General features: G+C 33.4%; 5 protein-coding genes across 6 annotated transcripts in view; 1 reads left to right on the top strand and 4 right to left on the bottom strand.

Annotated features, from left to right (window-relative positions):
• The window catches only part of LOC139855286 (putative homeobox-leucine zipper protein ATHB-51), a 1952-nt gene extending 415 nt beyond the window's left edge, over positions 1 to 1537 (bottom strand). Inside the window, exons 1-2 of the mRNA XM_071844521.1 lie at positions 1399 to 1537; positions 580 to 914 (exon numbers count right to left, since the gene is read on the bottom strand). Coding sequence (XP_071700622.1) covers positions 580 to 914; positions 1399 to 1507 — 444 coding nt within the window. The 5' untranslated portion in view covers positions 1508 to 1537. The remainder of the gene's footprint in view (positions 1 to 579; positions 915 to 1398) is intronic.
• Positions 1538 to 6677: 5140 nt separating this feature from the next.
• On the top strand, positions 6678 to 7244 carry LOC139855285 (uncharacterized). Its single transcript, XM_071844520.1, has one exon. It carries the CDS (start codon positions 6678 to 6680, stop codon positions 7242 to 7244), a length of 567 nt encoding a protein of 188 aa, XP_071700621.1.
• Positions 7245 to 46052: 38808 nt separating this feature from the next.
• On the bottom strand, positions 46053 to 50825 carry LOC139852458 (F-box protein PP2-A15). Of its 2 annotated transcripts, none has more exons than XM_071841757.1 (4): positions 50494 to 50825; positions 49298 to 49416; positions 46922 to 47386; positions 46053 to 46071 (listed from the first exon to the last, which is right to left on the bottom strand). In XM_071841757.1, the coding sequence occupies exons 1-3, from the start codon at positions 50809 to 50811 to the stop codon at positions 46933 to 46935; spliced, it is 891 nt and encodes a 296-aa protein (XP_071697858.1). In that variant the 5' UTR covers positions 50812 to 50825; the 3' UTR covers positions 46053 to 46071; positions 46922 to 46932. The 2 variants fall into 2 exon arrangements, with proteins under 2 accessions (XP_071697858.1, XP_071697857.1); XM_071841756.1 differs by lacking the exon at positions 46053 to 46071 and adding an exon at positions 46583 to 46745.
• A 5709-nt stretch (positions 50826 to 56534) lies between these two features.
• LOC139855284 (uncharacterized) lies at positions 56535 to 57224 on the bottom strand. Its single transcript, XM_071844519.1, has 2 exons — positions 57133 to 57224; positions 56535 to 57018 (listed from the first exon to the last, which is right to left on the bottom strand). Exons 1-2 carry the CDS (start codon positions 57222 to 57224, stop codon positions 56535 to 56537), a joined length of 576 nt encoding a protein of 191 aa, XP_071700620.1.
• A 7271-nt stretch (positions 57225 to 64495) lies between these two features.
• LOC139855372 (uncharacterized) lies at positions 64496 to 65102 on the bottom strand. The gene has a single exon (XM_071844591.1). The coding sequence runs from the start codon at positions 65038 to 65040 to the stop codon at positions 64603 to 64605; it is 438 nt and encodes a 145-aa protein (XP_071700692.1). The 5' UTR covers positions 65041 to 65102; the 3' UTR covers positions 64496 to 64602.
• Positions 65103 to 72089: the final 6987 nt, after the last annotated feature.

Here is a 72089-nt window from a genome sequence, read left to right as displayed (position 1 = left end):
AAAAAAAAAAAGAAAAGAAAAGAAAAAAAACCGATATCATTAGCATAAACAAAATCCTCATATTTAGATTTGTAAATGTTTGAAAGTTTATGATCATACTAAAAAGCAGGGGTGAATCTATGAAGGGGTAATCGGGGTCGGCCACCCCCGACGACTCAATTTTTTTTAAGTATATTTATATGTTAAAGTTCGACGTTAATGTATTTATATATTAAGTTTGAGCAATACTAGACATACAAAATTTCTAAAAAAAAGTCTATACATAATGAAGTGCACCAATCATGTAAAAGAAGAGAATTAAGAAAGAGAAAATAATATGTTATTTAATTGATCAAAATCACATGCTTTGTAAATTTTTGTTTGTAAAATTTTTGTAAATATATACTATATCTCTTCAAGTATTAAGTTTCTCTTTTTTAAAAGTGAATGAACTTGCGAAAAAATTGCTTTTAGAAATCCTTTCAAATTTGCAGCTTTGCCTATAGTTAAGTGCCAAGATATGAGTTATTTTGATGTAGTATGCAATACAATGTTATTTAGGGAGGGAAAATTGTGTTATGCACATATGTAAATACATACCTCATCTTGAAGTTTTTGTTTCTCTCTAAAAACAGCATCAAAGTCTTGTTTAAGTGTATCATACAAGCACTCGAGCTGCTTAGCCTTCCATCGAGCCCGTCTGTTCTGGAACCAAACCGCAACTTGTCTGGGCTGCAATCCTAGTTCATGCGCAAGCTTCGTCTTTCGATCAGGGTTCAGTTTAACCTCCTCCTGAAAACTATTTTCCAACGCTTCGAGTTGTTTGCTTGTTAATCTTTTCTTCTTATCATGATTGTTATCATAATTAAGTTGGCTCAACTCCATCATTGCTGATGATCCCTGCGGAATCATCTGTTGCTCCATCTCTGCTCCCCCTGTTTTCAAAATTAATATAATATTTATTTAATGGTAATTTGTTTTTAGTATATTAGGCCACCCGCAACTGATGTCTGAGTTAGATTTTGCACTTTTTGAAGGAAAAATGGTTTTACGATTGTGACTTGGCAATGTCATGTTTTGACGGTAAACAGTGTTGAGTGTCAAATTTTTGTAGGATGAGTTTGGGTGATGTGTAAAAATATGAATGGAAAATGTTAAATTCGGACGCCTTTGTTAGGCTCGTCAGAAGGCGTTACCCAAGCCATGTCACCTTTTTGGGCGTTAGTTTGGGTCTTTCACACCCCGTTACGTATAGTCTTGTCAGCAAAATGTCGGGCCTCCGTGTTACATCTAATTTTTGTTAGTGATAACTGACAAGACATTTTCATATATGTTCGTTTCAGTATGAAAGGATCCCAGTTAAAAATGAAAAATACACAAAATAAAACAATCGAAAAGCATCTACGTCGAGTGAATTACCAGATGGGTATAGGTAAGAGTCATTGTTATAGTTGTAAATGAAGGCAAAAGAACTTTGTGTAGGCCGAGGAGGAATAAACGGTAAGGAACTGCTGCTACTCCACTCCATTGTACGTAACTACTGATCTAGCTCTTCTTCTTTCTAAATTGGTCTTCCCTTTAAATCCTAAGTTTAGCTTTCTGTTAGCACATTTTACTAATGAATATATGATGGTGTAGGAGTGTTGTAGTGAATCTCAGTTATTCAGGTTGTGTACTTATATAAGAAGTAAATGTAAAAAATAAAGGGTGCGACCAATACACTAGTACTTGTTGTGGTGTGACATTAAGTTATAAAATAATTGAATAAACGGATGATGTTTTTCCTATTCGAGCTACACAGAAAAGAAAACTATTCTTAGTCAGACGTACTCGGCCTAATTGAACTATCCCGTTACCGTTTCTGACAGGGCTGTCCTATCAATTTTATGGGTCAGGTTCAATAAATAAAAGTGAGCCCTTTATATACGAAATTTTTTCATATATAGTAAGAAAGTCATAAAGTTCATAATACTAAGAAAGTCATAAAGCTGTACATTTGATTTTTAAAAAAAAATTTAACCTTTAATTAACAAATGAATATTAGGCAAAACAAAATTTGGGCCCTATATACATTGGGCCTTGTGCGACCGTACAGCTGACCCTTTTTCCTGATCACCAAAATATGGTGGTAGTGAGGTTTGAATCTGAAACCTATCGTAAAGATATCGGTATGTAACCACTAAAGTAATATGTAGAAAGGTATACGGGATGTGGTAGGTCAAAGTCTGGTCCCATAAGGAATTAGATGTTGAGGCAGCTGCATGCACATATACTGGACTGACTGACTGACTGACAATGTATATGCCTTCACTTTTTATGCCTCCTCTGACTTATACATAACAGACCTGCACTTTTTATATCATTGTCTCTCTTCTTATGGGTGAAGAACTGATCACTTGCATACAAATGTAGGAAGACTAACAAGATCCAAGTATCTTTGTAACATGTAATTAGTACTCTTATATACCATGATAAATGATCCTGTAATATGCTTAAAATATTTTCCTTAATTTGCGTCTGATTGTTACATATGTAAAAGTGACTGGTGAATATAACAAGAGATAATAATATTAAGTGGAATTATATGTCTCCCTTACAGATGGACAACGACTGATTCTACTCATATATATTTTATTTTGACCAAAACAAAACAAAAAAACAAAAAAAAAAACTAAAACTTTATAACTATAAAGGAATACTTCGTTTTCAAAGTCCAACAACATGTACAACATATAAACTCATTAGTTTCACATTACTCTAAAACCAATTGGTGATAGAAGGAGGTTCCCATAAACTTATATATGCATCACTTTCCAATGTGTGACGCAATGAACCGACTAGCTCCAACACAGATAAACATACAACAATGATCTCAACTAAAAACTAAACCTAAACCAGAGCTCACAACGCAAAAACGAGAATATAAACTGTAAAGGTGCAAACCAAAGTTCCCATCGAATATGAGAAAAACAAATGTATGCATAGTCTATGGGGAATTCCCTCTCCTACCAATTGGGTCCCCATACACTTAATAGTTTTCGATTGCTTTAATTTAGTCTATATTTCACACTCAAAAACCATCTTGATTGCTTTGTTTCTCTTTCCTTTGATCATATTATACATACATGGCTAATTTTTCAACCGGTTTCAAAAGATTCACTCGATTACAGTTGATGCCATCATGTCAATCTTTTTTGAACAACAATTTGAGATCACTCGAGAGACTAAACCACTCACACGTTCATCTCCCGCAATTGCATAACCTGCCCTCAACTGCTGTCTGTGAGGAAATCTGGCCCAATCCGAGGGCAATGGCGGTAAACCCCCCTCCCCCACTGTCCTCGCAACACGATGTGTCGAAGGCACCTTTAGGTGAAATTTAAGGGTTAAGGGTAACCTTGCGTGCAATGCTACACCACACAGGAGTCGAACTCCTGATCTAAGGAACCCGTGTATATATTAGACTTCTTCATAGGTATTTTTACTGCAAGTTCTTTTTTACTGATCTATTAGAATCATACACAAACTGACATCATCTGAGATCTTGGTTTTAAAAAACTTGAGATTAAAGAATTACTAATTTCGTTTCCTGTATGTTAATTTTACAATGTAATCAAGAATTATATGTCCTTAGATCAATACAAATATCCAATCTTTGATAAAAACTATAGGCCTGATACAGGTAAAAAAGAATCTTAAATATGGTTAATCATGTTTCGTATATAACCTGTTAAACAAGGCCTTGATGAATTAATTTTGACCAGATATGCGTACATATCAATTGTATGTGTCCATTAATTTATAGGTAGCAGAGGTCATCCCCGAAAAGAAAACAGTGGTTGTGGTGGGCCCACCCTCCATAAATAAATTAAAAAGTGTGGGGACAACATATTTGTGTAGCAGGCCAGCAGATGAGCATAAAAATGACATATTCTTACTGTTCTGATCTCCATATAGTACGGAGTAGTTGCTTATTTATCATTCCATCCACAATTTCACGTTGCTGATTTTAGTGTCATCAAACGTGTATTTTAGTTAGTTGCGATTTACTTGAATTCATGTGTTAGCTAGCTATACTTAACAACGTGTTCGGAGAGTGTGGAGTACACACACCCGTAAGAGTTGACTACTAACTGTCACACACACATAAAACACACACAATTCTCTCAGATAATTTGATTAGTGATTTCACTGCCAAAAACACTGAATGCGTTCTTGTCTTATCCCTGTAAAGATTTCGTGCAACCGAGGCAATCGTTGGGTCGAAATACTCTATAGAGAAAGTGAACATATGATTCAAGAACGAATCCAGACAGTCAATTCATACCCATTTTCTAACATTTCATACTCCGTATATGATATATGTGTAGTTTTGTCTTTTCTACATATATATATTAGTATCTAGCAAAATATAAGATATTATGAAAAAGTTGCAATTTTTTCAAAGCATTCGGACAAAATACATTTTTTATTGAAAATTTGCGGATATAGACAATAGGTTCGAACAAACCCACACTAAAATAAATTTGCTAATTAACCACACATAAATTTACACACTTTTAAAAAGTGTGTACTTTTTTGTTAAATTACTCACATTTGTAAATGTGTGTGAATGTATTATATTTATAAGTGTAGAATATCATTATAGTTTCAAACATAAAAATGTAGGAAAAAAATTTTACACTAATTTGTGTGTATAATCATAAATATAACCACACTTAAGAGTGTTAAGTTAATTTTGTCGCACTAGATTTGTTCACGCTCCCTTGTGTGAAGAAACGAGGTGTAAAAAATTTACTCACATTTTTAAATATGATTAAATTTGTGTTTGTACACACTAATAAGTGTGAACAAACTTTTTCTACAATTTTATGTGTGAAAAATAAATAACATTCAACATTTATAAATGTAGCAAACTTATACATATTTAGAAGTGTGAGAAATTTGACAAAAATCTCACACTTTCCTATAAGTGTGTAAAAATATGTGTGAACAATTGTTAAATTTGTTGTAGTGCTATGTTCTAACTTAGTGAACGGGTCTTAAAAACATCGTTGTCCGAACAAAATTCAATTGTGTTCCCGTGCACTAGGTTCGAACAGACGAACATGACATTGTTCGAACCTTTGTCATAAATACAATGAGAGGTTCGAGCATGTACGTCGTTCGAACATGTTCGTCGTTCGAAGTTTTATCATTATGTTGTTATTGATGTTAATTGTTAGACATGGGATTGAGTGTCACTTAGTAAAGGTGGCATACTCCAAAAATATCAACTCGTTTGAGATTAAATTGGATTGATTTGTCGCAAGTTTCTTTGGTCTACATCTTTATCTTCGTCGTCATCATCATTTGAAACCAACCTATTAGTAAATGGGTGATTCGGCTACCAACATGTTCGAACGTCGAACATGTTCGTACTCGTTTGTGTTCAAACTCCTTGTATTTATATAAAGGTTCGAGAAAAAAAAAAGTTAGGTTCGAATAAGGCCGCGTTCGAACCTAGTGTACGTGAGCGTATTGTCCGGGCAACGAAGTTTTCAAGAGCCGTTCACTAGATTCGAACATATGGGTTTGTTCGAACCATGTTAAACATATGGTGTATATTCACAATTTTTCAGTACAAAGTGTTTTGTCCAAAGCTTTGAAAAAAATGTAAATTCGTCATAGTCCCAAAATATAATATCATGATGATACTATTGTCACAACATTTAAAAAAAAAACAAAATAAATACTCTATACGATTAATCAGCTCTGCCTTGTCCCATTTAGTAAGTCAAAAACCGGATACCATGATTACCAAAAAAACAAATAATACATGTATCCATATACATATATACTCGGAGAGAGTAGGAATGTGGGATAAAATTAAAGTACGACCGTACAGGTGAGGTCAGGTTGACGACAGCAAGATGATGATCTTATGACGATGCAAAGTTGGGTCGAACTATTTCAAGCATCACATAGCAGAATTTATAAATCTTCATCAAGAGCCACTAGTACAAGTGTACATGTTACTGTATAACCTATACATTTAAAACATACCCTCCCCACACACTGAATTCAACTTTGTGCATCTATACTACTCTACCATTCATTTATAACCCTAATCCACCATTTATTCAATACATCTGCCCACCCACCACCCACCTGGCCCCAACCGCAGGACCTCGGTCTGATGATGCTGCAGATAAGCTTGCAACAAACATGGTGCTAAGGACATTAATGTTACATACATGTACCCAGAGAACTAGCTAGATAGCGAAAATTGTTAAAATATTAGTGCAATCTAATTAAATGGATTCTATTGTCACAAGATATATCTTGCATTTAATATAGAGATTTTGCATATCTCTAAGATATCTTGCATTTAATATAGAGATTATAGGATATCTCTTTTATATCTAGCATTTAATATTTCATAGGTATAGTTGGTTTGCATTTATTATGCATTTAATATTTCTCTTGTATTTAAAGAGGTAGTATGTAACATTTGAAAATAAGAAAAACCATTTACAATACACTTCAAGTTTGTACATTCTTTGTTCATATTTTGTTTATTAAACTTCTATTCTAGCAAGTTGTTAATTATTTTATGGTATCAAGAGCTTGGTTATAAACTTGATTATAAGTTTAGTCCTAAGTTAAACTTTGTATGCAATTACTCAAAGTGTAAACTAGTTTCTTGCTAATCATAAATGGAAGTCTCAAATGTAAACAATGGAGGTATGTTCAATGGTATGGAAAGACTTGTAGGCAACAACTACAAGTATTGGAAGATGTGTATGGAAGCTTATCTCCAAGGTCAAGACCTATGGGAACTTGTGGCCGGAAGCGATGCCATAATTCCCGTAGAAACTCTTGAGCAAGGCGAGTCACGAAGAAAATGGAAGATTAAGTGTGGGAAGGCTCTCTTTGCGTTGAGGACATCAATTAGCAAAGAGTTCATAGAACACGTTCGTGATCTTAACTCGCCAAAGGAGGTTTGGGATACTCTTGAGAAACTCTTTACCAAGAAGAATACCGCACGGTTGCAATTCCTGGAAAATGAGTTAGCAATCTCAAGACAAGAAGGTATGTCAGTTTCTGAATATTTCTTACGGGTGAAAACTCTTTGTTCTGAAATTTCAGAGATTGATACAAACGAGAAAATTAGTGAATCTCGGTTGCGAAGATATTTAATTCGTGGTTTGAAGAAAGAGTATGTTCCATTCATAACCTCTATACATGGGTGGTTGATGTGCGCAGAGGCGTATATGAAATAGCTTATATTTTACTAGGAAATACTATTAAATACGATACAATTTTACACAAGATATTTATTATTTATTTACAGATGGGATATACCTAAACCTTGCTACAACACTATAGGCAGTGTACCTAATCGTAGAGTAGTATAGTTTTTAGTAAGTCCGGTTCGTTCCACATGGAGCTGGCTTATTTTACACTATATTTTTAAACAATTATATTTGTACAAAATATATTATATTAATAATATATAAAAGGGGGTTTACCGTTTAATGACTGGTTTGTCGATTTTATATTTTAAGTTACAATTAAAACCTAATGCAAAATATAAATGACAATAATTAAAGTAGCGAAAAATAAATGACAATAAATAAATGACGTTAAATAAAATAGCGAGTAAATAAAAGTACGATGAAAAATACAATAAAACAATTATGCTTATTTAAACTTCCGTAATCATGATGTTTGACGTGTTGATTTTAGTTTATTACCGTGGGTTAATTGTCCTTTGTCCTGGATTATTCAATATGTCCGTCTGGTTTTTGTCCATAACAGTCCATCAGTCATAAATATAAAGTGCGAGTGTCCTCGTCAAATTATCCTTATACCCGAAGTCAAATATTCCAACTAATTGGGGACTTAAACTGTAACAAGGTCTTAATACTTTGTTTAATAATTACACCAGGATATCGACTGCGTGTAACCCAAGGTTTTAATACTTTGTTAACAATTACGCCAAGTGTCCTTGTACATAATTTCACCCCCGTTTTAATAATTCCATAGACTATTAATCCATTCCCGTATCCGGTTAAATGAACGATTATTCGTACATATAAATATCCCGCCCATCGTGTTCGATCGAGTGTATATGGTTATTTATAGGGACGTCCAATTGTAAATCTTTATATTAAAATTAACAAACTATCATTTAGTTAAACAAATATAAAGCCCATTAATAGCCCATAGTCTAATTTTCACAAGTGTCGTTCTTTTGTCCAAACCTCAATTATGGTACAAAGCCCAATTACCCAATTTTAAATATTTTAGCCCAACATCATGATTACTTCGATTTAAATAAGCATAATAATAACTTAGTTGCAAGACATTAATTTAAAAAGGAGAACATAACTTACATTGAGTATTTATCGCATAGCTTTACACGGACAGAATTTCGACTTTAGAACCCGTAAAATAACTTTTACATAACCCAAACTAATCTAATCTAATAAAAAACTAAACTAATATATATATTATATATATAATATATATATTATATATATAATATATATATATAATATATATATATATATATATATATATATATATATATATATATATATATATATATATATATATATATATATATATATATATATATATATATATATATATATATATATATATTACATAGGGAGTATTATTATTATTATGTTTAAAACTCTTCGAATAAGCTGGCTATTTATAGGACCTGACCAACTTTTTCGGGCCATGCGATCGCATAGGATATGTGCCTTCTGGCCATGCGATCGTATGGTGTCTGGCACCAGCTCACATTCATTTGTTTTTTAGTCTGCCGACACTATTTAATATAATATAACATATATAAATAATTTATATAATTATTTAAATATTATATTATATTCTTGTGCATAGTAGACTTGTAATTTTTGGTCCGTTAAGTCGGGCGTTGATAGTTGGCTCGGGTACCGGTTCTGGATTTTCGAACCTCCTTTCGTATAATTTAATATCTTGTACTTTGCGTTTCGCAACTTGTACTCTTGTCATTTTTAGACGTTTCTCATCAATAATTTGAACCACTTGGATGGTATCTTGTACATTTGAGTTTTTTGGTCATTTGCGTCTTCAAATCGTCGTTTTCGCCTTTTGTCTTTGCACTTATTTAATATAAACGATTACAACTTAAAATAGGACAATTACAACTAAATAATTTACATATTGGGAGGATATTGCTACTAAATATATGTTCATTTGGAGCACTATCAAATATCCCCACACTTGAACGTTGCTTGTCCTCAAGCAATACAAAACTTGAAATTAAATCACACGAATCACTTCTTTATTCTTCACACTTTATACATTAGTGATTTTGATACGGCGGTATAAACAATGATAGTAACGATGTGGTTTACAGTCCCACATGACTATAAAAATTTAGATCCTTAAGGAAATTGGATCTTTATGAAAACATTTGATCTTTTGAAAATTCATTCTAGCTTTTACCCTAGATAAGTTTTCCGGAATACCCCTTCACCGGTGTTTGTAAAATATTTTTGTGGGTTTCAGATTTGAAAATTTTAGCTCAAAATTTATGGTTTTGTGTCACCCACTTGCTAACCTTGTATTGGGAAAGCAACACGTCCAGTATACTTGTCCCGTATATTACCTTTCGGCAAACTACCGTCCGGTTGTAAAGGAAAGCGTTGAACAAGCAACTGTTAAGGCAATGTCTAATGACATGCAGATGTTCATGGTCTACAACGTGTCGGATGCAATTACTATCCTTTGTAGGAGCAATAGTAAAGATCACCCTATAATTTTTTTTCAGTCTGGCACAAGGTCCTGTCTTTGACCATGCTATGCAACCATTGTTCATACGGTTGACACCCGAAATGGTTCAGGTGACCTAATGAATTCCAGGTGAATTCCTAGGATTTTACGTTCAATGGTAATGAACGCATTGAAAATAGGTTTTTAGAAAACAAATCGGTTTGTAATTTTGATCAAAATATTTTCTCGTTCAAGCTCGAGTTTAGATATCATCGAATTCCATGAGTTTGTAATTCTCAATCTTTAAGGTCAATCTCAAGGATTGAGTAATATCAGGCTTAAAAGCTGATTTTTAATCTTTAAGGAGATTATCCTTTCTGGGGGTCTGATTCATTAGTCTTATCAAGCTAATTTGCACGGCGTCCTCCCTATTTTACGAGACAGATCCTCTCATGGTTAGGATAAGTCTGACCACATGGCGACCCTGTTTGATGCTGAGGTCCGTGGATTTCCTGCTGATTTTAGAGATGACTTTTCTAGATTTTTCGTCAACCTACAGCTGGTCTGGACGACAACTTCTTGACCTAAATCAAGAAGCGCGTGTCTTTTTTCGGAAGACTTTACTTCCTCTTAATGATGGAATTGATTCATCGTGTAGATCCATCTTTTCTTTCAAATGTATTACAATAAACCGGGTAAAACGGTTAATTTAGTCCAAAACAAAAGCACCTGCAATAACTTTACAAACACATGTGATAGATAGTTTTTAATTGAATAACTTGGTACATTCTCCCCACACTTAGTTTCTTTCTTTGCCTTTTTATTCTCCTTTATTCCATTTTAATGAATTCAAGCGTTTTAGGGTGTTTCTCAATTTATGTCCTTTCCGAGGTAACGATAATTTCGGTATTAACACCTAGTTTTCATCGTTCATAAATATGTATAAACATGATTTTGAATTCATTTAGTTGAAAATTTTTCAAATTTTCACAAAATTTGGCAATTAAACCAAGTGTAAACCTGAGAGAATTTATAACCCTTCCCCACACTTGAGATCATGCAATGCCCTCATTTGCATGAAATCAGACTCTAATTATAAATTCATGAGGGTGATTAGTGTAGAAAAGTAGTTAAAGATACCCAGTTTTGTAATTACAAAGCTCATCGAATGATAGATGGCGCACCTCATCGTTCATTCCTTCTTGTTTTATCATACATGTTTTTCTTCAAAAACGGTTGCTTTTCTGAACTGTTTGCTCATCTTTGAAAATGCGTCTTTTACCCTAACTTATTATGCATGTTTATTAATGAGTTATGCACTAACCCGAACCCCAAATTTAACGTTAAGTGGGGTTAGACTTCCCCATACTTAGCTGACGACATGTGAAGTCGGTAGAATAAGTTTCACGAATTAAAATAGTGAGCCAATTATTTACATCTCGGGTGGTATAAAATATATCAATGGGTTTAAAGTTTAGACCCACCCGATCGTCACTACTTAATTCTTTTTTAAGTGTAGCTTTTAGTAAATGGATATTGATAATGCTAAAAACGAACATATATTTCATAGCATTATTCCTCAAGAAAGACAAGCTTTTAGTTGCAATTGTTCTATTTACAAGTGATATTCGTTTAAATAATAAAAGGTGAAGACAGAAGACAGATTCGACGATTTGAAGACGCAAACGACCAAAAAGCTCAAAAGAACAAAAGACAATCAAAAAGGTTCCAATTATTGATAAGAAACGTCTCGAAATCACAAGAGTACAAGATTCAAAACGCAAAGTACAAGATATTAAATTGTACGCGAGGACGTTCGAAAATCCGGAACCGGGACCAGAGTCAACTCTTAACGCTCGACGCAACGGACTAAAAATTACAAGTTAACTATGTATATAAATATAATATAATATATAATTAATTATATTAATTATATATATATATTATATATATATATTAAAAACCGTCGGCAGCAAGAAACTCCAAGGGTGTGAGCTGTAAATACATCTCCGCGACTCGCGGAGTTTTAAGGGCATTTTGCCGCGAGTCGCGGAGCCCCAATTTTCAACTCTGGCTATAAAGCCAACCGAATTCTGATCAAATTTCATATCTTTTTTCTTCTCATTCATACGAGTAATATATATATATAATTTATATTTTAATTTTAATTTTAATTTTAATTCTAATAATAAGGGTATGTTAGCGAATGTTGTAAGGGTGTAAGTCGAAATTCTGTCCGTGTAACGCTACGCTATTTTTAATCATTGTAAGTTATGTTCAACCTTTTTACATTAATGTCTCGTAGCTAAGTTATTATTATGCTTATTTAAAACGAAGTAATCATGATGTTGGGCTAATTACTAAAATTGGGTAATTGGGCTTTGTACCATAATTGGGGTTTGGATAAAAGAACGACACTTGTGGAAACTAGACTATGGGCTATTAATGGGCTTTATATTTGTTTAACTAAATGAAAGTTTGTTAATGTTAATATAAAGATTTACAATTGGGCGTCCCTATAAATTACCATATACACTCGATCGGACACGATGGGCGGGGTATTTATATGTACGAATAATCGTTCATTTAACCGGACACGGGAATGGATTAATAGCCACTAGAATAATTAAAACAGGGGTGAAATTACATTCAAGGGTAATTGGTGTAATTGTTAACAAAGTAGTAAAACCTTAGTTTACACGCAGTCGATAACCTGGTGTATTCATTAAACAAAGTATTAAAACCTTGTTACAATTCGAATCCCCAATTAGTTGGAATATTTAACTTCGGGTATAATAATAATTTGACAAGGACACTTGCAATTTATATTTATGACTGATGGACTGTTATGGACAAAAACCAGACGGACATATTGAATAATCCAGGACAAAGGACAATTAACCCATGGGCATAAAACTAAAATCAACACGTCAAACATCATGATTACGGAAGTTTAAATAAGCATAATTCTTTTATATCATATTTAATTTCCTTTATTTTATATTTAATTGCACTTCTAATTATCGCACTTTTATTTATTTTATTTTATCGCACTTTTAATTATCGTACTTTTTAATTATCGCAAGTTTATTTTATCGCACTTTTATTATTCGCAATTTCATTATCGTTATTTACTTTACGCTTTAATTTAAGTCTTGTATTTATTTTATATTTTACATTAGGTTTTAACTGCGACTAAAGTCTTAAAATCGACAAACCGGTCATTAAACGGTAAAAACCCCCCTTTATAATAATAATATTACTTATATATATTTGTATTTTTATAAAAGTAAACTAATATAGCGTTGAGCTTTGTTTAAAGATTTCCCTGTGGAACGAACCGGACTTACTAAAAACTACACTACTGTACGATTAGGTACACTGCCTATAAGTGTTGTAGCAAGGTTTAAGTATATCCATTCTATAAATAAATAAATATCTTGTGTAAAATTGTATCGTATTTAATAGTATTTTCCTAGTAAAATAATAACTATTTTATATACACCTCGCATAACATCAAGTTATTTTTGGCGCCGCTGCCGGGGAACACTCTTAAAAACCGGAAGCGCAACGCTAATATAGAAAAAAAAAAAAACAAAAATATATGTATTTTTAAGATTTTGTAAATATTTAAGTTTTATAAGTTTCTTTATTTCTATTTTAGTTTATAAAAATATAAGTTTTATTTTAAAATCTTTTATTTATTTAAAAAACAGAAAACAGAAAATAAAAAAAAAAAAGAAAAACGCGTAAAAAAGATAAATCTGTCAGCTCAAATTCTGAACCCCGCGACTCGCGGGGTTTTCTTCTTTATTTGCCGCGACTCGCGGAGCTACTCTGACAGGCGACAAGGAAGCCCTAATCGAGCATTAATTACGGATATTATTAATTAATTATTATTATTTAACCTAATTATAATTATTATTATTATTATTATTAGTTTTAATTTTAATTTTACTTTTTATTTAATTTAATGTATTTAGTATAAATAAGTTTAATAAAATTATAAAATTAATAGTTTTATTAAATAAATAATATAAAAATAATATTTTTATAAAAATTGTACTTTTTACAACTTTTTGTATATTTTTATATTTTGTACCTTTTTAATCGTTGTAGCGTAATATTTGTATTTTTAGCTCATATTTTAAACTTAGTTTTTGCTATAGTTATTTTTACTCCTAGATTTTTAGGCTTTGCCGTAGAATTCCTTAAGTGCTTTTTCTTTAGACTAAGATTTAGGTGCTTTAGAATTTTGCGACGCCTTTTTAAGTTTTAGTTTCTTTTTAAGTTATTTCCATTTGGGATTTAGTTTTTCCTGTAAGCTTTAATATTTTTAGACCTTTTACTATGTATCAATTATCATTCCAATTAGTAATTTCAATTTGCGATTATAATTTTAAGTTAGTTGTAGTAATAAGGTTAAATTAGTTAAGTATTTTTAAGTTTTTATAAGTTTCTTTTATTTTTCCGTCACCTTTTATTTTTCAATCATTTTTTCTTTTTCGACCTTTTTCGACGAACTCTTTTTCTCTCTTATTTCTCGCCATTCTAGTTTTTAGGACTTAGAATTTTTTTCTACTTCTTATCTAAATTTCTTAAAATTACGAAAATTTATTTTGAGTGGTTAAATTGATAGACATCAAAATTTTCTGGTTCGTAGTAATAGTTGGATTTGTACGTGGACCGGGTTATTGGAGCCAAACAGTCCTCAATTATATTGAGACCAAACGAATCCTGCCCCTCTGCTGCACCTTTTGGCTATTCAAAACGTGGGCAAAATCAGAAAAGTCTATTGATTGGATAACTTATTATAATTTTTCTTTCCTTTTTAAAAACTAATAGGATATTCAGTGAATGCACCGAGCAAGACGTTCATCACCTTTTGTACGTTCACCACCTGTAACTCGATCAAGACATCGTTTAACAAATATAACCGCCGTTGATTTTTCTTTAGAATCGTCATCCAGTCGACCAAGTACTTCAGTTCAAATTTCCGATAATCCATTTTTTGAACCCAACCTCACAATTGAGAATCCGGAAAATATTCAGGAACGGTTCGTAGATCCTGAACCACTAAACTTTCCTCCGGAGCCACCAATCATTCAAACAGAGATTGTTGAGGAACGAACCATTAAATCTGAAGCATCTAGTGATACCGATTCAACAAATTCAATTATGGAGAATCTGGAACCTTTAAGTATGGAAGACCGAATGAGAGCTAAACGCACTGGCCAAGGTCACGCAATTACTCATCCAGACATTAATGCGCCAGATTATGAAATCAAAGGACAAATTCTACACATGGTGACTAATCAATGCCAATTTAGTGGTGCGCCGAAGGAAGATCCGAATGAACATCTACGTACCTTTAATAGGATCTGCACACTATTTAAAATCCGAGAAGTGGAGGATGAACAGATATATCTCATGTTATTTCCCTGGACTTTAAAGGGAGAAGCCAAAGATTGGTTGGAATCGTTACCTGAAGGGGCGATTGATACATGGGACGTTTTAATTGACAAATTTCTTAAACAATTCTTTCCTGCATCTAAAGCCGTAAGACTTCAAGCAGAAATTGTTACGTTCACACAGAAACCAAATGAAACTCTATATGAGGCGTGGACAAGATATGGAAAGTTGTTAAGAGGATGTCCGCAACATGGTTTAGACACCTGTCAAATAGTACAAATATTCTACCAAGGATGCGACATCACTACAAGGAAAGACATAGATATAGCAGCTGGTGGTTCTATTATGAAGAAAACCGAAACTGATGCTTACAAAATTATTGATAACACTGCTTCCCACTCACATGAGTGGCATCAAGAAAAAGATATCATTAGATCATCTAAAGTAGCTAGAGCCGATTCTAGCCATGACTTAGATTCCATTTCCGCAAAGATAGATGCTTTCGAGAGACGAATGGAAAAGATGACTAAAGATATTCATGCTATACGAATTAGTTGTGAGCAGTGTGGAGGACCACATTTGACAAAAGATTGTCTCAGTATTGAATTAACAATGGAACAAAGAGAGAATATTTCATACATAAACCAAAGGCCTGGAAATAATTATCAGAATAATTATCAACCGCCAAGACCGATTTACAATCAAAACCAGAATTATAACCGAAATATTCCATACAATAACCAACAAGGTCCTAGCAATCAACAAGTATCCAATAATACTTACAATCAGCAAAGACCGAATTTTCAAAACAAACCACCACAACAAACCGATGATAAAAAGCCGAATTTAGAAGATATGATGACAAAGCTAGTTGAAACTCAAACACAGTTTTTCACATCTCAGAAACAAACCAATGAACAAAATGCTCAAGCATTTAGAAATCAACAAGCTTCTATTCAAAATCTGGAACAAGAAGTAAGTAACCTAGCAAGGTTAATAGGTGAAAGAAAACCGGGAAGTTTACCTAGTGATACAAATGCTAACCCCCGGAATGAAACAGCTAAAGCTATTACCACAAGAAGTGGTACAACACTTAAACCACCTAAAATACCTGTAACTTCTGATGAAACTATTCCTACTCCACAAGAACCACAACCTGATCAAGATAAGGAAAAAGAACCGGTAGTTGAAAAGGTTAATGAAGATAACACAGTTAAGGATAAACCTTATGTTAAACCATACCAACCACCACTTCCTTACCCGAGTAAAATGAAGAAAGAAAAACTTGAAGCCGAGCAATCCAAATTCTTGGATATGTTTAAACAGATAAATGTAAATCTTCCTTTCATTGATGTGATTTCAGGAATGCCAAGATATGCTAAATTCTTGAAAGATCTAATCACGAATAGAAAGAAAATGGAAGAACTCTCGGCTGTTACTATGAATGCTAATTGTTCAGCAGTGCTGTTGAATAAGATACCAGAAAAATTATCTGATCCAGGAAGTTTCACAATTCCATGTTTTCTGGGTAGTCTTAGTTCAATAGAAGCATTGGCAGACTTAGGTGCTAGTATAAATCTAATGCCGTATTCACTATACGCTAAACTAGACCTTGGAGAATTAAAACCAACCAGAATAAGCATACAACTAGCCGATAGATCAATAAAATATCCTAGAGGGATAATGGAAAACATGCTAGTTAAAGTTGGTACTTTAGTATTTCCAGTAGATTTTGTTGTTTTGGACATGGAAGAAGATTCTCAAGTTCCTCTCATATTAGGAAGACCATTCTTAAACACGGCTAAAGCAATGATAGACGTGTTCGGTAAGAAACTGACCCTAAGTATAGAGGATGAGAGTGTTACCTTTTCAGTTGATAGAGCAATGCAACAACCACAATCTGCAGATGATACATGTTATTATATTCAAACTATAGATGCACATGCGGAATTATTAGAAGAATTTCCAGAATTACAAGGAACAGGAGAATGTTCTTTAGGAGAAGGTAATGAACCAATTGATGAAGCTGAAATGTTAGCTACACTTATAGCTAATGGATATGAACCAACAACAGAAGAAATTCAAATGCTAAAAGAAGAAGACAGATATCGATATAAATCATCGATAGAAGAACCTCCGAAATTAGAATTAAAGCCACTTCCAAACCATTTGGAATACGCTTATTTACATGGTGAATCTGAATTACCTGTAATAATATCGTCTTCTCTTACTGAAAATGAGAAATCACAACTCATTTCTGTGTTGAAAGCTCATAAACCAGCCATTGCATGGAAGATTCATGATATTAAAGGAATAAGTCCTTCGTATTGCACACATAAAATCCTTATGGAAGAAGGTCATAAAACGTATGTGCAACGTCAACGAAGACTAAATCCTAATATGCAAGATGTAGTTAAGAAAGAGATTATTAAACTACTAGATGCAGGTTTAATTTATCCAATTTCTGATAGTCCATGGGTAAGCCCAGTTCAATGCGTGCCTAAGAAGGGTGGCATGACTGTCATTACAAATGAGAAAAATGAGCTTATTCCTACTAGGACTGTAACAGGATGGCGTGTATGTATTGATTATAGAAAATTAAATGACGCCACCAGAAAAGATCACTTTCCCTTACCTTTCATAGATCAAATGTTGGAAAGATTAGCCGGAAATAGTTACTATTGTTTTCTAGATGGATTTTCCGGATATTTTCAAATTCCAATAGCACCCGAAGATCAAGAGAAAACCACATTCACGTGCCCTTATGGTACTTTTGCTTACAAACGCATGCCATTTGGACTTTGTAACGCCCCTGCAACCTTTCAAAGGTGTATGATGGCGATTTTTCATGACATGATAGAAGAATGCATGGAAGTATTCATGGATGACTTTTCAGTCTTCGGTGATACATTTAAATCATGTCTAGTTAATCTGGAACGAATGCTAATTAGATGCGAAAAATCAAATCTAGTACTTAATTGGGAGAAATGCCATTTCATGGTTAAAGAAGGCATCGTTCTTGGACATAAAATTTCAAAAGAAGGGATTGAAGTGGATAGAGCTAAAGTAGATGTAATTGCTAAACTTCCACATCCCACCAATGTTAGAGGAGTTAGGAGTTTTCTAGGGCATGCCGGTTTTTACCGACGTTTCATAAAAGATTTTTCTAAAATTGCCACTCCTATGAATAAACTCCTAGAAAAGGATGCGCCATTCATCTTTTCAGATGAGTGTATCAAATCTTTTAATATTCTTAAAGAAAAACTCACTAATGCACCGATCATGATAACACCAAATTGGAATCTACCATTTGAACTAATGTGCGATGCAAGTGATTTTGCAATGGGAGCCGTTTTAGGACAAAGGATTGAAAAACGATTTCAACCTATATATTATGCTAGTAAGACATTACAAGGAGCACAAACAAACTATACAACTACTGAAAAAGAACTCCTTGCTATTGTCTTTGCTTTTGACAAATTTCGATCATATCTCGTTCTAGCAAAAACGGTGGTCTATACCGACCATTCTGCTCTTAGATACCTATTTTCAAAACAAGATGCTAAACCAAGATTAATCCGTTGGATCTTACTCTTACAAGAGTTTGATATTGAAATCCGAGATAAAAAGGGAGCAGAAAATCTCGCCGCTGATCATCTTTCTCGTCTTGAAAATCCCGAATTAGAAGTTCTGAATGAATCGGCCATACAAGACAACTTTCCTGATGAATATCTATTGAAGATAGATTATAAAGAAATCCCATGGTTTGCAGACTATGCAAACTACTTAGTTTGTGGATTCCTGGAAAAAGGATTATCGTACCAAAGACGAAAGAAATTCTTCAGTGATATAAAACACTATTTCTGGGAAGATCCACATCTGTTTAAAAGTTGTCCCGATGGAATAATACGCCGATGTGTATTTGGAGATGAAGCTAGTAAAATTTTAAACCATTGTCACACAGGACCAACAGGAGGGCATTATGGGCCTCAACTAACAGCAAGAAAAGTTTATGAAGCTGGATTCTATTGGCCTACAATTTACAAAGACGCACACCTTCTTTGCAAATCCTGTGATGCATGTCAAAGGGCCGGAAAAATAAGTCAACGTGATGAAATGCCACAAAATGTCATCCAAGTATGTGAAGTATTTGACATTTGGGGTTGTGACGATCGCTCCAAATCCATATGGACGAACATGTCATTCATTGATTTCATTGCGAGGTATTTGACCTCTATGTGATACGTTTTGTAACATTGCATTCGTTTGAAAAGGTATTTCATAAATGAATATATAAATTCCAGGTTTTTTTACATCTGATGATTCCTACGTATAGACAATCACCATTTAAATGGTTTACAATAATACATCTGTTGACAATACAGTCAAAATAAGATACATGGTAATGGTTTGATGAATGCAAGTTTCTTGTATATAGCATGTATGACTCCAAGCACATAACTTGTATCACGTATGAGCATACAGCGGAAGACTTCTAGAAACCTGAGAATAAACATGCTTCAAGTGTCAACACAAAGGTTGGTGAGTTCATAGTTTTAATATTACACATAATCCGTATATCAATGTGGATTACAAAAGTTCAGTTGTTTTATTTAAAACGTTATCAATAGGTTTTACATAAAAGGTGGATCACAAGATTTCAGTTGTTTCATCCGAAACGTTTATCAATCGGTTCTACAAAATTGAGCACCCTGGTAACTAAACTTTAACGTTTATATAATTTGTACCCTTTGTATAATCATCTTAATAATACACGCAAACCAACGTGTACGCTTCTCAAATAGCATACGTCCGTTAAAAGGCTAGTGCTCTAGCTCGGACGGGGATATCAAGCCCTATGGATCCATATACTACTACTCGCGCCCACCAGTTCTTATAACTGGCAGTTACTAGTTACCAAAGCTAAGGGATTTTCGGTTCAAACTCAGTGTAGAATTTAGTATGTACTTGTATCCATTGCGTTTAAAATAAAGTGCATATATTCTCAGCCCAAAAATATATTGAGTAAAAGGGATCATATGAAACTCACACTTTATAATTATTGTAAAACAGTTATTAAAGCATTTGCATGTATTCTCAGCCCAAAAATGTAAAGGGTAAAAGGGATCATATGAAACTCACGCATATAAATCTAGTATTTTCAGTATTTATAAACAGTCGCATGTATTCTCAGCCCAAAAATATATTGAGTAAAAGGGATCTTATGAAACTCACTTTTAATATTGATATACAATATTGCAGGAAAGCACGTAGACGCATCGGAGATGATACACACGAGGTTTGATTCCCAAAAATACCCCCGAACATTACCCATAATTTCCTTGGCAATAACCCATATTTTCCTTAGCTCTAGCTCGCTCGGAAACTCGTTTTGAAAATTACTTGGACAGCACTCCGTCGTAATATTTTTTGTACATTATTATTTTTGTATCGCAAAAATAATAACACTAATAATAAAATAAAAATAATAAGATTAATAATAATCTTATTAATAATAATAATAATAATAATAATAATAATAATAATAATAATAATAAATAAATAATAAATAATAAATAATATTACGGAGTATATATATATTTGTGTATGTGTGTGATTTAAATCGAGCGAAAACACTGAAATTTATAGATGTGGCCTGAAATCTGGAGTCATGCGACTCGCATGGAAATGGCCTTCTGGCCATGCGACTCGCATGAGGACCAGGGACAGCTCACAATGTTTTGGCTCCTAGCTTGTCGACATAATATAAAATAAATATAAATATAATATATATAATTTAAATTAATTAATTATATATTATATTAAATTCACGTGCATAGTTGACTTGTAATTTTTGTTCCGATAAGTCGTACGTTGTCACTCGACTTATGTCCCGGTTCCGGTTTTTCGAACGCCCTTTCGTACGCTGAGAAAACTTGTACTTTACGTTTCGTGAATCGTACCTTTGTCAAAATATAGTCTTAAATCATCCATAAAATATACCACTGTAGCAAAGTTACTGTAGCAAAGTCAATTTTTACTGTAGCAATTCACTGTAGCAAAGTCAATTTCACTGTAGCAAATAGTGATTTTCAAAAACACTGTAGCATTTTGAGTAATGTGGCAATTTGAAAACACTGTAACAAATTAGTGTTTAACTGGTTCATCTTAAACGCTTTAGTTAACTTATCTAAATATCAATTGAATCAATAAACGAATGTTACTATCGTTTATTATATATATGTATATATCTTTTTAATATACATAAATCAGTTTTTAAATACACATTGGAAGTTATTTATAAATAAATTTTAATAATAAATATTTCAACTTATCATATACATTCAAATAGATATTTAAACCAATAAGTTTAATGTACGGTATCAAACAATTAATACATTGTTACCTTTTCATGTTATAGTATATATGTATCTATTTACATATAATTGTTCGCGAATCGTCGAAAACAACCGAAGGGTATTTAAATATATAAAAGTAATTCAAAAATTTTGAGATTCAGTTTTACAGACTTTGCTTATCGTGTCGAAAATGTTAATCATACAAAGATTAAGTTTAAATTTGGTCAGAAATTTCCGGGTCATCACAGTACCTGCCCGTTAAAGAAATTTCGTCCCGAAATTTGAGTGAGGTCGTCATGGCTAACAATAAAAATGTTTTAATGACGAATATAAGTTGATAATAGAGTTTTATCTATGTTTGAATAATATGGATAAAATAATCCAATTACTCGAAGCGTATGAGAGAAGTTATCGTAATCAAGTGAAATGGAGAATAGAGATGCGTCTTATCTCTTGATGTAGTAACGATTGATTTCCGGATTTTAAGGAATAGAAAATCTTCATAATTTTAATAAGATTTGATTTTTCGGAATTTGCGGAAATTAGGATTTTCTTTGATTAAATGCGTAACCTGCCTCTATTGCTGCGTCCGATATTTTGCTATAAATTGACCTCTTCCGTTTCATTTATTTTCAACACTCCTATAATCTTCTTTATTATTTCATACATCCCAACAGATTGTGAAAATGCTTAATCCAGTTCTGATTCTTGATATTTTCCTGGCTATCGTATCCTTCATTCTTCTTTTTCATCTACCACCAGAGGAAGTTATTTTCTTCTACTATTACCTTGGGGTTATAGTGTTTTTCATTCTCCCGTGTCTTTATGTTGCTATACGCATTGATATACACGGTTTGTAATTTCGGGGTTGTTATCGGGCTTTATATTCTCCATTATATTTCGGAGCTTCAAGCTTTCGTTTTCTCTTCCCGACCTTAAGTCAAGCGAATAATGGTCCAGAATTCGTAGGTATGAATTTCAGAATAAACATAATTAATGTTCTACGAAAGAAACGGTAATGGCACAATCTGACTTGTCAAATTACCAGAATATCCGGAAAAGACCGAATCATCAAGAAATATATTTTCTTGATATATTTAGAGATTATATAGAATGAAAGAGTTATGTAACATGGTTTATGATGAGGGTGTGATCTGTGAACCTTTGTCACGTTCCATTAGAAACTCAACATGACTTATTGTAATATAATCACGTTGATCAAGTGTCATTATATTATACTAACTCATGCTTCAGTTCCCAACATTACTTCAAAACATCCATTTTTTTCGAATTTTTTTTAGATTTTAGAAATTAAAATAGTTTCTTTTATGATGTAACACAGATAGCGCGAAGAGGTAATGATTTCAGATAAGAATGGTTTCAAAAAATATCTTCAGAAATATGGAGGATATTTATAATGGGAGATACGATGATATCTTAGAATATTTAAGATAAGATGATGATGAAGAATATTGTCCGCAAAGGTTTTAGTGTAAGGAGCAAGGTATTCTTTAATGATTTCAGCAGACTCTGAATCATTTGGATTCTTTGAAGGTAGATTTAGTCTTTGTGATTTGTCCACAGCCTCCTTCATGGTCTGCTCAATCCGTTTTTCAATTCCAAACCTTCTCTTTTTCTCTGCTTTACCACCATACTATTCTTTATCATCAAACTTTTGACTGTTAAGGTCGTTTACAGTTTTTGCTGCTTCATCAGCATTGTTCCAATTTCAGAGAACTAGTTTCATAGTTTGGGGTGTTTTTCAAAAACTTCACATTCGAAGTATGTAATTCGAGGAGGTAGACGTTATATGTACACATATAACTGTTGGCGTAGACGTGCTGCAAGATTTCAAAATACTGATTGCAAATTCCCGATAGTTGGAATGGCAACTATTGTTACAAGATGTGGATGAGTACATGATAGGGTTTCAATGTATATATAATGATTTCCGGAGAGTTTCAAATAGCAGAGTGACGGAGTCGCTGGTACATTTACTGCTAATATGGTGGAACATAAAAGGTTCCCCAGTAACAAAAACGTATATGCCAAAGTTATAAGTCTGAAAGGTCGTCGTTGACTAGTTGAATGGGTGATAATACTGGATACTTTTAAAAAGGAATTGCAAGGTTACTTTCAGTAATAATAATGCCGAAGGATTTATCACAGATACGTGTTAAAGTTTTACTTAGGTTTCGAGAGCTTTCCAGATATATGATTATAAGTACAAATCTTTCTTCTCGTAGATATCGTGTAGTTGGTTTGTCTTCTCGTTTGTTCATTAGTTGAAGTGTTTCCAAGAATTTCGATGGGTTTGAACGCAAAATATAATCATATGATGTTCTAGTACTGTTCTGAATTCAAAGCATGGGTTTCGAAGCATGGTTTTGAAAGATGTAGGAATCTAAGAGTGATGTTTTTCGTTTAATCTTGACTTAGATTCTGATCTATCGAAATCAGAATATGAAATTGAATGAAAATGATTATTCTGCGATGAACAGATACGTATATCTATAGGTTTGAGCAGTATAGTTAATGATTGCTGAATCAGAATTGAAGAATGTATAGTGTAACATATTAATGTGGAATTTATATATTTCTAGGGTACTACCTACCCGTTAAAATATTCTCATCATTAACAGTTTGTACAAAAGGATTTTCAATTACAATCTTTATGAAAATATATGTATGTATATTTCCTTCAGATGTAATATAGATTTAATGAGTTATTAAACTCATTTGATTTTCGGTTGGAACTAGAAACGAATAATCTCTTCTATATTAAAGATTACATAATCGTCGCAGGATATTTCTCCAATGAAGTTATGAATTAATACTTCATCGTTTATGGTTATTAGTATTCTTCGGTGCCTACGGTGCGTATGAGGTTGATACTCGTGGGACAGATTATGAGGTTAAGGTTTACGGTGCGGATGTTGTTGTTGGTGGTACTGGTACTGTTGTTGGTTGTGCTGCTGGTTCTGGTGGAGCTACCGGTGCTGCCTGTGATGCCTGCAAATTGTGCATCATATTCTCCAAAGCCACAACTCGAGCGCGAAGCTCGTTAACTTCTTCTATTATTCCGGGATGATTGGCGGTTGGTACGAGAGGATGAATAAAGTTTAAAATTCTAGTTATCATATAATCGTTGCGAAATATCCTGGAAATTAGGGTAAAAATAGTGTTTCGAACGGGTTCGCCGGTAAGTGCCTCAGGTTCCTCACCAAGAGGTGAATTCGGTTGGTGGAAAGGATCGCCTTCCTCTTGTCTCCATCGATTAAGTTGATTACGAACCCATCCCCAATTCATCCAGAATTGGTGGTGACTGATTGGTTGATTCATTCCGGTTACACTGCTTTCGGAACTCAGGTGGAAACTCATATCGGAATCCGAAGAACTCGAATTACTTGCAGAATTCATCTTACACGGTTAGATAAATAATTTTCGATGTGAAATGATTTTCGGATATCGGTTGATATTTTAATTACATAGAATACCTTTATATAGTACAAAGGATCCGTAAATTATGGAGAAACTTTCGGAAACTGTCAAGTAAAGGTAACAGTAACAGATACGCTAAGATATTCATTTTGTCTATACACTAGTCATGCAATCCATGCAATAAGGTGTGTCTAGACTACAAATGATAAGCAGGTAATTTTCCACACAAGGAATGATAAGCAGGTAATTTCTAACAAAAAAATTATAAGCAACAACTTTTATCATGCAGACATGGTCGAAGTCCAGACTCACTAATGTATCCTAACAATAACCGGTTAGACACACTAATGCAAATTCTGGTTCGCTAAGACCAACGCTCTGATACCAACTGTGACGATCGCTCCAAATCCATATGGACGAACATGTCATTCATTGATTTCATTGCGAGGTATTTGACCTCTATGTGATACGTTTTGTAACATTGCATTCGTTTGAAAAGGTATTTCATAAATGAATATATAAATTCCAGGTTTTTTTACATCTGATGATTCCTACGTATAGACAATCACCATTTAAATGGTTTACAATAATACATCTGTTGACAATACAGTCAAAATAAGATACATGGTAATGGTTTGATGAATGCAAGTTTCTTGTATATAGCATGTATGACTCCAAGCACATAACTTGTATCACGTATGAGCATACAGCGGAAGACTTCTAGAAACCTGAGAATAAACATGCTTCAAGTGTCAACACAAAGGTTGGTGAGTTCATAGTTTTAATATTACACATAATCCGTATATCAATGTGGATTACAAAAGTTCAGTTGTTTTATTTAAAACGTTATCAATAGGTTTTACATAAAAGGTGGATCACAAGATTTCAGTTGTTTCATCCGAAACGTTTATCAATCGGTTCTACAAAATTGAGCACCCTGGTAACTAAACTTTAACGTTTATATAATTTGTACCCTTTGTATAATCATCTTAATAATACACGCAAACCAACGTGTACGCTTCTCAAATAGCATACGTCCGTTAAAAGGCTAGTGCTCTAGCTCGGACGGGGATATCAAGCCCTATGGATCCATATACTACTACTCGCGCCCACCAGTTCTTATAACTGGCAGTTACTAGTTACCAAAGCTAAGGGATTTTCGGTTCAAACTCAGTGTAGAATTTAGTATGTACTTGTATCCATTGCGTTTAAAATAAAGTGCATATATTCTCAGCCCAAAAATATATTGAGTAAAAGGGATCATATGAAACTCACACTTTATAATTATTGTAAAACAGTTATTAAAGCATTTGCATGTATTCTCAGCCCAAAAATGTAAAGGGTAAAAGGGATCATATGAAACTCACGCATATAAATCTAGTATTTTCAGTATTTATAAACAGTCGCATGTATTCTCAGCCCAAAAATATATTGAGTAAAAGGGATCTTATGAAACTCACTTTTAATATTGATATACAATATTGCAGGAAAGCACGTAGACGCATCGGAGATGATACACACGAGGTTTGATTCCCAAAAATACCCCCGAACATTACCCATAATTTCCTTGGCAATAACCCATATTTTCCTTAGCTCTAGCTCGCTCGGAAACTCGTTTTGAAAATTACTTGGACAGCACTCCGTCGTAATATTTTTTGTACATTATTATTTTTGTATCGCAAAAATAATAACACTAATAATAAAATAAAAATAATAAGATTAATAATAATCTTATTAATAATAATAATAATAATAATAATAATAATAATAATAATAATAATAATAATAATAATAAATAAATAATAAATAATATTACGGAGTATATATATATTTGTGTATGTGTGTGATTTAAATCGAGCGAAAACACTGAAATTTATAGATGTGGCCTGAAATCTGGAGTCATGCGACTCGCATGGAAATGGCCTTCTGGCCATGCGACTCGCATGAGGACCAGGGACAGCTCACAATGTTTTGGCTCCTAGCTTGTCGACATAATATAAAATAAATATAAATATAATATATATAATTTAAATTAATTAATTATATATTATATTAAATTCACGTGCATAGTTGACTTGTAATTTTTGTTCCGATAAGTCGTACGTTGTCACTCGACTTATGTCCCGGTTCCGGTTTTTCGAACGCCCTTTCGTACGCTGAGAAAACTTGTACTTTACGTTTCGTGAATCGTACCTTTGTCAAAATATAGTCTTAAATCATCCATAAAATATACCACTGTAGCAAAGTTACTGTAGCAAAGTCAATTTTTACTGTAGCAATTCACTGTAGCAAAGTCAATTTCACTGTAGCAAATAGTGATTTTCAAAAACACTGTAGCATTTTGAGTAATGTGGCAATTTGAAAACACTGTAACAAATTAGTGTTTAACTGGTTCATCTTAAACGCTTTAGTTAACTTATCTAAATATCAATTGAATCAATAAACGAATGTTACTATCGTTTATTATATATATGTATATATCTTTTTAATATACATAAATCAGTTTTTAAATACACATTGGAAGTTATTTATAAATAAATTTTAATAATAAATATTTCAACTTATCATATACATTCAAATAGATATTTAAACCAATAAGTTTAATGTACGGTATCAAACAATTAATACATTGTTACCTTTTCATGTTATAGTATATATGTATCTATTTACATATAATTGTTCGCGAATCGTCGAAAACAACCGAAGGGTATTTAAATATATAAAAGTAATTCAAAAATTTTGAGATTCAGTTTTACAGACTTTGCTTATCGTGTCGAAAATGTTAATCATACAAAGATTAAGTTTAAATTTGGTCAGAAATTTCCGGGTCATCACAGGGGTATTGACTTTATGGGTCCATTTCCAAAATCTCATAATAATCTATATATACTCGTAGCCATTGATTATGTATCTAAATGGGCGGAAGCACAAGCTCTCCCAACTAACGATGCACGAGTTGTAGTCAACTTTTTAAAACGTCTTTTTGCAAGGTTTGGAACACCGAAAGCTTTAATAAGTGATCGGGGTACTCATTTCTGTAATAATCAACTTGAGAAAGTTCTTAAAAGATATGGAGTAACTCATAAAATCTCCACCGCATATCATCCACAAACAAGTGGACAAGTTGAAAATACAAACCGAGCTTTAAAACGTATTCTAGAGAAAACCGTAGGATCAAATCCGAAGGAATGGTCCATTAAATTGGAGGATGCACTCTGGGCTTTTAGAACAGCCTACAAAACTCCAATTGGAACCACACCTTTTAGACTTGTGTATGGAAAAGCATGTCATCTTCCAGTAGAAATTGAACACAAAGCATTTTGGGCTTTGAAAACATGTAATCTTGATTTACATGAAGCCGGACGTCTACGATTAAGTCAACTAAACGAATTAGAAGAATTAAGACATGAAGCATACGAAAATTCGTTAATCTATAAAGAAAGAACGAAGAAATGGCATGATAAAAGAATCAGAAGTTCAAAAGAATTCAAAGAAGGAGACAGAGTTCTTCTTTTCAATTCACGATTCAAGCTATTTCCTGGAAAATTAAAATCAAGATGGTCTGGACCATTCATAGTCAAAAGAGTTTTCCCATACGGAACGATAGAATTAATAAATTCAAATGGGATTGAATTTAAAGTTAATGGTCACAGAGTTAAACATTACATACATGGTCCGATGGAAGTCGACAACGAAGTTAATCACAATTTCGACACCACAGCTAACTAAGTGTGGGGAGAATAAAGTCTTTAAAGGATAATATGTATTTCTGTTAGAGTTAGATTGTCTGTTTTCGTGTAGTTTTCGAAAATGGAACCCGAATGGTCTTTCCCTAGCAGACCCTAAAGAACTAGTCTTCTCCCCCCATTCTAAATTTTTATTTTTTTAGGTTTTTACAAAATGAAGACTGCCTGTGAATTAAACCATGGTCTAATGCTACACGCTTTGATCACTAAAAGAAATAATGACATACTACCGAGTGAATTAGTATCAGTAATCAGAGAAAGAATGGACGGAGTTAGAAAAGGATCCAGATGCGAAGATAATAAGTTACAATTTGGTAAAGGAAAATCAAAATCCGCAGCGAAAAGAAGAGCACGACACCTAGAACGATGTCACAAATGCGGAAAATGGTCACATGGAGGTAAATGTTCAAATAATCAAACCTATTCAAATACCGAATTTGTTACTTTATGCAGAGACGGACCGTTCATATGTTTAGAAGAAAAGACAATGAATGCTCGAGGTTACGCCTATGCAGCCATGGAAAATCAATTAAACCGACTATCTTATGAATATAATAGATCATATAACTAAGAAATCTATTTCACAGGTATGTCTGTACAGTTTTTATTTTTATTTTTATTTTTAACCTTTTGATAATAAACGCTAATTTGTTCGCTAAAAAGTATTAAATTGGTATTAAATAAAATTAGGTTTGGCGACCGAAATTATTGATATCATTCAAAAATTTATTACATCACTGCGAAATTTAACGTTTATTCTTAAGGTATAAATATCTTTAATCAATCAACCCAAAATATTTCAAAAATTCGTCATGAGTTAAATTAGGTCTTGGAACCGAAATTACTTTACCGAAAAGAGGGGCGCATATTTTTGATAATATTTGATTGATTAAAGTGGGATAAAAAGACAAAAAGATTTTTAATTTTTTTTTTACCATGTTTTTAAAATTAATATTTAAATCTTAAATTAATATTGTAAACTTTGTAAAAACAATATATTTAAAATTGTAAATATTTGAAAAATTAATATAAGTGTGGTATGAATTTATGAATTTTTAAATTAAGTTTGGTGTGAATTTTTAATTTTTAAAATAGGAAATTTAAATTTTATGCATTTCAAATTTTAAGTTTGGTGTGAATTTTTAATTTTTAATTTTTAATTTTGAATTTTATATTTAAGTTGTGTGAATTTAAAAACAAAAATTTACTTTATCTCATTAAGTTAAGAATATGATTTTTAAAATTCGTCGTAAGTTGAAGACTAGGTCTTTGAACCGAAATTGCTTTACCCGAGGGAGGGACGAGAACTTTTATTATCATTATTTTTAATCTTATTGATTTAAAGTATGCCAAAAACATTAAAAAAAAAAAAAAACCCCAAAAATCTTAGCTTTTAAAACAATCGCTACAAAAAGACAAATTTTAAAATTTTGTCGAGGGACGGACTAGGACATCGATCCGAAACGACCTCGTCCTAAATAACAAGGGAAACAAAATTTTAAAATTAATTTCTTAATTGTTTTATAAGTTAAAGATTATAAAAAAAAAAAAAAAAAAAAAAAAGGGTAAACTCCGCGACTCGCGAAGTTTGCAGTGCAAAACCTCCGCGACTCGCGGAGGGACCAAATTACAGAAAAAAAATAAAAGAGCTGCACGATCAGTTCACTCAACCCACACAAAAACACACAAAAAACACAGCGAAATAGCTGCGAAAAAACCCCGAAAAACCACCCAAAAACACCCCAAAAATCCCAATTTTTAACCGTTAATCACCAAATTTTTTGCTAAAATCATGTTGAGAAGGATGATATCTAAGAACTACTCAAGAAAAACGGTAAATTTCTACACCTAAACACCATTTAATTCGAATTTTAGTGTTCTTGAGCTATTTTTTCCCCAATTTGATTTTGATGCTTTTTAGTGTAATTAGACTTAAATTGTTTATGTATTATGCTTGTATAACCTAGATTGATGCTGTTTAACATGATTAGAAGCCTTAAACTTCAAATTTTGAATAATCTAGGGTTTGTGTTCTTGAGCAAATTTGGGGCTTTTTGATATAAACAGGTTATGGCCGATTTTTGTCATGAATTGTTGCTAAATTGAGTAGTGTAACATGTCTAGGTAGTTAAATGATCCAAACTTTTAGCCTAAACATGATTTTGAGAATTAAAGTGGACTTTTTCAAGTCCAAAATTCATGAACTTGATTTTTGAAAGATAATGCCATTTGAGACTTGTTTATTTGCTAGTAATGATTATTTTGACATGTTATTTGAGTTGAATGCTTATGAACTTGGCGAAAATTTTCGTATATGCTTATTTGAAAAAGTGTAGATTTGATAAAAATGTGAAAATAAGCTTAAGTTTGATATAAATTGATAATGTCATTGTAATTATTTTGATTGATGATTTTGCTGACACTAATGCATATTTGGATGCACAAAATTTGTGTTTGATGTGTTTTGCAGAATGAAAGGGGTGAATCTTCATCCCAAGCCCGCCATGCTCCTGCTGAGAACTTGGAACAACAGGAGGTAGATAACTACTACAAGCAGGATGTGCCTCATCCAGTCATGACCTTTTCAGATATGCACTTGGAACAGTTGCACCCGAACCTGAGATTTGACAGACTTTGGATAGATTATCCAAAATATCAACGGGGTTTGCATACTCTTCATTCCAAGGTTGTTGAGGTACCAAGGGTCATAGAATGGGGACCCTTAGAAGCTGTAGAATTGGCCGGGCCAATTAGGGAATTACTTGTACAGAGGTATGGTAATTCTTCTTTTAATGACTGGATATGTTTATTCACCATACGCAGACCTGTATATAAAGTATGGTGTGAAGAGTTGTTATGTAGTATAGAGTTGAATGATCGGGTAGCTAGTTTAACCGATCGTTCTTTTATTAGATTTTTGTTAGGCGGTTCGATGCGCCACATGTCTTTACTGGACATGGCTCAGGCTTTACGTATATATACGCCTGAGGAATTAGCGTCTGCCGATTGTAGAGGATTGATACTAAACGGTAGAAAGATAGATGAGAATTTTGATACACACGGTGTGTGGAGTCAAATGACAAGCCATCACCGTTTCAAAGGGGGAAACTACTCTTATTTGGATATAGATAGAGCCGAATTAAGAGTAATACATAGGTTTTTAGCTAATTCGATTACACAAAGGGGTAAAAACAAAGAAAAGGTAAATGAACAAGATTTGTTTTACCATATGTGTATTCGAGACCCACACAGCGCTGTAAGTATACCATATTGTGTGGGTTATTATTTATCAGCTATGGTTCGGGAGATGCGTCCACATAGCATAATAGGAGGTGGTATTTTTATTACTTTGATTGGTGAATATCTCGGTGTGGATATAAGTCGGGGGGGGATTATTAGTAGAAGAGCCGGAACCCCGCGACACTATAGGTTTAAATGTATACCATGGTGCGAAAGTTTTGAAGCGGCGAAATAACGCCGCAGTACGATACCATGGTAGACATCCACAGGTGGAGAGAAACCAGGAACAAGGTAATGTAGGAGGGGGGAATGAGATGCAAGAAATGCATAGGTTTATAGCTTCTCAGGAATACGAAAATGCTAGACAGAGGGCATTTGAAGATTGGCAAGTTCATCAGAACCAGATCATAGCGCATTGCCAACATATAGGTAGAAACTATATTCCTACACCGAAACCCGTCTTCCCTCCTTGGTCGATAGAGATGCAGCCACCATATCCTACGTATGACCCTGCCGAAGCATTCTATAGCACTTATGGTTATGCGTGGAACCCCTATTGGTACCAATATCATCCTTAGTTTACTTATTTTTTTTATTTTGTAATTTGTAATTATTGATATGTTTAATACTTTTGTTAATATTGTAATCATTTTTATAATTATCTAACTTTTATTCTTAGATTTTAATAATTTTTGAATGTGGGGTAATATACCAAACTTCAAAAATATGTATATATGTTTGCAGTTTATCTTATGTACACAACAGGGTAAAACAACGCATTTTCAAAGACTGGCATTAAGTTCAGCAAAAGCAACTAAATTTGACGACAAGATGCAAAATATATGTGAAATAACAACAAGACGGAATGAACAAATGATGTGCACCATTTATCATTCAGCAAACAAACGCCAATATATTTGGAAACTTTGGTAAAAATTTAATCATTTTCACACAAATCACCCTCAATAATTTAAATTGTTACTGATTTCTTGCAAATGAGGGCATTGCAAGATCTTAAGTGTGGGAAGGGGTTAAATTCTTTCGGATTTTAAAATTTTTTACTTTATACACTTGGTTACCATTAAAAATACTAGTAAAGCAGTAGTTGTATTAGAATCTAGTGCTCTCTGATAAAAAAGAACAGCCCTAGTCTTATATACTGACTACCCAATTCTAGTAAAATTTTTCAATTAAATGAATTCAAATCATGTTTATACATATTTATGAACGATAAAACTAGGTTTTAACACCGAAATTATTGTTACCTCGGAAAGGACATAAATTGAGAAACAAATTAAAATGTTAAAATTCATTTAAAATGGAATAGAGGACGATAAAAAGAAAAATAAAAAGCCAAGTGTGGGAAAATTTACCAAGTTATTTTAAACATATGCCACATATATTTGTAACAAATAACTGAAAATACTTTTGCTTTGGACTAAACTAAACTGTTTTACCCAATGAAAGAAAAGAAGAGATGGATCTACACGATGAATCAATTCCATCATTAAAAGGAAGTAAAGTCTTCCGAAAAAGAAACGCGCTTCTTGATTTAGGTCATGAAGTTGTCGTCCAGACCAGCTGTAGGTTGACGAAAAATCTAGAAAAGTCATCTCTAAAATCAGCAGGAAATCCACGGACCTCAGCATTAAACAGGGTCGCCAAGTGGTCAGATTTATCCTAACCATGAGAAGGATTTATCTCGTACAATGGGGGGGCACCATGCAAATTAGCTGGATAAGACTAATGAATCAGATCCCCAGAAAGGATAATCTCCTTAAAGATTAAAAATCAGCTTTTAAGACTGATATTACTCAATCCTAGAGATTGACCTTAAAGATTGAGAATTCAAACTCATGGAATTCAATGATATCTAAACTCGAACTTGAACGAGAAAATATTTTGATCAAAATTACAAACCGATTTGTTTTCTGAAAACCCTATTTTCAATGCGTTCATTACCATTGAACGTAAAATCCTAGGAATTCACCTGGAATTCATTAGGTCACCTGAACTAAATCGGGTGTCAACCGTAAGAACGGTGGTTGCATAGCATGGTCAAAGACAGGACCTTGTGCCAGACCGAAAAAAATTATAAGGGTGAGCTTTACTATTGCTCCTACCAAGGATAGTAATTGCGTCCGACACGTTATAGACCATAATCAAAAGCATGTCACGGGACATTGCCTTAACAGTTGCTTGTTCAACGCTTTCCTTTACAACCGGACGGTAGTTTGCCGAAAGGTAATATACGGAACAAGTAAACTGGACGTGTTGCTTTCCAAATACAAGGTTAGCAAGTGGGTGACACAAAACCGCAAGTTTTGAACTAAAATTTTCAAATCTAAAACCCACCAAACCCACAAATATTTTGCAAACACCGGTAAAGGGTTATTCCGGAAAACTTATCTAGGGTAAAAACTAGATTTAATTTTCAAAAGATCAAATGTTTTCATAAAGATCCAATTTCCTTAATGGATCTAAATTTTTATAGTCATGTGGGACTGTAAACCATATCGTTACTACCATTGTTTATACCGCCATATAGAAATCACTGATGTACAAAGTGTGAAGAATAAAGAAGTGATTCTAGTATTTCAAGACAATATTGCTTGAGGACAAGCAACGTTCAAGTGTGGGAATATTTGATAATGCTAAAAACGAACATATATTTCATAGCATTATTCCTCAAGAAAGACAAGCTTTTAGTTGCAATTGTTCTATTTACAAGTGATATTCGTTTAAATAATAAAAGGTGAAGACAGAAGACAGATTCGACGATTTGAAGACGCAAACGACCAAAAAGCTCAAAAGAACAAAAGACAATCAAAAAGGTTCCAATTATTGATAAGAAACGTCTCGAAATCACAAGAGTACAAGATTCAAAACGCAAAGTACAAGATATTAAATTGTACGCGAGGACGTTCGAAAATCCGGAACCGGGACCAGAGTCAACTCTTAACGCTCGACGCAACGGACTAAAAATTACAAGTTAACTATGTATATAAATATAATATAATATATAATTAATTATATTAATTATATATATTATATATATATATATTAAAAACCGTCGGCAGCAAGAAACTCCAAGGGTGTGAGCTGTAAATACATCTCCGCGACTCGCGGAGTTTTAAGGGCATTTTGCCGCGAGTCGCGGAGCCCCAATTTTCAACTCTGGCTATAAAGCCAACCGAATTCTGATCAAATTTCATATCTTTTTTCTTCTCATTCATACGAGTAATATATATATATATAATTTATATTTTAATTTTAATTTTAATTTTAATTCTAATAATAAGGGTATGTTAGCGAATGTTGTAAGGGTGTAAGTCGAAATTCTGTCCGTGTAACGCTACGCTATTTTTAATCATTGTAAGTTATGTTCAACCTTTTTACATTAATGTCTCGTAGCTAAGTTATTATTATGCTTATTTAAAACGAAGTAATCATGATGTTGGGCTAATTACTAAAATTGGGTAATTGGACTTTGTACCATAATTGGGGTTTGGATAAAAGAACGACACTTGTGGAAACTAGACTATGGGCTATTAATGGGCTTTATATTTGTTTAACTAAATGAAAGTTTGTTAATGTTAATATAAAGATTTACAATTGGGCGTCCCTATAAATTACCATATACACTCGATCGGACACGATGGGCGGGGTATTTATATGTACGAATAATCGTTCATTTAACCGGACACGGGAATGGATTAATAGCCACTAGAATAATTAAAACAGGGGTGAAATTACATTCAAGGGTAATTGGTGTAATTGTTAACAAAGTAGTAAAACCTTGGTTTACACGCAGTCGATAACCTGGTGTATTCATTAAACAAAGTATTAAAACCTTGTTACAATTCGAATCCCCAATTAGTTGGAATATTTAACTTCGGGTATAATAATAATTTGACAAGGACACTTGCAATTTATATTTATGACTGATGGACTGTTATGGACAAAAACCAGACGGACATATTGAATAATCCAGGACAAAGGACAATTAACCCATGGGCATAAAACTAAAATCAACACGTCAAACATCATGATTACGGAAGTTTAAATAAGCATAATTCTTTTATATCATATTTAATTTCCTTTATTTTATATTTAATTGCACTTCTAATTATCGCACTTTTATTTATTTTATTTTATCGCACTTTTAATTATCGTACTTTTTAATTATCGCAAGTTTATTTTATCGCACTTTTATTATTCGCAATTTCATTATCGTTATTTACTTTACGCTTTAATTTAAGTCTTGTATTTATTTTATATTTTACATTAGGTTATAACTGCGACTAAAGTCTTAAAATCGACAAACCGGTCATTAAACGGTAAAAACCCCCCTTTATAATAATAATATTACTTATATATATTTGTATTTTTATAAAAGTAAACTAATATAGCGTTGAGCTTTGTTTAAAGATTTCCCTGTGGAACGAACCGGACTTACTAAAAACTACACTACTGTACGATTAGGTACACTGCCTATAAGTGTTGTAGCAAGGTTTAAGTATATCCATTCTATAAATAAATAAATATCTTGTGTAAAATTGTATCGTATTTAATAGTATTTTCCTAGTAAAATAATAACTATTTTATATACACCTCGCATAACATCAGATATGTCTCTTTTCTGATTCTTGGTCAAATGGATCGATATACACCGACATACATATTATAGGGTGGACAATTCCTAACATTTTCTTCCTTTTATTCTCGGGATCAAAGTTTTCACCTCTATTACCCAATTGGGTGAAATCCGAGGTGTCATTATCTATTACAGCTCGTAGTTCATCTTCGGTAGATGACTCGTCTATTGAGAATATTGGGTTGGAAGGTTGTGGCTGGATTGAAGTAAATTCTTCTTCATTAACGGTCCTTATCGGTTCCTCCACTTTGGTCTCGGGGGTAAAATTTTCAACGTTATCATTTTTCCAAGAGTACCAATTTGTCACCCTTACTTCTTCTTCATCCATTGATGGATCGATGATTTCTTCGGTAGAGGCTAATGTGTCGATATGTTGTGAAATTGGTAAGACTGAATAAAAAATATCATCGTGATAGTTGGTGATTTCGGAGCTCTCAAATTCATCAAAATTCGATGATATGAGATTTTCTTGCACATGACTCCTCAGATCAATAGGTGTGTAATCTGATAGAGTTTCAGCTTGCCGATTTACAAACTCTCTCATTTGTTCATTTTGAGCATCAAGTTCTTCGAGTTTGATTTTCATATAATCTAAAGAATTTTCAGGCACATAATTTTCCTCGTCTTTTGGTTATTGAGTTTGAATATATTCTTGAAAATAATCCCAATTAGAATTGTATTCCTTATAATCATTCCATTCAGGTTCCATGGGTGCATAATTTTCCATAGGAACGTAATAATAACATTCCCATGTTGAGTGATAATCTCCACAGATTTCACAACCAGTTATTGTTTCGTCATTCGTGATCCAAGATTGACCGAACGAATTGTCATCAACACCCGTTTGAGAGTATGATTAAATTGATTTCGAATGTCATAAAGAGTTTCCAAAATATTCTCGAGATTTTCCATAATGCGCTTATTACCAAATTTTAGCTACAATGTGGTGCATTTACTTAATTATCCTATTAGTTATAAAAATAAAAATTATATAAGTTATCAAATTAATAGACTTTTCTGCTTTTGCCCACGTTTCGAATAGCCAATAGATGCAGCAGGGAGCCAGAACCCTTTAAATCGGAAGCTCATAACTCAGCAATTAAACAAATCCAACTATTACTACGAAGCATAAAATTTGGATGTCTATCAATTTAACCGCTTAAAATAATTTTTCGTTTTGAATTATTAGAGAAGAAATAGAGAAAATTCTAAGTCCTAAAAACTAGAGTGGCGAGAAATAAGAAAGAAAAAGAGCGCGTCGAAAAGGTCGAAAAATAAAATATTGAAAAATAATAGGCGTCGAAAAATAAAAATAAGAAAGTAGCGCGTCGAAACTTAAAAAGGAACTAAAAACTAAAAATTAAAAGTTGCGTCTAAAAATATTAAAGCTTAAAAGAAATACTATATCCCAAATGGCAATAACTTAAAAAGGTACTAAAAACTTAGAACGGCGTCGCAAAATTCTAAAGCACCTAAATCTTAGTCTAAAGAAAAAGCACTTAAGGAATTTTACGGCAAAGCCTAAAAATCTAGAAATAAAAATAACTATGGTAAAAACTATATTAAAACTAAATACGAGCAAAAAAAAATACAAATATTACACTAAAATAAATAAAAAGATACAAAATATAAAAATAAACTTAAAGTTGTAAAAAGTACAATTTTTATAAACATATTATTTTTATATTATTTATTTTATAAAAGTATTAGTTTTATAATTTATTAAAACTAATTAAACTAAAAATACAAATTAATTAAATAAAACTAAAACTAATAATTAAATAAACTAACCTAATTAGGGTTATAATAATAATAATTATAAATTAATTAAAATCCTAAACTGTCGGCTGAGGTTACCAGGCCTGTCAACTCAAGCCATGCGATCGCATGGTTTGGAAGTTAAAATCTCATGCGATCGCATGAGGTAGGGTTTCGGGCCAAGAGCTGGGCTGCTACAGTGTTCGAGCCCGAGAGTTTTTATTTAACTTTTTTTTTATATTGTTTTCTAAAAATGATATACAAATATATTTATAAAATATAGTGTTTCGCCGAATCCCCGGCAGCGGCGCCAAAAATACTTGATGTGCGCAGAGGCGTATATGAAATAGCTTATATTTTACTAGAAAATACTATTAAATACGATACAATTTTACACAAGATATTTATTATTTATTTACAGATGGGATATACCTAAACCTTGCTACAACACTATAGGCAGTGTACCTAATCGTAGAGTAGTATAGTTTTTAGTAAGTCCGGTTCGTTCCAAAGGGATCTGGCTTATTTTACACTATATTTTTAAACAATTATATTTGTACAAAATATATTATATTAATAATATATAAAAGGGGGTTTACCGTTTAATGACTGGTTTGTCGATTTTATATTTTAAGTTACAATTAAAACCTAATGCAAAATATAAATGACAATAATTAAAGTAGCGAAAAATAAATGACAATAAATAAATGACGTTAAATAAAATAGCGAGTAAATAAAAGTACGATGAAAAATACAATAAAACAATTATGCTTATTTAAACTTCCGTAATCATGATGTTTGACGTGTTGATTTTAGTTTATTACCGTGGGTTAATTGTCCTTTATCCTGGATTATTCAATATGTCCGTCTGGTTTTTGTCAATAACAGTCCATCAGTCATAAATATAAAGTGCGAGTGTCCTCGTCAAATTATCCTTATACCCGAAGTCAAATATTCCAACTAATTGGGGACTTAAACTGTAACAAGGTCTTAATACTTTGTTTAATAATTACACCAGGATATCGACTGCGTGTAACCCAAGGTTTTAATACTTTGTTAACAATTACGCCAAGTGTCCTTGTACATAATTTCACCCCTGTTTTAATAATTCCATAGACTATTAATCCATTCCCGTGTCCGGTTAAATGAACGATTATTCGTACATATAAATATCCCGCCCATCGTGTCCAATTGAGTGTATATGGTTATTTATAGGGACGTCCAATTGTAAATCTTTATATTAAAATTAACAAACTATCATTTAGTTAAACAAATATAAAGCCCATTAATAGCCCATAGTCTAATTTCCACAAGTGTCGTTCTTTTGTCCAAACCCCAATTATGGTACAAAGCCCAATTACCCAATTTTAAATATTTTAGCCCAACATCATGATTACTTCGGTTTAAATAAGCATAATAATAACTTAGTTGCAAGACATTAATTTAAAAAGGAGAACATAACTTACATTGAGTATTTATCGCGTAGCTTTACACGGACAGAATTTCGACTTTAGAACCCGTAAAATAACTTTTACATAACCCAAACTAATCTAATCTAATAAAAAACTAAACTAATATATATTATATAATATATATATATATATATATATATATATATATATATATATATATATATATATATATATATATATTTATATTACATAGGGAGTATTATTATTATTATGTTTAAAACTCGTCGAATAAGCTGGTTATTTATAGGACCTGACCAACTTTTTCGGGCCATGCGATCGCATGGGATATGTGCCTTCTGGCCATGCGATCGCATGGTGTCTGGCACCAGCTCACATTCATTTGTTTTTTAGTCTGCCGACACTATTTAATATAATATAAAATATATAAATAATTTATATAATTATTTAAATATTATATTATATTCTTGTGCATAGTAGACTTGTAATTTTTGGTCCGTTAAGTCGGGCGTTGATAGTTGGCTCGGGTACCGGTTCCGGATTTTCGAACCTCCTTTCGTATAATTTAATATCTTGTACTTTGCGTTCCGCAACTTGTACTCTTGTTATTTTTAGACGTTTCTCATTAATAATTTGAACCACTTGGATGGTATCTTGTACATTTGAGTTTTTTGGTCATTTGCGTGTTCAAATCGTCGATTTCGCCTTTTGTCTTTGCACTTATTTAATATAAACGATTACAACTTAAAATAGGACAATTACAACTAAATAATTTACATATTGGGAGGATATTGCTACTAAATATATGTTCATTTGAAGCACTATCAGTGGTCTACTCAACCTTCGGTTGAAGAATTAGAGAATTTGCTCTCTAATCAAGAAGCTTTGGCCAAGCAAATGGCTAAAGGATTTGAAAATGATGCGGTATTGTTTTCAAAAGGGAAGAACTTCAAGAAAGGTTCTTCTAGCAAAGAAAAAGAAGAAGAGCAAACTAGTTACAAAAGTAACTATGAAAAGAAACCTCCCACATGTTTCAAGTGCGGGAAGGTTGGTCACATCAAGAAATATTGTCGTTCTAAAGTCACAAAAGCAAACGTGGCTTGTTCAAGCAACGATGATGATGAAGTCAAATGGGAGCAATGTTTTACCGTTGATACGGTTGTTAAGAAGAATCAATGGATTATTGATTCTGGTTGCTCTCATTATGTGACCGGTGATGGAACTCTTCTTCATGACGTTAGAGATCACAATCAAAATCGAGTTGTAATCACGGCCGACAACTCAACTCATCCGGTTAAAAAGGAAGGTAATGTTATTATTGATGTTAATAATAATACTTTTACTTTGGAAGATTTTATCTTGTTCCTGAATTGACCAAGAATCTAGTTTCGGTACCTCAAATTACCGAATCTGAAAAATATGTTCTTTTTGGTCCAACGGATGTGAAGGTCCTTGAGAATGTCAAGGAGATTGTGGGTGATGTTCTTTTCACGGGAGAAAAGAAAGGTTCTTTGTTTGTGTTGTCCGCAGGTGAAGCTTATGTGAAGAAAACAAGTCAAACCGACAACGGAGCTATTTGGCATGCTAGACTAGGCCATGTGGGATATCAAATGTTGCAAAAGATATTCTCACATAAACTAGTTGATGAAATTCCTCAATTAAAGAATGTTCGTGAGGAAGTAATATGCCAAGGATGTCAATATGGAAAGTCACACCGACTTCCATATAAGAAGTCAACAAATCGAAAACAAGGTTTGCTTGGCTTGATTCATACGGACTTGATGGGGCCAACAAAAACACCAAGTTATGGCGGTCATTGCTATGTCATGGTATTAATTGATGACTATTCTCGGTTTACTTGGGTGAAATTTCTAAAGGAGAAAAGTGAAGCCTTATCAAAGTTCATAGAGTTCAAAGAAGCGGTAGAATCAGAATTTGGGAGAAAGGTAAAAGCTCTTAGGAGTGATAATGGTGGAGAATTCATGTCAAATGATTTCTTTACTTATTGTAAAACAAATGGTATTTCTCGTCAAATTACTTGTCCGGATACTCCACAACAAAATGGGGTTTCAGAAAGAAAGATTGCTTACCTTGTTTCAATATGCTTATCTTGGTTACATGACAAGGGGCTGCCTAGGGAGCTATGGGCGGAAGCACTTCAATGTGCTTGTCATGTGTCTAATCGGTTACCATCTTGGCCAGCTACACAAAAATCATCTTTTGAGCTAGCTTATGGTGAAAAGCCTAATGTAAGCTATTTTAGGGTGTTTGGTTCTATTTGTTATGTTCATGTTCCAAAATCTAACCGAACCAAACTTGACCCAAATGCTCGAAAGTGTATTTTTGTTGGTTATGATTCTCATAGGAAAGGTTGGAGTTGTATGGATCAAGAAACAAAGAAGTTTACCACTTCAAGAGATGTGGTATTTGATGAAGTGTCTTCTCAATTTTCTGAATCAAGCAAAAATGGTGAAGAAAATAGAGATTACAAATTTATGTTTCCTAGCTTCGACACTCAAGAAGAAAGTGAGAATGATGGTGTTTCTCAAAATCAAGAAGAGACGCCTATTGAAGAAGTACCAACTCAAGTTAGAAGGTCAACAAGAGAAAAAAGACAACCAAAACATCTAAGTGACTATGAGGTGAACACAGTCACAACTTGTTTCTTTTCAGGTGGCTTAACTGAAGAACCAACATGTTATGAAGAAGCTAAAGATTCTCCGGATTGGAGAAAAGCAATGCAAGAGGAGATTGATGCATTGGAAAAGAATGAAACTTGGGAGCTTGTCAAGAAACCGGAAGCATGTAAACCAGTTACTTGCAAATGGGTCTACCGTTTGAAGAAGAACTCGGATGGAACCATTAATAGGTTCAAGGCTCGGTTGGTGGCTCGTGGATTTTGTCAAAGTTATGGGCTTGATTATGAGGAAACTTTTAGCCCCGTGGCTAAAATGGTAACGGTGAGAACAATAATCTCATTAGCGGCTTACAAAGGGTGGAAATTGTGGCAACTTGATGTGAAGAATGATTTTCTATATGGAGAGCTTGATCGTGAGGTGTTCATGGAACAACCTATTGGGTTCATTTCAAATCAATTTCCAGAATATGTGTGCCGGTTGAAGAAAGCTCTTTATGGCTTGAAACAAGCTCCGAGAGCTTGGTACGGTAAGGTTGCACAATACCTTGTCTTTTGTGGTTTTAAGATTTCTGATGCGGATTCTAGTTTGTTTGTAAAGAAAGAACCAGGTTTTCATGTTTTGGTATTATTATATGTTGATGACATGATTATCACCGGAGAAAACGAGTCAGCAATCTCTCGTTTAAGTGATGATCTTTCGGTTCATTTTGAAATGAAGAATCTGGGGGAGATTGGATGTTTTCTTGGCTTGAAAGTCGATAAATTAGAAAACGGGTACTTTATCTCTCAAAGGGGTTATGCAAGAAGTCTCTTGGAACGTTTCAACATGGGGGGGTCAAAGCCTATGACTACTCCAATGGAACCAAACCTCAAAATGAAGAAAGATCAAGGAAAAGAGCTCAAGGATGTGAAGTTGTTCCGACAAATGGTTGGGAGTTTGATCTATCTAACCATCACAAGGCCGGAAATTTCTTACTCGGTTGGCATTGTTTCTCAATTTATGCAATGTCCAACTAATGTTCATCTTGATGCAGCAAAAAGGATCCTTCGTTATGTGAAAGGATCAATGGGTCACGGTTTGTGGTACAAGAAGTGTGATGATGTTTTGTTAAATGGTTTCGTGGATGCAGATTGGATGGGAGACGCAAATGATCGCCATTCAACTTCGGGTTACTGTTTTAACATGGGTTCCGCGGTTATTTCATGGTGTAGCAAGAAGCAAGATGTTGTTGCTTTGTCTAGCACGGAAGCAGAATACATAGCTGCAACAATGGCGGCTCAAGAATGTATTTGGTTAAGAAGATTGATTGGTGACATACTTGAAAAAGTAGATTATGTTGTCAAATTGAAATGTGAAAACGAAAGTGCAATCAAGCTTGCTTCGAATCCCGTGTTTCATGCCCGTACTAAGCATATAGAAATGAGATATCATTTTATTCGTGAAAAGGTTCTTAGCGGGGAAATCGAGCTAGCAAACGTAAGGACAAATGCTCAAGTAGCCGACATCTTTACTAAATCTCTAATGAAAACCAAGTTCATGGAATTTCGAGAAACGTTGGGGATTATTGATCGAGAGTTTGCACTAAGGGGGAGTGTTAAAATATTAGTGCAATCTAATTAAATGGATTCTATTGTCACAAGATATATCTTGCATTTAATATAGAGATTTTGCATATCTCTAAGATATCTTGCATTTAATATAGAGATTATAGGATATCTCTTTTATATCTAGCATTTAATGTTTCTTAGGTATAGTTGGTTTGCATTTATTATGCATTTAATATTTCTCTTGTATTTAAAGAGGTAGTATGTAACATTTGAAAATAAGGAAAACCATTTACAATACACTTCAAGTTTGTACATTCTTTGTTCATATTTTGTTTACTAAACTTCTATTCTAGCGAGTTATTAATTATTTTAAAATAACGGATCAAATTAATACCAGTGATCCACTATGCAACTTGTAACAATACCTACAAACCCAAATTGTCCACGTACGTTAGTGTGTCTTAGATTAATCATGTGAGAAGTAAATCATGCTCAAATAGCGGCCCGTTCAGATGATGGTCTAACCAACTGATCAACTAACCAAATAAATTTTCAAGTAAATTATTATGATAACATTAAAATTACATGAAAATATGAACATTTAAAAAAAAAAAAAAACACTTTGAGATGAATGTTATTATTTTGGCGAAAAAACGCTTGATGAAATAAATGATAACATGCATCATAAATAATGTTTTAATTATTTAGCCCGATTTGGAGTTTAGGGTACCCAAAACACTAAACCATAAACCCTAAACTCTAAACCGTTCGTGTTAAAAATTCAATCAAAACTCTAATTTTTAAACCCTAAACCCTAATTTCAAAACCCTAGTTTTTGAACCCTAAATTCTAAACCCTAATTTCTAAGCCTTAATTTTTTACCCTTTAAAAAAACTTTAATCAAAACATTACATATGATGCATGTTATCAGTTTTTTCTTCGAACGTTTTTTCGCTAAAATAGTAACATTTATCACAAAGTCTCTTTTTTAAATATTCATATTTTCATGTGATCATAATGTTTGAAAAAATAATTCAAACAAAAAAAAATTACTTTTCCCCAATTCCCCAATTCTCCAAAAAATGCTTCCTAATAAAACACTTGCTACAAATATGGAGGATATGATACTTATTCACCACTCACATTTAGATATATGTGGCCATGTGAACCTTAGACTTTTTTTTTTTTTTTTTTTTTTTGGCAAAATAACGAAAATTCAGATAGAAACGAGGTCGTTTTTCAAAGGTAAAAGCCCTCAACAGAAAAGACAAAAGAACGGGGAAAACAGGAAAGTTAGCGCTTAGAAAGTAACTATCTAAACAAAGACTATCTACAAGTAAGCCTCCCCTAACAACCCAAAAAACATTAATACAAAACTAAACAATGCTAAAACGAACACTACACGATAAAAAAACAGTAACCGACCTAACCAAAACACAAGACAAACCCGACCTATCAACCTCTAGATCCCGTCCTTTTCAACTTACCATTAACCGCCTCTTTCAAGGTATCCTTACAGACTTATTATCAAGGTATTCTATAGAACATTAACTACACAACAGTTTATTTGATTTTACCTAAATCAAAAGAAGACAAAAGGTGTAATACTTTTATAGCTCCACTAGCGCAAATATAATAAGTTGTACTTCGTGCGTTAAATGTTGTATTGGGCTCTGCAGTCCCGTTAAATTGAGTTCAGGATAAAGGTTTGGCCTAAGACTTAGGATGCATTTACATGGATCCAAGGAACTCATCAAATTTATAAACTCAGTTTTTACCAGTTTGTAATTTAGGCTACCCAAAACAATGTAAGAGATCAGGGCAGTGCATACTGTATCAGACAAGGAAAATGCCCAAAAATTCATCTCATTTTGGGTCCTGAACCACCAAAAGCAGGGTGAAAAATACTTATTAAAAATAAAAAAAAAATTTCCAACTCTCGAAAATTTTGAGTATTCATAATCTGGTAACTGCTACTAGTTTCATCCGATACATGAACGAAGTTAACAGTTGATCAATGAACGTCTGAAAAAAATGCACACAAAAAAATGGACATCGTCATCCATTTAACTGGACATATCTTCCTACTCTTCCATTTCTTCAGTCCCTAATTTTTAACATCGTGCAAAAACTTCATAACAACCGATTCATTAATTATTACTTCTCAAACTTATGTTACACTTCTTCATCTTGATAGGCTATAGGGTCTATACACAAATCCAATTCTAAAACCATCTATATATGATCTACCATAATTGCTAGTTTGCTACTAGATCGAGATTGAAAGATGGTCTGGTAGGTCAAGCTTATTCAGGTTGAATTGGGCCACTCTTTGTATACGTTGAAGAGGGTTGAGTTGACTCAAACTAATTTTTAAATATGTAATGACAATAAATAAAAATATATATGTACAACAACAATCTAAGGGTCTTCTTACATTCAACTTAATGATTTATTTCTATACAGCTCTAGATTCAGTAAGTAAAATTGTTGTTTTTTTGTCACTTAATCTGTCATGTCACTTAATCTGAAAATTAATCTATTTCTAGGAGACATAGAATCAGACACATCTTTCCAAACAGAAGCAAATTCAAGAAAAGAAGTAAACCACCCCGACGAAAAAAAAGAATTGGTGTTGCATGCATCAGCAGTATACTTTGGGCATATTTCAACCTATTTGACTTGTACACACCCCAATTCGCCCCATTCACAAGTAAATCCCATTATAGCATACTAGTTTTCACAAAGACGCTTTAACATATTCTAATGGTTCTGCAAAAACTGTAATGAAGCAAATTAGATAAAAGAACACATTTGTAACAATAACTAATAGACATCAAGGAAACATACCTGATTGCGAAAAAAATAGAGACGAAATACTTCATAATAGTATTATATGCTATATATCCTAACTAATTTATATAAAGAATACTGATAAAACTACACACAACATATACCTCAAATTGCTTCAACGCCTTCTTCTAACTGCTTTAAGATCACTTGGGATTATAGATACAGAATCTACACATAATCCACCTTTTGAATGAGTGCAATCAATTTGCTTCATAGAGAATCTCACTTCAGTGTCGGAATCAGACTCGTGTACAACGAACTCGCCCACTTTGTATTCTATCCAACAACCTCGTTTGTGACATCCGTTTGCATAATCTTCAACACAATCGTCTAAAAAACATTCGGTAGATGCTTCTTGACCGTCTGATGTTGAAAAGTCAAACCTTACGGGTTTTATATCCCACCCATGGGTGTGTTCAAAATAACAAACACGGCGTCCTAACCTTTTAGAAAATCTCCCCAAGTGTATTCTAAATGATAACGTGTAGATATCTGCTGGAAGAGGGAATTTTATAGACCCGTCAACCTCGAACCACCATATTTGTTGTAAATACGCAACGATATTGAACCTGCAAACACTAGCGAAATCAATATGTTGTCCTTATGTTAACAGAGAGTTAATTATTGCGAAAACAACATGAGACTACAGAACCTTAAAGTGTTGCTGCATTAAGGGAAGCCATAATCAGTGTTGTAAAAGTCGACCGACTTGGCCGACGCGTCGGCCGATGCGTCGTTTTTTTGAGTTCTCCGTCCTGTTTTTTCTGAAAACGACTCACTGAAAACGACTCAAAAGACGGTCAAAGCTAAAAGTTCGGTCAAAGTCTGTCAAAGACGGTCAAAGTTGGTAAAAAACGGTCAAAATCAGTCAAATTTTCGTCAAAATCTGATATGTTTTAAAATTAGGGTTTGTTTTCATTTTTTGGGCCGCTCTTTTCTCTGTGTCCTTACTGATTATATACTCGGTAACATTAATTGAGTTTGAAGTTTGATTGGTTTTAAATTCAAGTTCTTATTTAAGAAATTTATGGTACAGAATCAACTATTATATATATATATATATATATATATATATATATATATATATATATATATATATATATATATATATATATATATATATATATATATATATATATATAAAGAAATTATTGATAAAGTCAACATTGGTCAACGACCGTTGCGTCCCCGATGCGTCCCCGACTCGGCCGACGCGTCCTTTTTAGGTCTCGACCGATGCGTCACCGACTCGCGATTTTTACAACCTTGGCCATAATAGATCCAAGGAATGAAGAGTATATTTTTGTTTTCCAATGATGAAATGTACAACTCGTGTACAAGTTTTAAGCATGAATGATTGGACAAGGTAGATGATTGGACAATATGCATAATGTTCACTTACTAACGATGAATGTGGCTATTTCAACACATTTAAGAAGTGTCCAATTTGGGCTTTGTTTTATCTCAAACAGGTCAAATCAAAACTTTATCTAAAGGGGAACAGGATTAAAAGTTGTCCGCAGTCTATTATTAATGATTACAACCCCCAAGATTTTGTTATTCAAACAATTAGATTTATTTTTTTATTTTTTTTGAACGGCTGTACGCGATGTTGGAACCCACTCACCCAATCATTTCCCTGGTATGAACAATTACAATCCTACCGCCCCTCATGAGGAAACCCTCACGACGAATCCATACGGGCATCGCGTGTGGTAATATCCCCGAGTGAAGGTTCAAACGCATAAACGTCTGAAACCTCCGAGGCCCATGAAATGAGCAGGCAACCACAAGAGAAATATTTTTTGCAGCATATGGGAGTCAAACCCTCAGGTCACCACCAATGCACCAACACCTTGCGGTTAAACAATTAGATTATCACTGTATTATTGTCTTTGTTTGATTTTTTTTAACGACGATTTTTTAGCATCGGTAGATCATTTATTTCAACGTAACACACGTTCGGACAAAAACCCGAACCCAATCGACGGTACCCGGGAACACATCCATTCGGGCAGTGTTCCGGGTAGAGGTCCGTGAACGAATCCGGTAAAAACTCCCTATAAGGTAAATATATACCACCATTATTGGTGTTCAATTGGTTTAAAGAGAATAATGTCATCCCTAAGGATCGAACCCATGACCTCTCCCTATCCCATGACTCAAAGGACATGGGGGAAACCGCGAGGCTATGCCCGCAAGTTCTTGTCTTTGTTTAATAATAAGAATAATATTAAAGATAAAGAATAAAACTGAGAACAAACAGAAAAGCATTTGCATATCAACCCGAACGGCAGAACACACACACCCACACCCTGTTTGATAAAACATAAAAGGACTCGTGTCAAACTAGCTTTTGACTTGTTAAACAACCTAGCAATCTTACCACCAATACTTAAGGATAATCAAGCATCAATTGTCACTTTAGTTTTAAGCAATTGTGGATTACAGAAGCGTAATGTAAAAAAAAAAAAACCAACCTAGATTCTTCGGTTTGAACCCAATTCCAGTATCTGCGATCTTCTATTCCAGTTATTGACATTGACTTGGTGGAGATCGACAAGCAAACTCTTCCAGTAACTTTATCCAACCATACTTCCTACAACATTTCAGGCTTCAAAAGTTTAGATGAATACATATAAACAAGTATCCAACACATTGCATGCAATCTAAACGTGTCATAAACTCATAAAGTTGTAGATATGGCTAAGACCTTTTGCTATTGTTTGTAAACATATAATGTTTTCCCTATTGAGGCTACCCGAGATGGGCGAGTATTTTTAACTCATATGTACGAGGCCTAACCAAGTTATTCTGTGACCGTTTCAGACCCTTTTACTATTGTTTGTATTCAACAAAATAATTTCCCGTTGCAATGGATAACACTTTTGAATAACACGATCGTGTGTATCTTACCTCCCATAACATGCTTACTGGTTATGATGGTGTGTCAACGTATATGGTTGCCACGTCGTTAAGAATTTGTCACTTAGATAGCTATACAAATTTACAATAATAAGTTCCAGAAGATTCATTTGAACACCTTCGGTAAGACACTATTCCCCGGGAGTGCACGAACTACGCCACACAGACTTGAACCAGTAAAGCTCTGTCGGAGGTGACTAGTGTGGCCTCTAAAAACTGTTTGCACTGAACGAGATTTGAACCTAAAACCTCTACAAATATGTGACAGTTATCCCACCCCCAAATCTCCAATTACTACTCAACCAACTCCTAGCAGTTAACTTTTTGGAACTTTCTAATACATACAAATTGACCTTCATTGTTCCTTACATATATGCAATAGCAAAATGCATAAAGCTGGATCTATTCTAGTGTGTTTTATACTTGCGACAATAAATCGTTAATCAATTTGAGAAAGTACAATTTAAATTTAAATAGTAGTGATTTGAAACCTTAATTTCCCTTCCTAATTTCAATTTTTTTAAGGCAAAAATCCTAAATTCACATAAAATGCATAATTTACAGTAACATCTACCATTCAAACATTTGATACATACAGATATGAAAATTCAATTCGTTAATTAATACACACAACACAATTACTCCGTACAATTTAATTTAAGTTCCATATTTCAAACACTTAATCCTAACAATTTTGGTTCAATTCAAGCTCCAAACCCTAATTACCCTAACAAAAACCCTAATTACTAACCTTATTGCCATCATCAAACGGAACAGGGCGAGAAAGAAGAGCAAAAACATCTTTTTTACACAAATTTTGGTACTTTTCAATCGGTAATAACTCCAACAGATTTTGATAATTCTCCGGAAGTTTCGATTCCCAAACAGCATCTGAGGATGCAGCGTTACGAAAGGCACGATTCAAACGAGCTAAATTACAAATTTCAGGTGGTGTTAGACACAGAAACACACACGCGACACAGCTTTCTGGTATATCGCCGAGTCCAGGACCACCACCGGTGCCGGTGATCGGACCCCATTCAGTTAAATTGGATAAGGATGATCCCATTAATTATTAATTATTTAATTAATAATTCATTTTGTGATGAGGTGGTTGATGATGAGTATAGTAGTAGTAGTAGTACAGATGAAGAATAAAAAAGGTGATTGTTGCCAGGTGTTTATTTGGATTGTAAGAATTGGTTGTCTGGATACATGTGAAGTGGTGGTGGTGGTGGTGGTGGTGAAAGTTTGAACACAAATTGGTTTTGATTTTCTGTTTTTGATTTCGGAGGGTCCACACGGAATTTGGATAAGCTAAACAGCTAAACGGTTCGGGTTTTAATCATCTTTATATTTTGGGTTTTATGCGTCGCGAGTTTAGGACGCATCGTTCGAGACCTAAAAAGAACGCGTTGGTCGAGTTGGGGACGCGTCGGTGACGCATCGGTCGTTGACCAACGTTGACTTTATTAATAATTTCTTAAATATATATTTATATATGTATAAAATAGTTGATTATGTACCATAAGTTTCTTAAATAAGAACTTGAATTTAAATACAATCAAACTTCAAACTCAATTAATGTTATCGAGTACATAATCAGTAAGGACACAGAGAAAAGAGCGGCCCAAAAAATCCTAATTTTAAAACATATTACATCTTGACGAAAATTTGACTGATTTTGACCATTTTTGACCAACTTTGATCGTCTTTGACAGACTTTGACCGAACTTTTAGCTTTGACCGTCTTTTAAGTCGTTTTCAGAAAAAACGGGACGGAGAACCCAAAAAACGACGCATCGGCCGACGCGTCGGCCAAGTCGGCCGACTTTTACAACACTGGGTTTATGTTTGTTGAGATTCATGTAGAACATAAAATTTAGATATAGATACATAACTACAGAATTCATTTTAATTAAAATTTTGGGTTTTTTTTACTCTACCATTCAAAATAAACTTTTATAGATCATTATATTACAATTTTATCATAAAAATTTTAAAATGTAATGCAATGTGTGTGTTTTGAAAGATAAGATCTTATAATTTGAAAGAAACTAGCAACAAACTATAATATAAAGTAAAAATAAACATATATTTATATATAACACGACCTAAACACTACATGATACACGAACTCATCACCTAAACTGCACACATCACACGAACTTACGACAAATTAACAATTCACAATCTTGCTCGAAATATCCTACGAAGCAAAATATGAAACAAAACCTACATTTAACACCCCAAAATTTAAACCAAAATCAACGATGAACTGACCTGTATGAATCCGATTCTAAGCAGCAAGATTCGTCGTCATCACCATTAATATCATTAACATTTTACTCGACTTCCATCAGCCTAGATAGTGTATAGTTTATACCATTATATTTTATCCTGATGCATTGGTGAATAAATGATTTTTTCTACGAATGAAATTGAAAAAATTGTACCGTTGATTTATAATGTATTTTATAGATTGCATATCTTCATTTTGTACCTATGTATGTACATATATAATGTTGGGAGTAAACGAGTTCAATTAACCTTGACTAGGCAAAACTCAGTTCGTTTAAAATAATTTAAATGGCTTAAACATAAATCGTTTTGAATTTAACATAAACTAGATTCGGAAGCCCGCGCGTTGCTGCGGTTCTCAATGTTTTTGTCATAACGTTTTTGCAATAACGTGTTTTGACAAAACATTTGTTGTACGCATTTAGCGTTGATTATTTACTCATTTATCCCCACTATAAATTTATAGACATTTATTTTTATTATGTTTTTGAGAGCAAAATATATGAAAAATGAAAGGATTTATACTCCGTAATATTGCAGTATTTTTTTTGATTAAAAAAAGTTGGAAGATGCAACGGCCAACTGGACTTCGTATTTGGTAGCCACATGATTTGGTCAACAATTACTTTACTACTTTGTCTTACCCCTTTACTCTCGATTAATCGAATAAGTGGTTTTGGTCGTGAGATAAAAAAAATTAGTTTTCCAACTCGATATCATATTTCGCTGCGGGATGATTTTGATCGGTTAACGATAAGTTAATTATACGTAAAAGGAAAACGGTTACCGGTAATATTAACATACTCTAAAGTTTATATAGAGTATAATATAAGAATTTAATTTAATTGATGTTCGAAATATAAATCTTTACAATTTTATGTAGGTTCAATATTTTGTGTAACACATATTGAAGCTAAAAAAAAAGAATTTAAAGTGGTAATGTTTATAACTTAGAGGTTCAGTTTGTCATTTTCATCGTAAATGGGGGTGTAAATAAAAAAAAATAAAGTAAAATGGGTTGATTTCATCCACATATCCATCCTACCCTATCTTTAGTACTCCGTATTCTCTCATTTAACAACTTATTATCCTCTCCACCGATCTTCTCCAATTTTCCATTCTCATTTTCACTACCATTATAATATCTTACACTAAAATCATAAAAAAAAAAAAAATCAAGAAAAATTATATCGATGGTTGCGGTTGACTCGGTGGTTTCCAGTAGTTCCGACCACCTGAACTCGATTTAGTTTTTGGGTTTTTCTAACACCCCACTCTCAATAGAGTTGTACTATTTGTATGGTTAGTTGTACCGTGTGCATATTTAGTTGTAATATATATGTGAATAGCTAGTTGTACTCAAGAATGCAGGTAAGAAAAAAATTATTATTTTTGATGTTTTTTTTACAATAGTAAGGTGTTGGCCGACGGTGAAGGTCGACGGCGGCGTCGGCTATTGTGATCGTAACTGTTGCCGGAAGCAGCTTTCCACCGCCACTCTCGTGGTGTGTTGGACTATTGTAGTTGTTCTCCTACAGGAGGTCCAGCGCTTGACATTTATCAGAGCCACGGTCGTGAAAAACCCGACTAAAAAACTTGACTTTTCAGGTATGTGTTTTTTCTAACTACTACCAAACCGTCCTATGTTCAGATTTGTTTATTGATCGGTTGATTTTTAGATTTGTTTTTGTTCCTTTAATATATATGTTTATCGTTCCCCCCCCCCCCCTCCCTTAAATCAGACAATTCGGTAGACTCGTGAGGTATTTGATATGCTGGGTGTCTTTTAAGTTTTCAGGTATGTTTATATATTTCATCAAACACTAAATTGCCCTTTGTTCCGGAAGTTTGTCTCATGTGTGGATCTGGATGTTTTTTCTTTAGATCAGATTTGATGGTGGTTGAAAGTTGTGGACGGTGACGGTCGTAGCCGGCCGTGAAATCGGCGGTGGTAGGTGGCAGTGCATGGTGGTGTAAAGTGGCTGATGGTGGCGGTTGCAGGTGGTTGGTGGACATGGAATGCTGGTGTAGATGAAAAAGAGACCCAAAAATTAATAAGTTCATGTTTTTTTTTTCTTTTTTTTTTTGAATATATGTAAAAAGACGAATATTAACTGGTGGTCATTGTATAAAATCAGAAGATTAAATAAATTATCTCAAAAAAAAAAAAAAAAAAAAAAAAAAAAAAAAACTACTGTAGCTGCAGTGCGCTACAGTAGCTACAGTGTTTTTGGGGTATGTGGCGGGTTATGATTGGAGGGTGTTGTCCATATTTAGTATATAGTATAATTATTAAATGAACCTACGAATTTGCCCGGTCGGGCGCGTTAACCATTCAGGCATGGATGAGAGAGCTTACTAAATGTTATTTATAATATTATAATATCAACAAATAATAATAACAATATATAAATAATTTAAAGAGATTAAGCTTGAACTTTATATTATTATATTGAATTGAAACTCAACTCATTTAAGATTATACATGTTTACAACCGACTTGAATCTAACTCGTATATATTTACATTAGTAAACATCATATAATAAATTTGTTTATTTATAAACTTCTCCACTGCTCGAATTTAACTTCTATCATGATAAAACACCATATAATAATTTCGTTTATGAATTTTCGCATTTTGGTCGAAGGTCTAGCAGGTAGTCACCCGACTCACGAAACCGTACATGAAAATTTCACATCATACGACTCTGTCTCGAGCTTCCGTATGTCGTGTTAGTTAATAGGTTAGATGCAAGTCTAATATGTGAACTTTGGTCCATTAGGTCTTTTAAGGTTTCACTATTTACAATGAATTCTACGAGAATATCATTTTATTATACCGCGATATGTAGAGTTCATAAACTCCAAAATTAACCCAACCATAATGGATACTAGTCCATAACTAAAGTTGGGCCAACCTAATCTATAGCCTAATACTCCCTGTCAGCACGAACGATGAAAACGCAAAAATTCGTACTGGAAGAAAATGCTATTATCAAATTATCAAATAAACATAAAACATATAACTATATTTTTTCTTTTATTTGTTGCACTGAATTGATTGATATTTGCTAATATCGTTGCATCTTGTTTGATTGTGTTTTCATTTCCGTTATTCTTTTTTTACGTCGTGGCTTGAGTTGCCTAAGAATTGACCATGATTTGGACTTGACATACAACTTTGTCGACGATATCAACGTTCTTATAAAAGAGATTTTTTTCCCGAAGTTTGGAACCTAACCAAGTTATGTGGCTCATCTCCACGCCGATTAAGGTTGTAAGAGAATTGATTTTGAGAAGTCTCGGCTTCTCGAACAATATGTTGTAAGTTTTTTCTTAGATGGACATATAGTTAAAACTACAAGAGAGGAAGAGTTGACACAGCGGTTGTTGATTTGTATGTTCAGAAAGAAAAAGATAAAAAATAAATAAATATTAGAGAAAAACATATTGGCTGTGAGTTAAAGGAAGGTTGATGTTGATTGATTCATTGATGGGATATTTTGACGTTTTATATTTTTTGTTTTAGGTGTTGATTATAATATAACTAGAAGAATAAAAGAATTAAGATGATGATGAGAATGTTGATGATGAGAATGTTGATAGCTATGATCGATTGTGATTTATTTTATTTTATTTTTTTTTTTTTTTATGATAGCATAAATGGAACGATAGGCATTGTTTTTTTTCTTTTTTAATGATAATATGAAAGGAGTATAGGCAAGTTTGGCAGGTGGTATGCAGGCAGCGACATGTGGTGGTCAACTAGATCTCGAGATTAGATCAGCCCTTGATGATACTCCATGAAAGGAAGGATATGCTTGTTTGACAGGTGGTATAGAGACAGCGACAAGTGATGGTTGAATAGATCTCAAAATTAGATCAGCTCCGAGATTGTGTTAAAGAATGAAAACCTCTTATGTATTATTTATTGTGTCATACATATTATATTATATTATATTATATTATATTATACTACACACTACTTGTGACCAACGCCAACCAACGACGCCCCGACACATACTCCAAAACCCCTGCTTCACTGTAACACACACTGTATCATTTTCCCCTTTTTCTTTTTTTTAAAAAAGAATGGGTCTTTACAACTCACCTCATCTACTCTTGCTCTTCATTACGTACTGTTTCTATCTTTTTTTTTTTTTTTTTTTTTTTTTTTTTTTGAAAAGCAAAAAGTATTATTATAACTTATAGAATGTATCGTTACAAGGCCCTACATTCAACCTATACAATGTATGAACAATAACGGAGCGAATGGACATATTGGAATATAAACAATTGAAGTAGGAATCGGGAGCATCGAAGCCTTCTTAGCAAAATGAGGGAACGAACTTGATAGAGACAAGCGGGGAAGGAGGATGCAACCGTACCGATCAAAGCGGCGACAAAGTTGACAAAACACCAACCCATTTAATCTACCCACATAAGCTAAAGAAAAAACTCCGGCACTACCCGATTTCTGGGGATTCGAATTAGCCAATTCCCACGCGATTTGGAGATGGAACCGAGTAAAACGAAGGGTTTAAGAGCCATTGGTGCCATTCAATAGGATTTTTCTTCCGTGTTCGGGTTGAGATCCAGCTATAGCTTTGCGATTGAATTTCGGAGATGATCATAGCAGGGTTCCACATTTTATTTGAAAAGACTTTTAAGTTTCTATGTTTCCATATAATATAGCATGCTATCCATTTGGTGGCAAGCCATAAAGATGATCCAAAGGCGTTTTGTGGGAAACCTTGATCGGAGATGATGGCCCCGTTTATGTCGGAAATTGAATAGTTATTTTGATTCCACCAGTCAAGTATTTGTGTCCAGATTGAGGAAACCTTAGGGCAAGTGATCAGCGCGTGTTCAATGGATTCGATATGATGTTCGCATAAGGGACATAGGATGGTGTGTAGATCAATTCCTTTTTTATCTAGTTCACTTCTAGCAGGTATCTTTAGCTGTATGACCCTCCAAGTAAAAATGAAGACTTTTTGTGGGACGAATTTGTTGCGACGTACTGTTTCTATCTGCTTTCATTTACTGCTTTCATTTTCTCTGGAAGCTTCTTGCCTTCTCCATCACCTGGCGATTTTCCACCATCTTCTTCCCTTGCTTTCAGTCACCTCCAGATCTGAAAGATATTGATGAATATGAAACAAAATCGCCACAGTCATCTTCTTACCTTACGATAATCCACCGACATGATTGTTTGCCGGCGTGGTTTACAGACCTACGAAAAAATCGTTGGCATTTTCTTTCAACTGGTCTTTTCTCACTATCCTTCGTCGCTTGCTAATAGGTACGTAATTGTCTATTTTTTCTTGTTTTTCGTTTTCGATTGTTAGAATATTGCTGAATCAATCGTTGGTATCTATCATTTGTTGTGTATTTTGATTTTTTTTTTCTTTTTCTTATCAGTATGTTGATGATTTTTTTTATGTTTAAATGCCGTATTTGAGGTTTCGTAAGTTGTTACCGTTATCTTTAGTTCAACCTTTGTTTAGATAGTTGATGTCAGTTATTGAGTGTAAGTTTTGAATATTTTGTTTGTTTTACATTAGTTATATTTTTGGGTGTTTATCGTATGATGGAATGTGGTTATTGTAGGTTATTTTGCTTTGTTTGGATCATAGCCTCTATCAGGGTATTTTGTTTTCCTTTTAGTATATGTTTCCAAATTCCAAGTTATTAATATATTACAGTATTTATTCGATTGGAAAAATCAGAATGGTTTGGATGGCACAAAAAGCAGAGGTTTGTGGTGGTGTTAACCACCTATGGTTTGCGTTCCATACTCGATGTAAAGTTTATAGACGGTTTCGACGGCCCAAAAAACAACGGTTTGTGGTGGTTTCAACCGTTGTGGTCGATTACGGTGATTTTATTGATGAACGATTCTTTTCCTTTGCAAGCGACTGATGATGGTGAAAGGTAACGGTTTCATTTCTCTTTTTCGTACATGAACTTCTTTTGTCCTCTGCTCTGAAGTGGTCAACGGTGGTTGAAGGTTAGCGTTTAGTATTGGTTTTAATGTTTGAATCGGAAACACCCGTTTTTTTTTATATCTGCAACTAAAATCAGTTTTTATTTATCTGATTTGAATAAATTCATCGATTCAAAAATCAGATGAAGTGAAACGTAAATCTACTTCGAAGTGTTTTTCCTGTTGCTATGACTTCACCATACTTTGAAGGTTATGTATCACTTTTTAAGTTTACATTGTATTATTATATATATAGATATAGATATAGATAAGATATAGATATATATATATAATTTTTTTTGTATATTTAATGCATAACAGTGGTAGTTATATGGGTTAGCTTCCTTTTTAATATGGGTTACATTTAGTTTTGGACATATATATGTTTCATGAGTAACATATAAACTACAGGTGGTACAGGAACAGCAGACCACAGTGTCTCATCCATAAGTTACATGTGCCAATCACTGGTGACAATTCTTCGTATCCATTGCCTTCTAATCACCATGGTTCAAGGATGAGGTATTTGGTTACAAATTTTTACTCTGATTTTCGGGTTCGTTGTCTTCTTTGCGTTTTACCTTATGGTTAGTTAAGTTCAGAGCCTTTTATTTGTGGTTCCCATGGTTTGGCTTGCAGTGAAACCTAAATGGTAGCTAAATTTGTATAGTTGTGGGTGACCCAATAGCTGCATATGTACATATTTCTTTTTCTTCTAAATCTTTCTACAAACTACCTACGGCTTCAAGGCCTTCATAAGAGTTGGTACAAGAACAACTGTATTCAAATTTTTTTGTGTGTAGAGGGTAATCTATGTTTTATGCTGGAAAATCGAAGCCTTTGGAAGCTTAACTGGTGAAGTTTCTATTTCATCTACTCAAGATATTGTTGAGCAAGAAGATCTTTACAGCAGGAAATGAAAGGCATGACCGCCCATACTATTATATTGGGCAAGTTTCGTAAATGGGTACTAATCAGATCTTAAAATTTTTAGTTAGGTTATGACTTTATTGACCATAGGTTGTTTGTATTTTTGACCGATTATAATTTTTTGTTACCAAAGCTATGTACTTTTTTATTGTTGCTGGTTTGTTCGTTGATCGATCAAGTATTGATTTGTTAAAGATCAAATGATCTTTCACCGATTTAAAAAAAAAAAAAATCCCAAATGAAATCTACAAAGAGTTCTCAAGTCTCTGGTATCTTTTTAATTTTGTTTTCGTTTATGCTTTTAGTTCTTTTATAAAACTTTAGTTATTTTTTTAATCAATTATCGTTAGTCCTTTTATGCGATTTTTTCCGCAATTGACCCTATAATCGTTGCTTTTGCAGTCCTTTGCTAAAAAAAACAATAATACGTCGTAGTCGACAACGTACTCAAATCAACAGTCACACCATTAGAAGAAATATACGCATCAAAGGATCACAGGTACATTCATCTATCCATCCAAAAAGAAAAGGGATTAAAATACCTCGAAAAGCTTTTGAAGAATGCATCAGTTACTAACAACGTTACCCTTTTTAGATGGTGATTCAAGCTTATCATCCTCGCCCCTTTCTTTAATTTCCATATTGAAAACCGAAATTCCACCGGGTAAATCTCGCTGGCTAATTCGTCTTCAATTCGACGGCTACTTCCGGAGCTACTCTGGCCGGAATACCACAAATCAACAACGGGAGATTTTTCCGTTTTCATTTGATAGTTATCCGTCGTTATTGACGAAACGACGAAGAACAACGGCGAGAGTTTTCCCTGTCGATGAAGCCCGAAATACCCCCTGCCATTACTTTACTAAATCAGAACGAAAAGCAAAGATGGTGGTGAACCGAATCATTTTTTTCCCGAAATCATCGTCAAATTCATCCTCAAACGATGTTCCAAGTTTGTTGCATTTTCTAAGTGGAACGACTGATTCAGAATTGTCCAAGTAAGAAAGTGTTTAAATTCTGTTTTTTAATCACATGTAAGAAAGAGGAACGAAGGATGATTTTGATATTTGCAACTTTGAATTTAAAAACATCTTTAATATTGTTAGAAAGTGGATCACAAAATCAAGAGAGAAACCCTGTTTTTTTTTTTTTAAAAAAAATCAGCTGATGATGATAACCCATTCAAAATCAAGATGAAGGATCGAATTTATGAAAGAATCTGAATAAGAGGCGTGATAATGTGTGTGATCATGGGGCAGTTGTGAAATTAAGGATGAAACTGCCGCCATATTAGTCGCTCAATTGAAACTGGTGGGTTAATGAGTATTATCATTGGGACACGTGTAATTTTTTTTTGTGTGATTAAGCTAATTAATTTTGATTAATTTTGGGATTTACATAAATGTTTCATATGAATTAGTGGATCACAAATTCATAATTAAAAAAATGGTTACTAACTGCAACTAGGCGTGTGCATCTTTATTATGATACTTTATTCGTTTACAATATTTGTCATATGATCATATGTGCATCTTTCTTATAAACATGAAGTGTGTTTTAAATTTTAGAGTTTGTGATTTGATTTTGGTTAGGTTTGTATTTGAATTTTGGTTTGATTTTAATTGGATTTGATAGTTTTTTCTGTTTAAATTGCAGGTGAGGTTTTGTTGAACATGAAATGAAAATGGAAAAGAAAAGTGGAGTTAAAAGGACATGAATACCCTCAGGCCTCACGTGCCTTGTACATGTCAATAATTAACGGAAAAAAATAATGAGTGTTAGGATAGGACCACCGCTTAGCAAACGGTAAATTATGTTAACTGATTTCCATTTCGCATACGTTCTGTGTTATGTGGTATATAAGCTTTTCTTTCTTTTTTTTTGAAAGGCAACAATTTTATTGATACTTTTAAATAGTTTTACACATACAACTATATACAGGTACACGAATGAATAACACGATAGCCATACACAAAGACCTCAACTAAACCATGATGCTAAGATAGCATCCAGATTTTAAGAAAGGAAGCCTTGAGGGTTGTGGAGCCATGAATGCCAATCCAATGACTTTGTCTTACATCTTTTGGCAACCCACTCGTAACTTTTAATTTGTATCTCGTTTAGTGCCATTGGTGCCGTCCACGATTTATTTGAGAAAACCTTTTGATTTCGGTTCTTCCAAATAAGATAACTAGTCGACCAAATCACCGCTTGCCAAATGCTTTTGCCTACACTTGTATTCGCTTGACCCGACTCCATGAACATATCTTCAACATTAACAAAGGGAATACCACCTCGACCCCACCAATCAAAGACTTTGCACCACACATCGAAAGCATGTTTACACAAGATAAGAGAGTGGTTTACCGTTTCAATATCGTCATCACATAATGGGCAACGAACCGAATGAAGATCAATACCTCTCTTGTCAAGCTCTAACAATACCGGAAGACGTTTTTTATTTGCTCTCCAAACAAAGACTTCAATTTTTTTCGGCACCAATTTGTTACACAATGTTTCACTACAATTGCTACTTGGAGTTAGTAGTCTCGAGTTGATCAAGGTTGTTAAAACTTTTGTTGAAAACTTCTCGCTACCACCCGCTTTCCATTTCCACAAATCTCTTACTTGAGGATTCATCCGTACACCCGAGAGCATGTCCATCAGTTGTTGTAGTTCATCCTTCGCCCGACCTCTTGGATTTCTTTGCCATGACCATTGACCCACACACTTAACACCATCCCATGAAAGTCTATCTTGAATAGAAGCTTCTTGGTTTGTTTCTAATCTTGATAGTCTTTTGAATTTGTTCTTCAACTTCTCGTTTCCAACCCACGTCTCGTTCCAAAAAGATGTAGAAGCACCGTCACCTATTTCCTTTACAAAAAAGTTTCTAAAGGGAAGACCGGAGCCTTCAATGTTAGTTCCGGTTTTAATAATATCCTTCCAAATCGACTTATAAGAGTCATTTAGAGGGATGTCATCAATCGTGAGTCCACCCGAAGTCCCGTAAATGCTAGAAATGACTTTGACCCACAAGGAGTTGGTTTCGGATTTAAACCTCCACCACCACTTGCCAATCAAAGCCCAATTTTTAGTTTTAAGAGAACCCAAGTTTAACCCCCCATCCCGATAAGGTAAAATCGTATCATCCCATTTAACCCAAGATAATTTTGATTTGTTACCCGCCCCACCCCAAAAGAAAGAACGTCTTACACACTCAAGTTTTTTAATTACACATGGCGGAGCACGGAAAAGCGAGAAGTAGTACAACGGAAGACTATTCAACACCGATTTAACAAGAGTCAAGCGTCCACCAAATGAAATCGTTCTAGCCCTCCAATCCGAAAGTCTTTTTTCAAATTTTTTAACAACCGGATCCCAACTTTCTTCCTTTTTCATGTTGCCGCCAACCGGAAGACCAAGGTACATAAATGGGGTGGTACCAACGTTACAATTAAAGAGACGAGCCATATATTCTACCTCACACTTTTCGACCCCAATCCCAATAAGATTACTCTTTTGGAAGTTGACTTTAAGCCCCGATGTTAACTCAAAACACTTTAGAAGTTTCATAAGATTCCGAATGTTCCCTTCACTCCATGACCCGAAGAATATTGTATCGTCCGCATATTGAAGGTGAGATAATGGGATTTTGTCGCGACCAATTTCCACCCCCGAGAATCGTTGAGTTTTCACTGCTTGTTTGGTTAGAACGTTCAACCCTTCCGCCGCCAATATAAAAAGGAAAGGTGATAGTGGATCTCCTTGCCTTACCCCCCGCTCTAATGTGAATTCCTTTGTTGGGGAACCATTAACTAGAATAGAAATAGACGCCGACTTTAAGCAAGTGAGAATCCACTTTCTCCATTTGTCCCCGAAACCCATAATTTCCATTACTTCCATCAAAAAATCCCAATTAAGACAATCAAACGCTTTCTCGAAATCAACTTTGAAGATTACACTTTTGGCATGTTTGTTTTTTAGAAAAGAGAGGGTCTCGTTAGCGACAAGGGCCCCATCTAAAATGTTCCTCCCTTTAATAAAAGCACTTTGTTCAGACCCGACAAGATTTGGTATTACCCGCTTTAACCGGTTAGCAAGAAGTTTGGCAATCACTTTGTAGAAGCTACCGATCAAACTAATTGGGCGATAATCATTTAAACAAACAGGATTTGCATTTTTCGGGACAAGAGTGATGAACGAGGCATTACATCCCTTAGATATCTCACCCTTTTCCCAAAAAATGTTGATGGCTTCATGATATTAATATTTTCTTTCTAACTTTTCTATGTCGTATTAATATTTTCGATTGTAGATGTTGTTCATGATATTCTATCTCTGCGATCTACAGACGTTCGTCTTCAAACGATGCATATGAGTCTCCAGATTCTGTTTTTGGTTACATTGCTGCAACATTATGTACAATGATATGATAAGTGGTGTGTTTAGGAATCTATATGCTTTTTATGGTGACAAAATTAGGCATATTTTTTATGGTGACAAAATTAGGCATATGTATATGAAGCCAAAGGTAGTAGTCTTATAACAATGAATGTTGGGTGTTTTATAGTTATATTAGCTCCCTTATGAATCAGTCTTCTATGCATGCAACAACTATCTTAACATATCCGCTGCAACGCGCGGAGGACCCAGCTAGTTGTTTATTATAGTGTGATATTTATAAGGTACATAGAATTCTAATTAAGTCTTATTGTGTCATACATATTGTTTATTATAGTGTGATATTTGTAAGGTACATAACTCTAGTCTAATTCATCTTGACGGACACCCATCTATACGATCTTCTGACGTGGCCCTTAGGTCAACCTAATCTATACGTTGTTGGTCTCTATAATTATGTTTAGCAGGTGGTGTTGACGGCGAATGATACTGCTTGCGTTAAAAGACAAGCCTTCACTTAGGACACGACACACTTCGCCCAAAAGAATTGAGATTTTTCCTATTACACTCGAATCATTAAAACTCCATCCACGCCTTATATTTGATTTAATAGGGTTTAATAAACTTTTTGTTATAAACGATGAACCCTCTTATGAACGAGAACGAGCATAGAGGCCTCATACGAGCATAGAGGCCTCATAGCAAGTAAACCTCGAACATCGAGAACTCACCTCGACGCCAGGTAAAAAACTCCTTTCAAAGAAAATAAGCGCAGGTAAACCTCAAACATCGAGAACACACCCCGACTAAAACGCCCGCTAAATATTTGGAGTACTTTTCATACACGTTGATTTTGCGTTAAATTTTTAAAAATCGATAATTGCATAGCTGAACACGGAGATAGATATATATTGTTAATTTAAAATAACATTTTAAAGTTTTTACAGGTTGTATCTTTTAGTTCGACTCGAGTTGCGCTTCAACAACATCATTCTAGCCACGGAATAAATCTACAAACTAAACGCAATAAAATACATTGAAAACCGAACTCCCGATGCGAACCTAGGATTCAACAACTTCTATTATTTACGTTTATATGCAACTATACTCAAAAATCAAACATCAACCTCAAACATAAAACAGTATTAAAATAAAACAATTTAAGTGGTACATATGCAACAAAAGTTGTATAACTACTTACTATTACAAATATTCATCACAACATTAATCAAGATTCAAGCAACTTCCAAGTGAGGATCAACATCCACCCTGGCAACACCCTGTTCCGCTATCTTTGCCACGTCAACTTCTCCAACAACCACTCCTTCCACGTCATCCTTTTCTTCATCACTTGCATAATTCGGATCTTTTTCATCTACAGCAGCTGGAGCCGGGTCCAGCTCATCATCCACCATACCACCTGGCCCATCCCACGTGTACTTCCCTCCACGTCCTCCTTTCGGTTGTTTCTCAATCGGAACCCCGTCACGTGGGTGCCGATCCAACCGGTGCAACCCTTTATCAATCAGTTTCTTTTCAATATGTTTCAAAGTGTCGGGATTATTTGTTTGTACCTCTGTTTTTTCCACCCATTTTCGTCCTTCTTCGTTTGCGCTGATTGCTCGAAACGTCACCGTTTCTTGCTCATCGTCTATCTGCTTTGCCTTTTGCATGATGGATATTTTGATTGTTACGTTTTAACTGATTTTCTATTGAAAGGAGGTTGGAAGTATTTATAGACTGTTAATTAATTAATAATTGGATAGAGATGAGATGAAAGTATGTAGGAGGTGCTAGAAGGTACGATGGTGGTTGCTAGAATTTTCTGCCATGTGTGACATTTTTTGACACGTGTCAATTAGGCTGTAGAGTAAATTTGTTAAAAAAAGATTAATGAAATTAGGTAATGTTATCCGATACACGTTCAATGAGATGAGGGTCACTAGTACTGTTTTTAAAGTGAAAAGAAACCCTCATAAAAAATTGATTTTTTGATGATAGTGAAAAAATAGGTTTTTAAAGTGAATAAAGACCGATTTTTTTAAAAATGAAAACTTAGAACTTGTTATAAAATATCTAGATTGTGTTATAAAATATCTAGATTGGATGTTAATTTTATTATTATTATATTTCTTGCATAGTAATATTTTATACTATAAATAGACATGTATGGTAACCATTTAAGGTGTATCATTTCTCTTGAAATATCAATATCAATATTTCTTCTCTCCTTCTTCTCTCTTTTTCTCTCTTTGTTCTTATAACCATTAAAGGTAGTTATAAGCCTACTGAATTATAACACGTTATCAGCACGAAAAGCTTAGTGTAATTAAAAGATATCTCAAACGATCACGAATCACTAATCAAGGTATGAAATTATTAATAATTTTCAGACTTGAATATATCTAATTTTGGACTACTAACATTTATATTTATGTTATATATGGTCGGTTATACCACCTGAATTATATTTCTGTAATCTAACTTTTACTAACTTCACTAACATTTATATTTATGTTATTTAAGTTATATATGGTCGGTTATACCACCTGAATTATATTTTCTGTAATCTAACTCTTAATACCTTCACTAACATTTATATTTATGTTAATAAGACCTCATGATTGTACGCAACACGTCATTTGACAACACGGTACTTTATGTACGCAACACGTCATTTGACAACACGGTACCATGGGTCGAGATTAATTCCGATCAATACGAATACGACGGGGTCTTTATATGTTATCTAACATTTATGATTACTTATGCAATTAATCATTATTTATTTCATGCATACTAATGTTTATTCTTAAATTTATAATTTTAAAAGTTAAAATAAAAAAATAGTTTGTATTTTTATTAAAAGTAAATCTTAAAAGTTAAAATAAGAAAAAGTAGTTTGTACTTTTATTAAAAGTAAATCTTAAAAGTTAAAATACAAAAAGTAGTTTGTATTTTTATTAAAAGTAAATCTTAAAAGTTAAAATAAGAAAAAGTAGTTTGTATTTTTATTAAAAGTATATCTTAAAAGTTAAAGTAAGAAAAAAAAGGGGATGGTAAAATGGAATAGTTTTTTGTCAAAAATGAAGTATTGAAAATGAAGTGGTCTCCTTCTATAACTAAAAAATATATATATACTTTTATCAAATGAATTTTTTTGTGGCCGACAATTTCAAACACGAGTCCGTGTTTAGTTTATCAAGAATATCTCTTGCTTTGGTGAAAGGTCACGATCACGATATCAAGTGTTGTGAAAGAATTAAAAAATTGGTCAAGTGGCCTTTTAAAAACTAGAAAAAAAATTTAAACAAAAAGTTTTTTTTTATATATTTATAATTTACGGGTAACGTAAAAAAAAAAGAAAGTTTTTTTTTAAAAAAAAAAACAAAGAAAGTGTTTAAATGAGTTTTACAGAAAGGGGAAAAGCAAAGTAAAAAAAAAAACTTTTTTCCAAACAAAGGTAAATGAAAGTAGGACTTAATACAAGAAAAAAGTAAACATCTCCTAGACGTGATAAAATCTATCAATGATAAGTATTAGACTTGATGAGCTAAATGTGACAAAAATGTTTCAACATGTCTTATGTTAATTTTCTAAAATAAGTTATTATTATTCCGAGTTTAACACATATACATATGTTAATTAAAAACAACCTTTTTGTTCTTATGTAGTGTTGGGTTGCAATTTTGGTTGTATGCCATAATTCCATCCAGTAGAGTGACAATAGAAAACTTTTGATGATAATCAATAAAAAACTTTTTTTTCAAACTTGTCAAATATTTTGTTAAAAACGTGACCGTTGAAAAAAGGAGGTTGAATAATAAAACTTAAAAAACAAATTATTTTTTTAAGAGTGCATCAAAATGGCCCGTTTAATAATGGGGAGTAAAAATATAGTCAAATTGTTTCAACGAACAAGGGTTCAATTGGATGTCTCTTAAAAAAAATCCGCGGGTACGGGTGATGGATCCAATGGATCCGCATCCACGACCCGCGGGTGCTATCCCTAATTGTGACAAGTACAAATCAACTAAAAGTCTAAAAAATAAATGCTCTTATAGGGACCAAATGTTCACAATAATTGCCTAAGCTAGATATGAAACAAATAGTTCATAAAAAAAAAAAGGTCGTTGTGCGTTTTCGGGATGATAGTCGAAATACACTTACAAAAGTAGGTCAGCCGTCAATTCTTTATGGCCATATCAACGTAGATCAATAAAATCATTTATGGTTTTGATAAAAGATTAATTAAAAATTAATTGTTTTTTGGTCTTGGATTCTCTGTAACAAAAGCAAAGGTTGTTTTTGGTTGCCACAACAAACAAGACAGAGGTTGTTGACTTTTGTTGTTAAACATGGCACAAGTGAACAATAACAATAGATTATTGTTTTTGAAAAGAATAATGATGCGTTAATTTTATTGTATAAAATAAAATTAAAGAAAATGGTTTTCATTGATGACTATGAACAAACGCAAACAAAGTGTTTGTGGTATTTGGTGATTAAAAAAAAGTGCATCTAAAGCTTCTACTGAAAATAATATGCATCTAAAGCTTCTACTGAAAATTAATGTGCAAGGTACAACGTATAACTATATGGTCAAATTCATTTGAGCCTTCGGAGTCACAAGTATATGATGTATATATATATTACTCAATTAACAAAATAGGAAATCTTAATTAATTTATATGAATAGTAAAACGAAATTAATTAATTTACTATTCACATAAAAAAGCGCATATGATAAAAAGCACATCGCATATGATAAGCGCATATGATAAAAAGCGAATATGATGAAAAGCACAACGCATATGATGAAAATCGCATATGATTAAAAGCGCATATGGTGAAAGCGTATATGGTGAAAAGGATATATGATAAAAAAAAAAAACCACATATGGTGATTTATAAAAAAAAAAAAACACATATGGTGATTAATGGAAAGCACATATGGTGATTAATGAAAAGTATATTGTGAAAAAGAATCACAAATGTTTCTTGAAAGAATTCAAGGTAAGATATATGAACCAATTCATCCATCATGTGAACCATTTTGATATTTCATGGTTCTAATAGACGCATCTAGCGGATGGTCTCATATTTGTATGTTATCAAGCCGTAATATGGCATTTGCAAAGTTTCTTGCACAAATTATTAAATTGAGAACACATTATTCTGATTACACCATTAAAAGGATGAGACTTGATAATGCTGGTGAGTTAACATCTCAAGCATTTAATGATCATTATATATCTACAGGGATTGTTGTTGAACATCCAGTTGCTCATGTGCATACACAAAATTGGTTTAGCTGAATCAATAGATAAACGCTTACAGCTAATAACTAGACAATTGATAATGAGTACAAATCTCTCAATATTTATATGTGGACATGTAAATTTACATGCTGCGACATTAATTCGCATTATACCATGTGGAAGTCGTAAATATTTTCACTTAATACTTGATTTTGACCAAGAGCCAAATATTTTCTACCTTAAAACATTGGTTGTGCAGTGTATGTTCCAATTGTATCACCACAACACAATAAAATGGTTCTTCAAAGAAAGATGATAATATATTTTGGATATAAAACATCTTCAATCATAAGATATATTGAACCCATGATGGGTGATGTTTTTACAGCACGTTTTGCTGATTGTCATTTTAATAAAACATTGTTCCCTAGATTAGGGGGAGAAATAAAAATAAAAAATAAAATGATGCTTCATGATGTGAACATCAATTAAGGTATATTGAACTCGCACAAAAGAATGTGAAACGAAAGTTCAAAAATAATGCATATGCAAGAACTTGCAAATTAATTACTTTATGCATTTACAGATATAAAAAAGTGACTAAATCATATATACCAGCGATAAATGCTCCAGCTCGAACTGAAATTTCAAAAGCTGGCAATAATGTCACTGTTGAGTCTTTGCCACACATCAAACGTGGAAGATCAATTGGTTCCGAAGATAAAAATCCTCGAAAAAGAAAATCAGCTGATAATGAGGTAAGAGAAAGTGTTCAAGAAGAACCACAAATCAATATTCCTTCTGCAGAGGATATTGATAAATGTAAATACTAAAATTGCGATAAATTATGCAATATTATGGAACCGAAATGAAACTAAAATCTCTATGAGATATTTTCATATAATGTTACAATGACATCATGAATAAAGATGATGATCTGGAACTAAAATCTGTCATTGAATATACAAAATGGACATGATTGAGCTCAATGGAAAGGAGCAATAAGAGCTGAATTAGAATCGCGCGATAAAAGAAAAGTTTTCGGATCAATCGTTATCACTTTTAAAGATGTGAAACGTATGGGATACAAATGAATTTTTATCCGAAAAGAAATGTGCAAATGAAGTTACAAGGAAAACTAGACTTGTAACTCAATATTTCCCACAAAGACCATAAATGAATTATGAGGAAAACTTATCCTCCTGTAATGGATACAATTACTTATTAGATACTTAATCAACCTGGTAGTTATTTAAATGCATCTCATGAATGTTGTTACTACTTATCTGTATGGATCACTTAATAATGATATATATGAATATACCTAAAGAGTTAAGGTATCATAAGCATCTCATGTAAAACCCAAGGGAATATATTCCATTAAATCACAAAGATTTCTAAATGGGTTTATACAAACGGGACGTATGTGGTATAACCGATTAGATGACTACTTGATAAAAAAAAGGGTATAAATATAAACTTATTTTGCACGTATGTTTTATAAAAACAATGTTCGGATATGAGATCGTAGTTGTTTATGTCAATGTTCTTAACATCATATGAACAAATAAAGAGATCTATGAAATCATTCAACTTCTAAAGAATTATTTTGAAATGAAAGATCTTGAAAAAACCAAGTATTACCTTGGATTGCAAATTGAGCATATGCCTAATGATTTACTTGTACATCAAACAACTTATACCGAAAAGATTTTAAAACATTTTTTTTTAAAGACACTCATTGTTGTTAGATCACTCAATATTGACACTGATCTATTTCATCCCTGCGAAGATCATGAAAATCTTAACAGATCGGAAGTTCCATATTTTAGTGCAATTGAGGTTCTTATGTATCTTATAGATTGTACAAGACCTGACATTTCTCTTGCAGTTAATTTGTTGGCAAGATTCAGCTCAAATGGCAATGGAGCGGGATCAAACACATATTTTGATACCCTTGAGAAACTGCTGATTTAAAATTATTTTATTCTAACGTTTCAAAACAAGATTTGGTTGATTATGTATATACAGGTCATTCATCAAATCCTCATAAAGATAAATCTCAAACTCGATATGTATTCCTAAATGGAGGTACCACAAAATCATGGCGTTCTTAAAACAAACACTTGTTGCAACATCATCAAATCATGACGAAGTGATTGCATTATATGAAACTACTCGAAAATGTGTTTGGTTGAGATCAATGACACAAATCATTATTGATTCTTGTGGATTAGAACGCTATAAAAGACTAACAACTATCTTCACCAACAACTATATATGAAGATAATGCAGCTTGCATAATACAAATGAAAGAAGAGTATCAAAAGTGACTGAACAAAATATAAATACTGACGAGGCGCCAAAGCCATAGACGGTCTTAATGGTCATAAGTTTGATGGAAAAGAATGGTATATTGGTAAGGCTCAGAAAAGACTACAAGGGAATAGGAATTGAAACAAGGGTTTGAGCAAACCATGAAGGAGACTGTAGACAAATCACAGGGGCTAAACTTGTACATAAAAGATTTAGATGATACAGTTTCAGATGAAAACCTCAGATTCTTCTCATATACTCAAGATCTCGTAAAAGACAACCAGATTAAAATGAGATACGTTCAATCAACAACTCTGCTGATCTTTATACCAAAGCACTGCCAACTGCTATTTTCAGAACACACGTTCATAATATTGGCATGAGGCATTTTCAGAAGATGTAACAACTCAGGCGTTGCCTACTTGAGGGGGAGTCAACTCTATACTGCACTCTTTTTCCCTTAGCTAAAGTTTTATCCCAATGGGTTTTCTTTAGCAAGGTTTTTTTAACGAGGCAGTACTAGTTATTCTCTAATAAAATTGTCATCCAAGGGGGAGTGTTATAAAATATCTAGATTGTGTTATAAAATATCTAGATTGGATGTTAATTTTATTATTATTATATTTCTTGCATAGTAATATTTTATACTATAAATAGACATGTATGGTAACCATTTAAGGTGTATCATTTCTCTTGAAATATCAATATCAATATTTCTTCTCTCCTTCTTCTCTCTTTTTCTCTCTTTGTTCTTATAACCATTAAAGGTAGTTATAAGCCTACTGAATTATAACAGAACTGTTTTTTTTTTTTTTTAAATCTATCTCTATTTTAGACAATAGAAGCCGGTTCTAAAGAAATCGGTTTTTTAACAATAGAAGCCTGTTTTTTTTAAACAACTGGACTCTATTTTCCAGAATAGAAACCCCTTTTTTCAAAAAATCGGTCTCGATGCATTTTAAATTCTGAGCGGGAGATAAAAAATAAAAAGTCAAAACATGCTATCAACATCATATTTCTATCTTTCATCTTTATCTTTACTTACCATCTGTCATCTTTATCTTTATCATCTATCAAAACATTCATCTATCATCTCTATCTTTCATTTTCCGTTCATTTTATCCGTCATGGTTGTTACCTATTTC

The sequence above is a fragment of the Rutidosis leptorrhynchoides genome, chromosome 6 (genome assembly GCF_046630445.1).
Source record: "Rutidosis leptorrhynchoides isolate AG116_Rl617_1_P2 chromosome 6, CSIRO_AGI_Rlap_v1, whole genome shotgun sequence".
Classification (NCBI taxonomy): Eukaryota; Viridiplantae; Streptophyta; class Magnoliopsida; order Asterales; family Asteraceae; genus Rutidosis; species Rutidosis leptorrhynchoides.
The sequence above is the reverse complement of the archived record's forward strand: the minus strand, read 5'-3'. Positions and strand labels throughout refer to the sequence as shown.

Coding starts and splice junctions, on each gene's coding strand:
- LOC139855285 (XM_071844520.1), top strand. CDS start 6,678: ATGGAAGTCTCAAATGTAAACAATGGAGGTATGTTCAATGGTATGGAA.
- LOC139852458 (XM_071841757.1), bottom strand. CDS start 50,811: ATGGGATCATCCTTATCCAATTTAACTGAATGGGGTCCGATCACCGGC. Junction 49,417..50,493: donor CGTTTGATGATGGCAATAAG/GTTAGTAATTAG, acceptor GAAATGTTGTAG/GAAGTATGGTTGGATAAAGT. Junction 47,387..49,297: donor GTTCAAACCGAAGAATCTAG/GTTGGTTTTTTT, acceptor TAGTGTTTGCAG/GTTCAATATCGTTGCGTATT.
- LOC139855284 (XM_071844519.1), bottom strand. CDS start 57,224: ATGACTGTGGCGATTTTGTTTCATATTCATCAATATCTTTCAGATCTG. Junction 57,019..57,132: donor AGATGGTGGAAAATCGCCAG/GTGATGGAGAAG, acceptor TTTTACTTGGAG/GGTCATACAGCTAAAGATAC.
- LOC139855372 (XM_071844591.1), bottom strand. CDS start 65,040: ATGCAAAAGGCAAAGCAGATAGACGATGAGCAAGAAACGGTGACGTTT.